We start from the raw sequence: 65,474 nt of genomic DNA, 5'->3' as shown, positions 1-65,474 counted from the left end.
GAGCCCAGCTGGGGGCTCACCTGCATACAACCCAGTGCGGGGGGGAGGGGGAGGAGGGGTATGTAAAGATTAGAGGAGAAAGGGAGTGATAAAAGGATTAGTCGGCCGCCTCCATTCGGGCACGTCTCCGCCGTACTGTAGCGCTGGCATCGAGGAACCCGGCCTGTAGCAGTGTAACGCGGTAAATTCAAATCGCCTTGGGCAAACCCTTTAGTGTGTTACCTTGGAATGAGCACGACGGTACAGGAACGGCATGAGAGGGGAGTGGGAAAGCAAAGGGGGGCATTTCCTTGGCAAATGTCTACAAAGACTGTCTTCTTTTGACGACATTTGCAACGAAAGGAGCAGATACGCGGCCATTTTTTTTTCTGTTGGATTCTGTGGATATCACGACGATTTTGTGCACGTTACGCGTTCCATGAAACACTTACAGCTAGCATGCTCTGCGCCAAAATCTCCGGGTGGATACCAAAATAATCACCCTAACCTCTTTTTTCCTCCCGCCCTGAAACAAAAATAATAATAAAAAACAAGAAAGCATGGTGGTTGACCGTTGACCAATAAGAAAGCTTCCGCGTGCGTGTAAGGGGAATGTAATGTTTCTACCGAGTAGAGCTAGAAAATCAGCGAGCAGATAAGACTGTAAGCAAGCAAACAAGTTCCCATTGCCAACAGCACTTGATGAGCAGTTCATGTCCATTTTTGGCCATGCCCCCAGCCAGATTTGCATTTGTCTTGCGTAAGAGTTCACATGTGGCTCATTGGACAGTTATTTTGGCCCGGCATACCAGATGACCCGCATATTGATTGATTGTAGGGTTTAACGCGCCGACGGTATACACAGGCGGTGAGGCGCGCAGTAGTGGAGTACTCCGGATTAATTTTGACCGCCCAGGGACCTTTAACGCACGCCGAAATATCGAACACAAGGACGTTTCCGCTTTTGGACTCCACCAAAAAAACTGCCGCCACGGCCGGGAAGCGAACCCGCGTCCTTGGGCTCAGCAGCGCAAAGCCTTAGCCGCTGAGCCTCCACGGTGGGGGATGACCCCCATATGTATCTCGCAAAGGCACGTTTGTTTCTGTTTCTGCTTCCTGTTGTGGCGAAGTCAGCTAACGAGGGTGGGAGGGCGGGAAAGCCTTATTGGCTGAGAAGTAGAGAGCTTGGGCTTTGTCTGCCGCGTTAGTCAGCCAGGATATTTGGTTACTGGTGGCTTCTTCGGCCACCTGGACAAGGCGTAGCTGCATTAGGGCATCGAAGCTGCGCAATAGGGTTTCCCAGTGTTCTATCTGTTTAATACCTATGGGGGATAAGGGGCTCTTGTTGCGTGGTTCCGTTTGGCATTTCACATAGTGTGCGTAAGGTGTGTGTGGTGGCCGCAGTGTTTTCACTTCTCTGAGAAGATTTCTGGGTGGAAGTGACTATGGACCACCGGCTTCTGCTAGGTATTCGTTTGAAGTTGTCTCCGTTTCTTGAAGTTCCTAGTTATATCCAGCAGTCGAGGAACAAAAGTTAATTTCTTCAGCGCCCCTGCCGAGCCTTCCCCGACTACGTAACACTGGCGAGAAGGACCGACAAACAGCAAACTCTGATAAGCGAACAGGACTCATAGCCCAGCACAGAACGCAGAATTGACCTCTGCAAGAGGCGTGTGCTCACTTGCGCCTCTATTAGTTCGGCTGTCCGAAGCTTCAGAGTATGGCTGGGGTATGCGTGTCCCAAAGATTTAAAAATTGCGAACTAAATTTATGCAGTTCTTCACCGGTGCCCAATTTTACTTTTATCGAGTCGAGCAGCTGGATTAATTCACACTTCGAATCGTCGCTTTTCTGTGATTAGAGCAAGAGGGTATGTAGCAGTGACTGGTTAAAAAAATTCGGAAATTCTAGCTTACAATTCGGCAAACTACTCCAATTAGTATTGCCCTTTTGCGGCGGCCCAGGAAACCAAATAAAAGCCTCAGAACTATCGGCCCCTAACTGCAACATCTTTAATAAAAGCAGGTAAACATGAAAACATGGCAAGTATTGATGTCTGTTATATTATGGTCCAGCAAAGATGACCATCGTTGTATCGCAGAATCGCGACGATTTGATGGGTAATTAACAAAAACCGTGGTGGTCCTCCGAATCCCCAGTGACGTCAACCTGCTCCCCTGGAGAGGAGAGCAATCATCCCGCTTCTCCACAAGCGCTACAACACCATGTCAGCTGCTCACTCATAAAAGGAAAAGTGTGTCTAATTTTTTTTTTCGGTCTACATCGTCGACGACGAATACCGAAGATTCCGATCAACATTCCATGAACAGTTTTGCCTTAAAAACAGCAAAAAAAAAAAAAAAAGAGAGAATTTGGTTCGACAACGACAATCACCCCGTTAAACGACAGCTTCTCCGTCAGAGTGTCAGCACCACGTCTTCCTCCTATCAAATGTAAGCTTTTCCCAAACGAGTGGTGTAGACCGCACAACCAACAGGAACAATATTAGGGCGATATTGGGGGAGTCTTCTTGCGCACACACTAGTCCCCCCCCCCCCCTCGCTTATCCAGCAACTCTGTCTTGAGCTACGTTCCCCAATCATTGCCCTATCTGCCTCCCAATCTGAAATACCCGCTGACACTCCCAACAGCCGCGGAAGCTACTCTCTTTTTAGCAACTTGGGAAGTGGCCTAGCGAATCGGCGTTTATTTAACATCACAACATTAGTGGGTTACTTATCAATAATTTATTTACATTTGGGTTTGTATCTGAATCCCCTTCGACAGCAAGGAGCCCGTTTAGGAGGGAGGGAGGGAGGGAGGGAGGGAGGAAGGAAGGGAGGGAGCCCGCTGGGCTACCTAACTTATTACGCCAGGCTTTCGCCCCATCTCATTATAATGAGCAGGACGGAATGCCGAAGTCCTTCATACGCACCGGGATCATTAATTTATTATTATTCGAAACCGTGCATGTACTGTCATCCCACTGCCCGGAACAGTCCACGACACTACTTGTATATTTTTCGTTAGAAAGACCTAGTGGCTTCGTGTCTTACGGCCTTCCCGCGTACACACCACCCTTTCGGTTTTGTATTTGCGGTGAAGGTGATGCTTTGGCGTCGGAACAACACATGAGAATAATGACTCTATCGAGAACAGCCACGACAAAACTACACTTCGTCGCGAACTGTTGAAGCGTAGTCGCTCGTGATAACAGTTTGTGAGCGACCATTCGACCTGCCTTCCAACTTCTATAGCGTAACGTTGTTCTCTTTGTAACTTGACGTTCTTAGCGTCTTTCCAACTAGCCTCACACTTCACCTTAGGTGCGTTTGTTAAGCGACTTGATAACAGCGCAAATCTTTATGCGAGGCGGCCCCAAAACATTCCGCGGTGCGGAAGGGCCTTCGAGCCCACTACGCAGGCCATAAATTGGCTTAAGAGACGGCTCTATTGTCATTGGCTCCGAATCTGCAATGTCTCTTCCAAGCCATCGGCACTCCTTATCGATGACGTCAGCTGGCGCCGAGATCGGCCACGCTCAAGCGTTCCGGTGCTCGCAAGCGCGCCGCACCGCGTTCACTAAAGCCCCGCGGCGAAGCCCAACGCCGTGACGCGGAGAAGATCGCCGCGCAGGGCGCTAACGGCGTGCGCTAAGCTCTGGCGTCCGTTCTACGGCTATAGGGTTGGCCAGTTGTCGATAAGCGAATGTCGCCCTTGCTTTATGGGTGGATCAGTGGCGATGGCTGACCACGTCTCCGCCGCTTATCTCTAGTTTGGGCTGGCTTGCCGGTGTTGGTTTGTTGTTTGGTTCGAATGGTAGCGTCCCCCTCGAAGAGCTGTCGCGTTTTGTTGGTGCAAAGCTTCGAGGTGTGAGTTGCGAGAGGGGTGGTTGTGGCCGCTGTTCCCGTAAATCCTTCGTTGGCGGGTCCCCTTGCCGCCTGTATCAGTGTCAACACCGATGGGTTGACATTTTGGTTTTTGGTGGATTGTGCGAAAGATTGGGCAATGTTGTCACCAAAAGAACTTGGCGAGGTTAACAAAATAACGTCAAATAATGGGTTATTTGCCCTTGCGCGACCTTATACTTCTCGTACTGACATTAGGCTATAAAAAAATACGAGCAAGAAGCTTTTGTGCTTCCTTCTATGCTTTCTTCAGGCGTAAACAAATCCAGGGAACCTTGCACTCATGCGCAAGACTTGAATCGCGAAGCTGTTTTAGGCGAGCATTGACGGACACATAGTTATGGCGTATTCGGTTGGTCGCTCTGGTCCTCTGGCTCGGAGTCACCAGATGAATGACATGGCGGCTCGAAATCAGAGCGCGAGAGGCAGCGTGCCAACCGAATGCATCGGCGATCTTGGAGCAGCGCGCCGGTAGCGCCACCGTGCACCCACCGCGGGAAGCCGCCCGGTAAAACCACGGCCGTGGTAAAACGCGGCGTTTTGTGTCACGTGACCCGTCCTCCCAAGCAGAACGCGCCGCTGTTTTGTGGCGCCACGCTCCCACTTCGAAGACAGAGTGGTCGGGAGCGCTCCGAGTCGGAGGCTAACGCTGCGAAAGAACCAACCGAAGGTAGTTCGAGCGCTCGAATTCTACCAACCGAAGGCGGGGCCGCTTTTCAGAGCACTCTAGAGCGCTCGTAAACGCCCAACTGAATACGCCATTAGTTTCAGTTGCGCGCCCTGCCTTTCGGATCGCGGGATCTTCCTCGGCCATGCCAACTATCCGCGGTCGCGCAATGCCGAGAACTGCGAAGACGCTGCGCGCGAGGCCTCTTGTACAATACTGAGCGCATGCGCACGACGACGCGAGAGTAACGTTGGACGCGAGCTCCTGAGCTAAGGGCTCTCATACAGTACTGAGCGCATGCGCGCGCTCCTCTAGAGTGTTGCAGCGGCCGCTATCACGTGTCTTTCCGTTATCGAGTGGGTATTGCAACATTGGCACGCAATGGCGTTCCTCGCGGGGAGTTTTCGGCGCGAACGAACCCCCGAACTGAAGGCCAGTAACAACAGCTCCGCCGTTTAAACAATTGGCGCACCATATTCTTCAAGACGCTGTCACCTTAAAGTGACCTATCAGACAAACCTGTCCCCAGCAATGTTTATGCCGTTCACACTAACGAAACATTCAAAAACAATTTACCTCTGCTTTTACAAAATTAAAGCGGTTTCACTCAACGTGAAAGCGGATAAGTGCGAAGCAGGGATTCAGTAGTTTCAGTATCAGCCTGGCGTTGATACCGAAAGTAGTCAAGAGAGGACGCCACAGCTTTTGAGAAGGCACATAAAGAGGCACTGGAGCGAGTTTTCATTAATTGGCGGTAATTAATGCGTTAATTCATGATTTTTTCCTCGTTTTATATTGTTGTGTACTGATTTGCGGCCTAGCAACGGAAGCCTGCGTGGCAACGGCGCTGCGCGAAGATCACCAATAACACTTTGCAAATGAGTAACGTGTGCGTGTGTGGCTCAGTGGGATTGACATCGGCGTCGTAACGCGAAGAACCCGGGTTCGATCCCTAGCTGGGGAAGCGCGGTGATCATTTCGAAGCCTCTGTTTGGCGACCCCTGGCGACCTGCGACGACCATCCGAGGCGCCCTAAGTCAACGTTTAAACCGCGTTGCGTTCCAAGAAGAACGTGGAACGTATCCAGTGGAACCTTTCGTAACTGTTGCGGCTTGATTTCTTTGAAAAAGCCGCCAGAAGACGCCTTAGTGGCGCGGGTGACAGAAGATGACAGTGTGAATTTTTTTCTGCATGGGATGTAGTATTTCATTTCGCAAAAATGAAGCAGCTAGGATTTTTTTTATAAAAGAACACTGTAAATATCCCTTGTGTATTAATTTTCTGTCTTATATTTGCGTACTGTCTTGTTCTTGTTCAACTGTGTTGACAAGTATGAACATATAAACTGGATTTAGACGTTTAGATTTGACTGTGAGTATATAAGACTAGTGTTCAGACTTAGTTTCACTTCGGCCGGGAGGCTGAATCGAGTGACAGACAGACAGACAGACCAAAATTTTTGGGTTTAAGTAGCCCAAGAAAGATTTAAAAAGCTCCCCGTGGTCGGAGTCGAACCCGGGTTCCTCACTTTACGAAGCCGACGTATGTCCGATTGCGGCATTCCTACAAGGTCGAATCAGCTTGGATTTGGAGAAGTGTGCATGTCGGGGTGAATTAGACAGAAAAATTATGCACCCCTTACTCTTACAAAGACGACGGTTGAAGGCAAAGCTCTCTTCCTGCGAAATCAAACGGCGAAGGGTCAAAGTAAGAACTGCTGTGATCAAAAGTCCAAACTGCATGCGAACCAAAGTAAAAGCTCAACCAGTCAAAGTCCAAACAGTCTGCGAGTCAAAGGCCAAACTCAGATGTCAACCAAGGAATCTCTCACAAAAAGACTTCGTGTCCAACCATTTGTAGACAGAGGGATGCCTGGTTTTTAACCGAAAAGAGTTTTGTAACGTAACTTGGCGAAGGTTGAGAAAGGAGTGAACACAGGAGAAAATCCGGCAGCAATGAAAACAAGGCTTAGTGGAGACAGGAAAATGAAAGTGACCGGAAGATGAAAGTGGCCACGCAGCGAACAACGCAGAAGAAACCGTAAAAGCAGCGAAAGTGCTCTATGCGGGTTTTGTACGCCAGCAACGCTAGGAACGCGAAAAATGGTTTAGAACGCCTTCCCAATTGGAAGGTCAGGCTCCGACAGTAACTAAAGACTAAATCGAAAACTTCTTGAACGAGATGAGACGAAAGACTGAAGTACAGGACGGGATAACTATGGATCTTTCAAAGACATATTACTTGGAAAGGCCCCGGTATTCTCAGAATTGCCTGAAGACTTCAAACGTTCCCCAAGTCGGGTAAGAAATTGCGACCAAATTCTAATCTACAAAAAACGTTACTTCAAAGCGCCCGAGAATTGAAAACCAATAAACGCACAGCCTGCTGTGTATACAAGGTACATGTTTAGAGAACTAAGAGCTAACCGTGTAATACTGCAGACTTTCATCAACTGAGTGAGAAAGCCGGCTTTAGGTAAGGTTTCCCGGTAACATATTTCCCAGTAACACATTTCCCGGTACCTTGCGCAATCAACCAGGTAATGTAAAAATCCGTGGAAAGCAACAACCACCTGGAAATGTCTTGTGAAGGTAATTAAATAAATGTTTGAATCAGCGGAAAGCATTGCAGTAATGACGCCTTGAATGTCTATGGAGTAGAGTATACGCCCCGAGCTTCGCGATCGCTACGCCGCCTGGCGCCGCCGCTTCGCCGCGGCATTGGCGGGATTTCCGCTGCGTGGCTGATAGGGGCTCGTGTAGTGTTTTGGTTCTGCTTCGCTTATTTTCGCATTTCCGCGCCCTATAAAACTTTTTACGGTGATGTATAAAAACAAAGAGGACGTTTAGGTCACTTAAAGAGGCAACTGCGTCTTCGTAGAGTACTCGAACGCCAACAAGAGCTACCCCGAGGACGCGCTTCTGCGCGCTTCGTCGCCGCTCTTCCGGGCGTGGGCGACGGCAGCAGCATATCGCCAGTGTCACCTCCGAATACTTCCGGCACAATTGAATTGTACTCTCGCCTCGTTTAGACCTGATACTGGCACAGTGAGGTTCCGTTTTGCAGCGCGGACAACGAATGCGGCTTTGTTGCGAATATATACGTCGCAGAAAAATATGTTTCGGGGATGGGATTACCCAATCCCGGATAATAAATTATACCTTTTACAAGAATATAGGCCACGCGAAAATGTTAAGCATATTACAAGGCTGTGCTTCGTTAAATATATGCCCACTAACGACTTACAGCAAGAACCAAGGAAAATTAAGGAAACCACGGAAAAATAAACTCTGTGCAAACCCGGAAGAAACACAATAGCTCTAACGGAAATCAACAAAATTGGCCGCGTATCTGCTCGTTTCGTTGCAAATGTCGACAAAAGACGATAGTCTTTGCCGACATTTGCCAAGTAAATGCATTTCTTCGCTTTCCCGCTCACATTTCATGCTGTTCCTGTTCCGTCGTGCTCCTCTCAAGGTAAACTCGCTAAAGGTATGCTCAAGTCAATTTAAATTTACCGCGCTCCACTGCGTACAAATGCGGAGCGAAATCAAGTAATGAACGTTTTAGTAATCACACACACAGATCTCGCGTTCACTTTTCGACTTCAATGAACAGCTGATCATTCGGCGGACGCATTTCTGGAAGTATACAGGGTAGGCGGTTCACAAGCGGTGAAAGGTGTCGTTGGAAGAGTCTGGTATCTTGAAAGGCCCTGTGATTTCAGTTTGTGCTTTATTCTGCAGGCTCCCCGTGCCATATGACGATGTTTCGAAGAAGCGTTTAGTCCCGTACGCGGATTATATTTTAAGCCCGTCTCCACGCTGCTCGCGGAGGATATATGTAGTAGATGAATGTTCACGGGCCCTCACCTCACGACAAGACGACCCTTTGTCGCATGCTGATCCCCAAGTATAATTCTGCATTATCTATCGTATTTTCGTTGAATGCTCGTGAAATTAACATAATCTGGCTTGTAAATGGTGGTGATCAATATATGGAAATGATATTGGCAAGCGTAACTGGCGTGCTGTCAGGTACGAGTGCTCCGCTAGATTATGCAAGCGGCCAAATCCGATTTACATCGTGCTGTATAGCCGTAGCATGAACATCTAAGGAAACGCTGGTTACGGAGACACTGTTAGTAAGTTTCACGGCAGTGCAACTACAATCAGCTCCACGCATACGCCGGTTCCGCGACGCTGGCCTGTGAAACACACCTGGTGCTTATTGCAGGGCGAATGTGCCACACTAAGATCGCGTCAGAAACATTTACACTCTCGTAAACACACCCCATTTGCGAACAGAGTGACTGCTCCACATAAACACGGATTTTTAACTCCCACAATCGGCAAATCTCAATCGTGAACATGCCGCAAAAGCAGCGGCGACAGTGGGGAGTGGAACGGAGACTCCCGCGGGTACTTTCGAAGCGGGCCGCTAGGGTGATTTCAGTGGCGCCCTACAGGCAGAGCTCGAGGCCTATGCTCGGGCTACTTGGAGGATTTATACAAGGAATGTGCGGCCATTGAAATGCTCCCAGAGAAGGATCAAAAGAGGGGCGTGAGACAAGAAAGCACAATATTTCCGCAGTTGTCTATAGCTTGTCTAGAGTCGGTATTATTAAAATTCTGTCAGGCCGAGCCAGGGATACCAGTAAATGAGGAATATTTAAGCCCCCGTCAGCCAATGTCTTGAGAGCATTGATAGAGAGAGAGTGAGGCCTTTATTAGAGGAAAGCAGAGAGGTCTGCCGGCATGTTAACGTCTACATGCTACTATGCGGGGTGGTGAGGAGGGAATAAAGTTGCAATAGGAAGTAAGGCGGAAGGGAGAGAAGGAAGAAGGAAATAAAAAAAGTAAAAAAAAACTGGTTGATTCCTCTGTCATAGGAATCGGTAAAACACGAAAGTGAAATGTGCAGCGAAATCTGCAGGTGAGCGCATGATTTGCGGGTCGGCGGTTATCTTGTGGGTGTGCTTGGCGAGCGACGTCCCGCTGGCGGGTCGCTTCGGCAAAGGTGTACTGACGTCATTTCCGTGACGAATATGACGTCAGTGAAATCTTGGTGTATCCCGGCATAAAACGCTTTCGTGTTAAAATATAAAACCCGAAAACCAGCAACCCTTAGTACAACACATTCTTTAGTAGTAAAGGTTGCTTCCCCGCAAGGAGACGCTGTGTGCAGTGGTGCACCTTTTACAGGCCGCTTGCTTCGTTGACGCTTCATTTCCATGACGGATATGACGTCAGTGAAATCTTCGTGCATCCAGGAATAAAATACTTTCGCATTAAAAAACGCAAGAAATGTTAAGCAACCTTCAAATTTCACGCTATAGTGACGTAATACGGGCGCGCGGAGTGACGCGTGCTATAAACGCGTGTTATAAGTGACGCGTGTTATAAGGATATTTTGGTCCTATATCATCTCAGCGACACCGATGTCATTGAGGTATTCCAATAACGCCGCTAGCACTTTACGCTGAGACGACGGAGGTGGCCATGGGCCCAGAAGTGCGTTTAAAATTAAGTGGCAGTGCTTTCAAAGCTTGTTTTTGCGGCCGCGTCGCGGCCGGAACGATGTTTTTCGATGAACCTCTGTTTGAAGCACGCTTCATCTCAATTTTTCTAGTCGTTCTTTTTGTGCCGAGCGTCGGTGCAACAAAAAGATCATTTATTTCGGATTCCATGTGACGCGGCACACTTGTTCCTCGGGGGCCGACAAATGACCGCACGTAGGATTTACGGCGCGTCCTGTCAGACGTATTCTGTCAGAAATGCGGCCAGGCGCGACGTTTTTTTTTCTTTTTTTTCGAGGACGTTTGGCAAATGCACCGCGAAAGAAACAAAAAGAGAAAAGCAGAAATTTATTTTGCGGATGATGGGTAGGGGAGGCAGGGTTTAAAGGATGACAGTGGTTGCTGTTTATCAACATCTGTTGTTTACTAAGGCTGGTTGAGACCGGTTGCACGAACTGTGGAGCAGAACATTTGCCTCGTGTTGCTAGCAAGTTTTACAACCGACGACGATGACCAACAATGATAACCAGCTGACTCGTATGAGTGTATATCACGTGCACAGGCTGCAGGCAGGCTTCAGCCGTGGCTTTATGACCACATACCGCCTATATACATAGCACACGATGGTTCTCCGTAACGTACTCAGAGCATGTTATTGCCTAGTAAAGAGACTCGCCATGACGGCGATGAGTAGTTTACTTTCCATCAATTCCAATCCACTATTATGCGGCGGTAAATTTTCGGAGCAGGCTATGATAGTTACAGGGCTGATTGCAGTTGCAGACAACAGCTATTTCAGAAAAGCATTACTGTACAGGAATCTGTCTTGATTTATGAGATCACTCGTCTTGGCCGGTGTGATATGAAGCAACATTACACAAACCGAAGTTCTGATGGTGTATTTAAAAATACAAAGAAGGAAACAAAGCAAAACAGCATCAGCGTCGACAACTATGCGTCAAGGGCTTATTTTAGAATACAAGCAATGTTGTAACTACCAATTTCTCTTGTGGGTCAGAGGAGGAAAGAGTAACACAAAAAAGTGAGCTAAAGGGCTTCCTGCACACTTATACATCCCGTGCAAGTCCAACGTATGGCCATATGAAGTTCATGTGTCGTCGAAATGTGGATGGCGTGTACGATGCACCAGAGCGGGAATTATTGAATCTTACATACACGGCCGGAACAAGTGGAACGAGGTAAAAAAAGTAAACGCCTTAAAATAAGAAAACGTTGAAAGAAAAGTCATGTTCCAGAATTTTTTCGGCTCTGGCTCTACTTGTAACCTCTCCCCGTGAACGACCTTTTTACGGTGTTTACGGAGAGAGAGAGAGAGAGAGAGAGAGAGAGAGAGAGAGAGAGAGAGAGAGAGAGAGAGAGAGAGAGAGAGAGAGAGAGAGAGAGAGAGAGAGAGAGAGAGAGAGAGAGAGAGAGAGAGAGAGAGAGAGAGAGAACAACTATAATGAAAATGCCTGCAGAATCGGTTAGGCTCCCTCCACGCAGGGAGGACGACGGCAGTCTCGTGCGTTGTGCTCCTCGAGGTCTTGCTCCCTCGCTACTTCCGCGGGTCCGAGAGGGCCGCCGCCCCCTTCCTGGGGGTGCTGCCCCCCTTCTCCTCGGTTTCGTTCGGTCGCTGCCTCTCTAGGGCTGCCGAGACCTGCTGGACAGCCTTGAGTTGTGTCTCTTGGTCGTAGCTAATCGTTGCAGCCTCTATAGCTGCGGCGGGATCGTCGTCTTCGGGGTAGACGGCGCCTTCTTCTCTGGCGTGGAGGTCCACGAGAGCCCTGGACCTCGCCAACCTCCGCTCCTTGTTGTGCTCGGAATTCACATTTTTCGGGATCGGGCAGACCCTGAGCTTTCTGTTGAGGCTATCCGGTATAGCCACGTCTTTCTGCTGCTTGCCTTCCTTCGGCTCGAGGACAAGGTCCTGCAATATCTGTCTCCCGGTTCTCGTTTCAGAGAGACGCTCGAGTTGCGCCGTTCTCTGTGCCTCAGCTATTTCGTCCAGTGTGTGGGGGTCTCCCAGCGCCATGAATGTTTCGGTGCTCGTGCTCCCGAGGAGACCAAGTGCCGCCTTATACGCCTTGCTTATGGTGGCGTCTATCTCGTTACGTTCGCTCGGCCTCCAATTGGGAAAGGCAGCAACGTACGTTATTTGATGTACTCGTATGTCCTCCTGCCTATCGATACTTGGCCTGGATACTTGGGCCAGGATAGCCGAGTGCCTCACTTTATCGAAGGCGCTCTGCAAGTCCAGCCCGAGTATGGCTCTGTTGTCATTGGTGCCCGTCGTATCGTCGATGATCTCGTTCTTCAGTAAGATCATGGGGTCTTTTCAACACAACGTGGCACCCGCCAACGCTCTCTCGAGACGTCGGTCACCCTGCCATACTGAGCAAAAGCCGAACGCACCTGTCGTTCGGGACGCCGTGCCGCAACCAGTGCAGCTTCAAACGAAGGTCCTGGTTATTCGGCTCAATGATGCGGCACTTTCTCTCCTTCACCTGCATGTCTCCGACGGCCAGCATCTTCTTCACAGCGTCAGTGCTGCTGAAGGTGACGGCCAACACGTGATTCATTTGGTACGCCCCCAGAGCAATAACTTCTGGGAGCAGCGCCAAACGCGTGAGCGCCTCTCGAAAGTCTACCCGGTAGGGCCTGGCACGCATATCACCGTGTAAAAAGACTGTGTTGGTCACATATTTTCCTGATGGCAGTTGTGGAAGACTCACTTGGTAATCCTGGTTGTCGTTTTCGGCGTCAGAAAACCTGTTGCCGCGGCCAGACTGGGCCGCTGCCATCACTCCGACGGAGCTCATGATGCCGCGCCCGCACGCATCGGTGGCAGGAAGTGGAATCGGGCGACGACAGTGAGTTAGTACCCAAGAATCAAACGGCTTACTCCCTCGCCTGTAACAATGGGGAGTACCTTAGGACCACCCAATGACCGTCCGCGTCCATCCGTGCGCACACCACCATCAAGCGAAAATTAAGAAGCGAAATTCGATCTGAGCCGTGAGTTGCAGTTTCATTAGGGAATAATCAAGGTGCAACTCACGGCTCAAATCGAATGAACGTCGGGGCGCAAATGGGATGTCACTCGGGGCGCAACTTTGATGTCATTTCGAGTCACCGTACTCCGCACCCTCGCCATCATCCACGGAGTGGAGATGCTGCCATTTTTTTTCCAGATATCGTCCCACTGACTCGCTTACAAAAATGATGGAAGAGCATGGCATCGTACGTGCAGTGTCCGAACTAATGCAAATATTTCTTCCTTCCGCGCACAATTACCGACTGGAATAAACTAACTGAAGCAACTGTAATTAATGGTCAGTCTCTTGAACAGTTGGAATTTTTATTGGTATTTTAGTGCGACTTTGACGCATTCCTGTACATGCGTTTAATGTATTTCTGTAACTGTGCTGCGTGTACTATGTATAGGAAATTGTTTTGATGCCCCCCAAAACAAACAAACAAACAAACAAACAAACAAACAAACAAACAAACAAACAAACAAACAAACAAACAAACAAACAAACAAACAAACAAGCAAGCAAGCAAGCAAGCAATCAAGCAAGAAAATAAATAAATAAATAAATAAATAAATAAATAAATAAATAAATAAATAAATAACTTGTACTCTAGCTACCTCGTGGGTTGACGAATATTACAGACTTGAGTTTATCCATGAATGAAGGAATGAACAAAGATCAATCAGTCTATCAACCATTCTATCAATCTATCAATCAATCAAAGCACAACGCCTTAGCCACTAAGCCACCGCGGTGGGTCCTACTGAGACGTGATTACTCTGAATCGATGGCACCGCCAAAACTGGCTCTGCCAAGCGGTAGGTCGTCGTTTACACAATGCGTACGTCCAAGAGTTTCCACCACTCGGCGACACGGTTACGGAAGCGGCGAGTAAAATTTCGACCAGTGTGCAACACGGAGACGCAGCGCGTCGCAATCGATTACAATCCCGTAACACCCCATGCGGTTTCAGCGCTTCGAATCAAAGCCGCGAACGAAAATCCGAATCCACATCGTCCCGTGCCGTGCGCGGACTAACTAAACACGCGTTCTCGCCGTATGATATATACGTACATCGCGATAGAGGTCGGCGGAGCGTTGGCCGACACACTCCCGAAACAGTTGAGCGCATCTCGACAGATAATCCTCGAAATGAAACGAGGTCCCAATCCGGCCGTGGGGTTCGGCCATATGGCTTTGCCTTGGCCGGATCGCATTAATCCAAGCTGACGCGGAGGGGATCCGCTTCAAACGCGCTGGTTGTTTGTCTAAGCGCGCCGGGAGAAAGCGGTGGGTGCGTACGTTCTTTTTTAAATAGCAGCTTTAATCGTAAAGTGGAGGTTCGAGTTGCGCGTAGACCACTTTGCCATTATTTATGGAGATTGTTGACCAAGGTAAGTTGTAGCGTTCACCCAAAGATACTACACATCGTTCAAACACTGAAACATAGCGTATATTTTGAGGAGGACTGCGTTCTCCTGTAAATTTCGGCCGCCGTTAGATGACGCAGGAACGCACGGGATACTTTGATATTGCATAAACCAAATGGACTAAACGGAAAGTTAAAATTGGAAGTTTTAATCGCCGCAGTGGCTCAGTGGCAAAGGAGTTGTGCTGCTGAGCCCAAGGACGCCGGTTCAATCTCGGTCGCAGTGGCCGCTTCTTAGATGGAGACGAAAAGCGGAAACGCCCGTGGGCCGAGATTTCGGTGCATGCGTTAAATATCCACAGATGGTCGAAATTAACCCGGAGCCCTCCACTACGGCGGGCCTCATCGCCTGCGTAGCGTGGGCGCGTTAAACCCTACAACCAACCAAATTGAAAAGGCTGGACAAACCCTGTAAATTGCTTGTTATAGCTTCCGAAATAAGGCGCTGCCTAGCGGGGAGCACATGCGAAGGTTAGAGCATTGGAGAGTGCAGGGGAGAGGAGCAGGAAAGTAGCCGCGTTTACATGAATGCGACAAGTGGCGCATCGCATCGCATCGCATCAATTTTCTAGCGCATCGCATCCATGTAAACGCGGCTAATGCGCTAGGAAAGCGCGTCGCATTAATGCGCCAGACCGGGGTGGATTGAGACGCGTAAGTCGACTTTCGAAGTGCATGTAAACGCGAGCGCATCGCATTAGAAATTATGTCGACAAGAAAAGTAAGCCCTGCAAACGCAGCTTTGCATTTAAAAACGTCTAAATCGAGTGTAAGACGCCAGAAAATGCGAGTCGGGAAAAAAGAACAGAACCAGCCGTGCCGGAAGCTTTGGAAGCACCAGAAACGCTGCTTTACCTTCGATGTGCGACACCGTATGGCGCCACCATCGCACCAGGGGTAATGCGCTACATGTAAACGCGAGCGCATCGCATTACTCGTGATGCGCTAGGAAATCTGACGCGCTGCTATCGCATTCTGCCGCACTCATGTAAACGCGGCTAGTGGCTGTTTGGCCGTTCTCGGCTGATGCGACAGGCTTGAAGCTTACGATTGGTGCTTGCGCTTAAAGTTCCTTCAGATAGTTGCCGGTGCTAAGCATATAGAGGAACTGTACTCCCACTTCTTCACGGTGTTGGGGCGGCGGGGCTGGGCGACCAAACGGACAGTCGTGTTCCTTAAAGCGACTTGCTTGCAGGGTGACACTCGTGCTAGAACAGCGGGAACGCACGCCATAGTGCTCGCTGAAGGCACGTGCAATACCAGTCGACTAAATAAAATTACTAACTGATGGCTGTCCTCATCCATTATAAATGGGGCACGACAGCACCGACTCGATGACAAGGCCTTTTTTACACAGTGGTGAGCGGGCGAAACTGGGAGGCTGGCGTGACACCAGATTTCTGCCGGACAATCATCATGTACAGGTAGTCCTCCCAAACCGACCGAGAAATTGTGGAAGCTTTTTTGATAGGAAGAGAGGGGAAAGGATGCGTCGCCGCACCATCCTTGGCGCTATCCGCAAAGGAATTCAATTTTTTGGAGAGGGGAAGGTGGTTGGGCATGGGCGATGGATGAAAGCTGTTGCCACGTGTGGGTTTAATTTCCGCCATGTGATATGGGCCGGAGCTCTACTGTGGCCTGTGATATGAGCGATAGTGTTTTCACTGCGTTTTTATGAAAACCCCTTCAAATATCATGTACTTATTGGTGTTTTCCTGTTTCTGTGGCATAAACTGAGTTGGAGTTCTAGCGTGTGGTTCGTCTTTTCTTTAGCTTTGTCCCTGTCTTAATGTTCGCTAGCACCATGAATTCATTAACGATGTCTTATTGGTATTTTTCGTGCACACGCTACGGAGCGCGAGCGCGGAAGCGAGGGGGCAAGGAGTGTTTTTCAAATAGTTTGTTGTGCCATCTTGTAGGCTGTTATAACATCTAAGGTACACAACTTAGAGTCGGCGAAATGAGACGGTTGGGCTGATATTCCTGCCTTGCAGTGTTAACGGGGACATGCAGACGAAAAACAACTTTGTTCGCTTTGAAAAAACTAGCCTTTGGAAATTCACTGATCTCTATTTCAGCCACGAAATGCGCTTTTTTGCCCCCTCAGATGGTCAAAATTATTCCGGAGCCCTACACTACGGCGCACCTCATCGCCTGCGTTGCATCGGTGCGTTAAATCCTACAATCAAATCAATAAACAAATCTTGCAGTCCGACGCTCCCCCTGAATTTGTGCACTTAGTGTTTGATTACGCCAGGTTTAGTGCTTTTCTATTCGCCCAGAGATTTGTAGTGCATTCAAGGTTACCCGGATTTGCTCTAGACTTTCATGTATTTTTGTGTTAGCTGCGTGCTAATTTGATATCATATTATATGAAAAAGTTGTCCTTGAAGTTCCGGTTTTGCTGTTTGTTTACTGGCGCATTTTTTAAAAAAATTGCCGTATGGACAAGATTCATTCGTTTGCTTGCCGCTGCTTGTGCATTATTTTGCCTAGTTGTTCATAACTACTGCTTTTCCCGTTTGTTTTGTATCGATTTCGGTCGCACACTTCTGCTCGGGTCCTCTTAATTGAGGCTGGCAGCACCGTGCAAACAAAATAAATGAATAAGTAAGAAGACGAGTCTCCTGTCCGAGCACGTCACACACAGTACGGTTGCAATGATAACCCTGAAATGAATGAGCAAGGAGATGAACTGAAGCAGCGAGACATGGGTATACACCGCTTTTTGACGTTGAACGGTGCAAACCGATGACAGTTAAGGCTGAAAGAATGGGCTAGTTGGCGCGTGACGTAATTTGGCAGTGTGGGGTGGCACGCATCTATGACTGTATATTGTTTCATATCATTTGTAAGTTTTTACATCTTTTTAGCCCAGTCTGTTAGCGTTATCATATATTACGTGTCACAAGTAAAGCTGTTCAGTTGAAGTCTAGCGACTGTCCGGTTTGCTTCTTTCCAAGTCTTTGTCTTTTTTCGCTGGTGAAATAGTTCTAGGTCTAAGCCGAAGCCAGGCTTCACGCGCTCACCTATGACACGCTGGTTGTGCTTGGAGTGGGGAGGGGTTTCAGCGTGCACGTCTCACTGCCCGATGCGAGACTGCTCTCTTCCGTCATCGATTGGTTTGGGTTCGTGTGTTACACAGAGACATTAAGATACCTAAGACGCGGGACTGAAACGGACAGTTCCATATTGGTCCGCTAGAACAAAGATCTCGTCCTTCCGCATTTCATTCCTCTAATCGGCTGAGAGATATGCTCAATCGGAAATTACAAATACACGTGTTTTGTTTCATGCACTCCTTGGACTTGGCTGGTAATCCTTCTTCTCACTGTTGAAGTGTGCTGATAGATTTTTTTATTTGCGGTGGTTCTTCCCAGTGTCCCTTTGAACGCAACGTGGACAGGGTCGTGCCATCTCGCGTTCGGCGCAAGGCTGAAGCCCCGGTGGCAGCTAAGGTGAATCAGCGCACACGTTTCCGCGCTACTACGCTGTTAGCGATGCGACCCGCATGCATCGTCGGGCTCGAGACTACTTTCGTTTTGCTTTGACCGCCGCCGTCGATTTGCCGCCGGGTACACATGTCTCGCGAAGAGAAGAGAATCGCGCAGCTGGGGATGAGGCTATGCGGGCCGGCGACGCAGGCAGCTGTCCTCGAAGCGCCCCACTTCACGTACGTTCGGGGTACGGTTTTTACCATTGGTATAGACGGATATCGTCCAGCTCGAACAGTCGTCCAGCGCGCGTACACAAATAAACCCACGCACACGCACAGGTCCAGAAGAAGACGTCCTCTTGTCGAAACGTTGGCAGCGGACATGTTTCGACAAGAGGACTTGTCAAAACGTGCTCGACAAGGGGCTGCTCCGCTAATCAAAGTTTTGTCCCACCCACCCAAACAAGCACGCATGCAAAAAAGTAAGACACATCACGGAAACATGAACAATGGGCAAGAGTAGAGAACTTTCTTTGTCCACAGATTTTATTTTTGTCTTTTTCTCACGCTGCATATTTTTATTTTCCTTTGTAGAAGCCCCTAAGCTGTCGCTGGAATTGTTGGGCCTATTGATACGCCCTTAGAAACTGGGCGGCATATTTTAGAGGCGCTCCGGGTTCTCTGCCCTTTTAGCCGCAGGGCCGCTTCGCCCACCTACCACTATTTCGCCCTCTCAACTCCCACAGCACAGGCACGCCTAGGGATAATATGAATAAAATGAAAGTGTGCGGTTTTCGTGCCTCAACGCCTTGTAGTGCTTTCATTTAACAGTTACTTAAGTCTTGCGGACCCGCGCTAGTTCGACGGACCGCCATGACCAGTGACTGACACGTAGACGTTGCACCATCGGTAAGTGTACATGTTCACCCGCTCTGCGCACACGTACACCGTACACCTTAAGTTTCCGTTTTGCAGCTGCGTTCCTGTTCGCCGTTTACAACCAGCGGTTGTTTTTTTCTGGACAGGTGCGCGTGTCGAAGCTCAAGGACCGGACACATGTGCGGAGAGGGACGCGTTTCCGCACGTTTTTTTTCCGGTTTCCGGAGAGAAAAAAACGCACGCGGAAACGCGTCGCTCTCCGCACATGTGTTTGGCACTTCGGGAAGGTTGCTTAAATCTGACAAATCATTAGCTCGATAAATCTTTCAGGTTGCCCACTTCCTTCATTAGAGTCTTCACTCGGAGATGAGGCTCGCCACGAAGGTTGCAATCTCGTTCGGAGCGAGGTTGACTACGGTGCCACCGCCATGGGGTAAAGAAATCATCTCAGGAGACGCTATGGGCACTTCAGATGCGGGCTTGTCGGCGTTCTCCTTGTTCCAGGAGTGACGGGTGGGGCCCGGCAGAAACTGGTTGGCTGCCAGAGTGACTGGACGCACGTCTTCCAGCCGGTAGCCGGAAAGCAGTCGCTGCGTTAGGGATTGGAAAAGAGGGCACGCTGCTTTATCCACAGATTAATTCATTGATTGATGAATCGATAAATTTCAAGTAAAACTAAAGATTGGAAAAAGGTAAATTAGTACAGATGCCAGGACCTAAAAAAATTCTGACTTATTACAATACTCCCTAATGCAAAATTCGAGCGCAGCGCGAACTGCAGTTTCGGTGACGGCGCATAGCTGCTGCGTCTCAGGAAATGATCACGTCATCAGAGAACGCACGACGGCGCGCGATATGGTCTGACGCTATCTCGCAGCGCGTCGCCACCTTCGTGGATCATGTCTCATTCGGCCTCGGCATACCGTCCTCTTTCTCACACTATCGCCATACCTTCCTCCTTCGTTTTTAGATGCAACGCATCTCATGCTCGCCCCTCTGTCCTTCCTGCGTCTGTCCGGCGTTGTCCGCACAGCTGCGCCTCTCCTCCTCTCCTCTTTCCGATAGCGAACATCCGATAGCAGCGCGCTCTCACTCCGTTGCTAGGCGCCGGTGGGCGGCGCTGCGCTCGGCGCTGTGCGCGCTGCGCATTTGCAGTACTCTCTCTCCGCGCTCTCCTCTCCTTCGGGCGCTGTGAATATAAAGCGGCATGCCGCGATCCGACGGTCTCAGTCGACGGTCGTCCGCGTTACGCTTGCACTCTCTCGCAGTACTCGACCATTGCTTGATGTAATCGTCGAACCCCTAACTGTGCACTTTACGGACCACAAGGCACTCATTCTCGTCTGCAATAAAGACCGTACCTGAGCACACGTGTACTGCATGTGCATTGCATGGCGAAAATGGAAAATTACGCCCACCTCCCCTTCGCGTGAAAATCCCTGCTATAAGCGTAATCAATACGCTGGAAAACGCCAATGGAACCCTCCATGAGATGCGTTGCATCACACCAGGGTTCCCGCGAGGGGAGGTGGGCGTAATTTTATGCTCGCTCTATCTACCTAACTTCGTGTCCTCTTCGTTCGCTCCTTACATGAGGCCAACGGCGACGAGAAACCACAGGAGCGGGCATTTAACAACTGCGCGCTAAATCGACGAAGTCTTGAAAACTATTGTCCAAGAATGCTGCAGAACCATACATACGCGCGAAGTTTAATGTAAGATGAAATGTAAGAAAAGCGCTTTATGACAAACAATCCAACAACAGAAACACGTAGCATCGTATCCTAACGATTCATTCAAACATGAAAGAGAAACAAGAGAGAGAGAGAGAGGTTTTTATTGCAGGCAAAGAGGACTGCTTTTCGATGCGGGCTAAAGGGGCCCTGCAGCACTTACCGTCGACTACTCAAAATGTATTTTGGGGTAAAGTCTACTGTCCCAGCCATCTCCTCCCGCAAAAATTATAAAAACCTGTTCACTATCACCGAAGCTACCCGAGATGAAAAATCGGGCATAATAGTTCCCTGTCAACTCGATCGCGGACTACGCGACGAAAGCTGCCCACTCTCTCCGGGAGAGGGGGGTGACTCGTGGTGTTCTCTGCGGCGGCCTTTGATATAACACAGGCCGGGGAGTTTTCTCCTTTTCTCCGCAATGTGGAGGGGTACATTTCCGGTATGGTGCAATCAAAAAGCAGGCATCGATGGCTGCTAGCAAGCAAGCGCTTAGGCTGGTAGGGCATTTCTGAAGCAATAAACGTCTGTTGTTGAGTGGTCTAGTTGAAAGGGAAGTATTGAGTTCGTCACTGAAATTCCGCGCGCGTTCAAAACACACCAAAGAAACGCCAAAAGTGTTTGTACAGGTTCAGGCATAGAAAAGGTTGGTGCAAAGCGCCGGAAACGGCGGATCGTCGCAAGAAATTTGAGAAATAAACCGTGAACCAGGAACAACCAATAGGATAGTTACAGCTGTAATGGCGTAATTACAACGGTGCATAATGACGGAAACTGAAGAGAGCGCGGTTACTTGTTCCACGTCTTTCACAGCGATTTGCGAACTTATCGCTTCACGTGCACGTATGATATTTGGCTTGGGTATATCTAGGAGTGTAATTTAAACGTCGCGGAGGTTTATTTGCACTGCTGAAATCATGTGGCAGGGGTAAAATGAAATGGACTTTGGAATCGGTAGGGTCTTGGTTTCGTCGCAATTCTTCAGGGAGGAGGAGGAGTCTTGGGGAAAATGCGTTAGGAAAGAGGGAAGCAGACCCATCGTCCTAGACTGCTCCTGCAATATCGCTTGAGAGTGCGAACAGAGCAATTACGTGAAGGTTAGGGGTGTCCACGAAGTGAGGGCTTATGGGTATCGTGGGATTGTTCGTGGGGGAGGGGATACACTGTGATAACGAGTTAATATGGTTGAGCAACAAATGGGGTAATGTAGACCAGCTCTGCTGGGTAGCGGCACTTCGGCCAGCGTGGGGTGGTGGCAGGGGCGTATCATTTGCGTAGTTTTTCGGACAGGGACTGTCATTAAGCAAGTACTTGTTAACGAATACTCAGCCCGTTTCGGGAGGTTAGACAAACTATGAACGCATATCGGGTGAGGTTATTGAGGCGGAGTTTTTTTCTTCTATCAGATAGCGGTGTATCTGCACACCCGGTAGGAATGAGGTGTCGAAGAAAGGAAGATGTTGCGGAAACAGCTGAGGTATGTGCACAGAGACGCTACCGCGCACTGCATGAGTGAGCTGCCTGGCTTGCCGTTGAAGAGACTCCCAATGTCGGGATGTCCAATCGAAGCGAGCGTTCGAGCCGTTCCGGCGGAGTGTGATTATCCGGTGAGAGATATTGGCGGCAATCGGGTTGGTGGTGGTTAGGATTTTGATGGTTTCTAATACTTAAACTGAACCATTTGGCATACGAATTTTGGGTCGGTGGTTGCGCCTGGTAATTGTACGTTAGAAAATCCAAAGCCTGTGTGACCGAATGTTGTTCTGCTTCAGTTGTAGCAGCGTACGGAATGTAATGTACAGCCATTGTCAAAATTTTCTAGGCCACGCCGAAAGTGTACAGGCCACAAAAAATTCAATGTACAAGCTCACGTCTCTAGCGAGGCTCAAACGTTTTACCCCGAAGAGCTGAAAAAAAAAAAACACCTTTTTTCTTAATGTAATAAAATATTTCTGTCACAGTTAAAGGTTAGGGTAAGCTCATTCTTTAAATTCATTGTGGTCGAGAAGGCTTAGGTTTGGCAGAAAAAATTTTGACGAAGACTGTACATGGGATTCGTTAGCAGGTGATAGATCAAGGGACGTCCGGGAACTGGTGACAGTGAATGTAGTGGGGCCGACATCAGCAAATATATCAAATTCTTGGGTTCGTTTGGTTCTTTCAAGTGTGTCAATTCGATTGACAGGAGAACGGCGAGAGGTACGAGGTACCGGTTTAGACGGGACGGAATCGGTAAGTCGTTGGCAATGCCAATGGGTAGAGACGCTGGAAGGACAGGTTGCTGTGGAGGCGTTGAAGGTTCCAAGCCTTGGTTTGAGTTCATACGCAATACCGATGACGTAGACTCAGAATGAATAAGACGGTATGAACAGGAGCTTAACACACTAGATTTAAAACGAGTTTCATATCAAAACCCACAGACATGGTGCAGATAGCTCCTAAAAACATTTGAATGAAATACAGCTTTATGTTCTTCATAAAGGCTCTAAGCGTTTTGTGGTACATGCGTCCAATGAATTCTCCAACTGCAAACAGTGTGTTTTGTTTGAAAGATCTAGGATTGACGTTTTTTTGTATAAATCACATCGCTACTCCCCAAAGACAGTGCCGCCTTCAAGCGCGTTCTAGGAACCGTGAGTACGTAGTCAACCCATTCCCACATGTTGCTAAAAGGTGTTCTACAACCACTCCCTGTTAGGCCTGTCTACGTCAGTTTAAGGGGAAAGTGTCACGGGCTAGTCAGTGCAGGAATTTGGTCCCACATTTTTGCGTCTACTACTCATCTTCCCCGCCGTCGAAGTCATCATATTACCAGCAAATCCATGTCCTCCCATCCTCGTTCTGTCTTACGTTGGCAGAGTTCTCAATCATCCTTCCGTTGCCTTTTGCCCTTTCGGCCCTCGTGGTGTCAATTGACGCCATCACCTAAAAGTTCCTCTATCGAATAGAGAACGAAACCAAAACTGCTAGTTTTCTGGGGAATTGCCCTCCAATGATGCCTATTGCGATAGATATCAGTGTTGTTTCATTTTAGTGGAGCTGGACGCTACAAAGAAGAAGAAGCTCCGGTGAAGATGAAATTACGGCATTGAGGCTGAAAAAAATGGCGTTTTGAGTTTTCTTCCCAAGCTTGTAAATGTATAAATACATGGACTACGAAGTTCATTTTTTGTTTGTATAGCCATAAGGTTTAGGAAAATATGCGACAGTGATGCCTCTGCTAACCCAAGAATTTGTAGCTGCCAGATGCCCTAATTAATTGCTTCATTAAGAAATCTTTTAATGTTAGCACTTTCAGCTCTCTTTTTCGTTTGTGAGCTTATGGGAACGCAAAATTTAGGAAAACCACACAGAAAACATTGTTTTGCTTAAAATAAAGAAATCAGGGCTGAAAGGGTTAAGTCACGCACCTAACGGAGATCAATCAATCAATCAATCAATCAATCAATCAATCAATCAATCAATCAATCAATCAATCAATCAATCAATCAATCAATCAATCAATCAATCAATCAATCAATCAATCAATCAATCAATCAATCAATCAATCAATCAATCAATCAATCAATCAATCAATCAAAATGTAATTAAAAAGGCACCGCACATGTCTTACTCACCGTGATATCGACCCTGACGGACGTATTGGTTAGTGCAAGGTGTTCGAGGCGAAGCAACACTTGCGCGTCCGACAGCCTCTCCAGGGTCAGGATGTGCACCGTCTTGGGAAGAGGAGACCGCAGTCCCGAGAACTGGACGGCAGCGGGCAAAGAAAGCGTGTTAGTCGCCGGACACGGAAGAACCCACGGGGGACGCTTGAGAGAGAGAGAGAGAGAGAGATAGAGGAGAGAGAGAGAGAGAGAGAGAGAGAGAGAGAGAGAGAGAGAGAGAGAGAGAGAGAGAGAGAGAGAGAGAGAGAGAGAGATCTTTAATGAAGTCTGGCGATGGGAATGCTGGAGTAACGTAACCTTAGGGCTTTGTGCGGCGTTATGAATGACTGATCCCGTTACTTGTGTGCATGTCTGCATCGAATTCTTGAATGGTTTTATGGATACGGAAGCTCGTTGAGCCTTTGTGAGATGGCAACGTCTCAAGCTAAACAACTCCACCTGGCTGTTCGTAGCATGTGCTCCTACGTTTGTCGCATAGCAAAAGCATATAGATGAAGGCGACGAAAGGTTGCGTGGACAACCATGGCCGGCTTTGAAGAAGACGAGGATCGGGATCAGCGGACGCCATTCTACTAACTAGCAGTTCTAATTCAGTCTAATGTAAAATACAGAGATCATTCCTTCTCGTGGTGTTGGACTCATTTCTCGGACATTTTTTTATGCCGAAACCCTGGATGTCTAAGCTGCGCTTGAGAAATTTCCTCGCCGTAATCCAGAGTTTGCCGTGGAGTATGACACCTCGATTAGAAACTACATGAACATCGGTCATGCAGAAAAGGTTCCACTTGAAAGTAATTCCTACAACGTTTGCTACATGCCTCATCAAGCTGTGATAGGTAGCGAGTCGACCATAACAAAGGTACGCGTCATTTTGGACGTTTCTTCTCATCGCTTCAAAAAAAAAAATTATTAGTGGCTTAGCTCTGTTATGCCAGGATATACGTAGCGTGAGCTAAGGTTCAGCAATCCAGTCCAATCAAGTCCAGTCCAGTCCAATTCAGTCCAGTCCAGTCCAGTCTAGTCATATTCAGTCTAATCCAATTCAGTTTAGTCCAGTCCAGTCCTGCTCCTCGCGAATATCCAGCCCGGCTCTTCACGAGCCACGCCAAACGGCTGTCAAGCGGCTCCGGCGCAGCGTCAGACTTGGCTACTGCGTAATTGAGGCGCACACACTGGGCACGCGCCGGCGCCAGTGCATCTGCCGTGGCTATGACGCAACAGAATCCAACACAATCCACTTCAATCCAATCCAATCAATTCCAAATCCAAGTCAAGTCAAGTCAAGTCAAGCCAAGCCAAGCAAAGCAAAGCAAAGCCAAGCCCAGCAAAGCCAATCCAGGCCAATCCAATCCAATTCCCCTCGCGCTTGCGTAGAACGGTCCTTCACTGCACACGCGAAACTGCTCAACCTCGGCCAGTGTAGCTTACGCTACAAAAAAATTTAAAAAATTCACAGCATATCCACGGGGTGAATGATGATGAGTGGGCGAAGCTCCTGAGGGGAAATCATCAGTAAAACCGTGACTCTTCAGTGAAAGTTCGCCCACTACATCTGTGTCCGAACGTAACGTCTAGAAAGTCCCGCTTAAACCGCGCGTCGGCACCTTGGGGCTGAGCTCGCCTGATGCGTTTTGCAGACGCCTCACGAGCTCTCACTGCATCGGGGTCTGCCTGCCGATACGCGCGCTTTCTCGCCGCTTCCCGTTCTCTGACGTTTTGGAGATCCTCTTCGCGCCGCAGCCGTGCCGCTTCGCGTACGGCAGGGTCCTCGCGCCGTTGCCGTGACGCTTGGGCCTCTCGTTCTCGAACGCTGGGATCTTGGCGGCGTCGTCGCGCAGCCAGACGACACGCTTCGGCCTCCCGCTCTCGTACGGCAGGATCTTGGCGGCGGCGTCGCGCAGCTTCACGGAGCGCTTCTGCCTCGCGGGCTCGCACATCTGCAGCCTTATCCATCGGGCGACTCCGAGCGCGCGCCAACAGCGAACGGATTTTATTACAACGCTCCCCGCCATCTAGTAAACAACCCAAGAACTAAACTAGAGGTAGCCACGCCATCTAGTAAACAATCCAAGCGCATCTTTTCATCATATACAAGTACCGCCATCTAGTAAACAATCCAAGAACTAAACTAGAGGTAGCCACGCCATCTAGTAAACAATCCAAGAACTAAACTAGAGGTGGCTACATACATACGTCGAGGATGGACAGACCCACGCCTTAAGGAGCTTCGCCCCTAAAAGAGAGCAATGGACGAGGACAGAGAAACAGTAGACTGGACCAGCGCTGTGTTTCTCGGTCCTCGTCCAAGGCGCTCTTTTTAATTTTTTTGAAGCCATGAACCAACTCGCCCAACAAAGATTTCTATTAAGCTATCTCTCCTCATCGGCCGGGGGCTACGTCCTGAAACAATCACTTAGAAAAGGGACCGAATCTTCTTGCAGACCTGGTCAAGCTTCTAAGCTGTTTCCCCTTGTATCAAGTAGCTATGACAGCTGACAATTAAAAGGCTTTTCTACAGATCCGTGTCCGGGAAGAGGACAGGGATCCTCTGTTCCTCATGTACCTCTGGTTAAAATGCTTCCGAAAAAAGGCGAACCCGAACCTGAAATAGAAGAGTAATAGGATGACCAGAGTTCCATTCGGCACAAAGGCTAGTCCGTTCCTGCTCAATGCCACGCTTCAACGTCGTTTGAAGACAGTCGAAGGACCACGTGCGAGGACAGCTGATCTACTGTCACAGTCATTCTACATTGGTGACCCACTGGTTCGAGCGCCCAAAGAGAGAAAGGCTGTTAACCTGTTTTACGAGGCGAACGACATGGGTGAAGCTACTGGCATGAAGTTACGGAAGTGGGCTTCCAACTCGCAGTACTTACGTAAGTTCTTCGTGCCGCGTGAAAGCTGCCTCTCTTCGGAAACTGTCAAAATTCCGGGTCTTCTATAGAATCCAGAGAAGAACCTCATAACACTCGCCACGAAGCCTATACAATGACTGTCCGACATGAAAAGCTATTGCAAAGGGTATGTCCTTCAAGTGGTAGCCACAATATTTGGCCCTCTCGGCTTGCGTGCTCCTCTCACGATTGGAGCAAAATTTATTTTCCAAAAGTTATGGCAACGAGGCGTCGGTTGCATAGGACGAAGATTTACAAAGTAACTTAGAGAAACAGTGGAAGAATTGGCGTTATGAGTTGTCCCAGCTTGGAGGTATAACTGTCGAGAGGTGCGTTGTGGTCTATCAACGTCCCAAATCTCTACAGCTCCATGTTTTTTTGCGAAACCAGCCAACGCGCTTACGGGGCTTGTGCGTACCTGAAAGTTGAGGATTCAAAAGGTCACGTTCACAGCCCGTTGGTGTTCTCGAAACCACGAGTTGCACCACTCACGACTATGACTTTACCACGGCATGAACTTATGACAGCACTTCTTGGATCCGGCATCTCACCTTTCGAAAAGATTGTTTTTATGAGCTGCTTGAGGTTAGCCAAATAGTGTGCTAGACGGACTGTTAAATCACCCTCCATAGGTTGCGTGGACGTCCGGAACAGTGGAGCCAGTTTGTCAAAAATCGGGTCGCAGAGGTTCAGAGCTGCACTGAGAAGACACAGTGGAGGCATTTCCCTGGATATGAGAACCCAGCCGATCGCCTCACACGGGGAACATCCCTCAACTACCGGGCAACCGATTTATTGTGGTGGTCTGGGCCATTGTGCCTTGTAAAAGACAGTCATGACTGGCCGGCTGACGCACAAAAACTTGTTTTGTCCTCAAGGGAGGTTGACCTGGAAATTAACACAGAAGTGAAAATTTTGCGTACGACGGTCTTAAAACCCATTCTTGGGTTGTCGTACATTACAGCTGACTTGGTCGCGTTTTACGCGTAACGGTGAGGGTGTTTCGGTTTATAGCCCGGATTAAAGGAGCTGCCACTATGACGTTTTCTACAATTACGACCGACGAGATAACCAAGCAAAAGAGTACTTGGTTACGACTGTGTAGGAAGAAGCTTACGGCGAGGAAATTTCTCAAGTGCGGCTTAGACATCCCAGGTTTCGGCCCCAAGAAAATGTCCGAGAAATGAGTCCAACACCATGGAAAGGAATAATTACTGTATTTTACATTAGACTGAACTAGAACTGCGAGCTAGTACAATGGCATCCGCTGATTCCGATCCTCGCCTTCTTCAAAGCCGAACCATGTTATCCACGCGACTTTTCGGGTTCTTCATCTAGATGCTCTTCCTATGCAACAAACGTAACATGCGCAGTTCCACAGGTACGTATCTACAGTGCGATCAAAGTTAAGTCGACAGGTTTTTTTAGATGCGAAGCATCTTATGGTCGGGGCTATGTCCCGCGTGCGCCGTCCGCACTCCACTGCGCATGCGCGTCTCTCCTCCATTCTCCTCTCCTCCAGCTGCATCACACTGCGAATGCGCGCCTCTCCTGTATTCTCCTCTCCCCAGCTGTATAAAAGCGGGTGCGCGCGCTGCGCGGCGTGAACCCCCATGCTGCTTCGCATCCTACTCATGGTTGCCCAATGGGAAGATGGTGTAATTTTTTAAGTCGGGCGCTTAGATTTACGTGAAGACTACCTATGCATTGGTGTTATGCGCCCAGGGGGACACAAAAAGATGTGGTAATTGTTGATGTGGGTGGCCTAATTAACTAAAATTGAATAATTACTTTTTAGTGGCATGCAGTAAGCAGGCATGTTTGTATTGAAAAGTTGGACGCCATCGTGTTTCTACGCAGTTTCATCGGTCAGAATTCTTTTAGCGCACCCGTACTCCGATATATCGAACTGCGAAGTTTACTTGCCGTTCGCATGATCACGCATGCAAGACAGTGAGGACCGGCGAAAAGCGCTTCCCTTTTGTGACGTGCCTGCTGTGTACGGTGTTTAGTTTGACAACGGGGTGAAGGCATAGGCAAAAGTGTTAACTGGCACCTTTCACGCTTGTCTGACGTTATCGCAATCTGCGGTATTCGGAACCGCTATCCAATCACATAACAAAAAGGAGGAGCTTTGCGCCGATCGTCTGTGTCTAGCATGCGAGATCATGCGAACGGCAATGAAACTTCGCAGCTCGATATCTCAGAGTACGGATGCGCTAGAAGAATTCTGACTGATGAAACTGCGTAGAAACACGATTGCGTCCCACTTTTCAATACAAACATGCCTGCTTACTCCAGCCATTAAAAAGTTAAGTATTCAATTTTAGTTAATCAAGCCACCGACATCAATAATTAACACCTCATTTTTTGCCCCCCTGGGCGCATAACCTCAATGTAGAGGTGGTCTTCAAGTAAATATAAGCGCCTAATTAAAAAAAAACCTGTCGACACAACTTTGATCACCTTGTATTCTGTGGCAAGTTGCCCTGGTGCCTCATTCGTTAGCCCATCGTTAATGTGGCGGCAAGGGAAGTCTGAAACTTACTTTTACTGTAACAAAAAGTTCCATCAACCAAGACAGTTTGATCCAAAACTACGAAGGACTTGCGATAAAAAGAGAATGACATGCTTTTCTCCATGTTCGCTTAGCAGGTGTAAATTTAATTGGGGTTACAATGTGCATGTCAGTCTCACGTCCATTGAAACGGCTGAGACTATTCGTACACACTTAGTAGCTAAATGCTACACTGTGAATCTCAATAGACATGTTCATCGAAACTACTGTGACTACTCGGACAGAGTTATTAATGCCTTTTCGTAAAAACTTACAGGGCTTCAACATAGCGCGACAGTACTGATAGCGTACAACGGCAGCGATAGGCATTTTGACAGCCACTGCGGCATTGCACCGAGCGCCCACCATTTCGCTCTTGGGCTTCCATCGAGCCGGCGCAAAGACCAGCAGTGGCCGGTAGACGAGCTGCAGTGATGTGGGTCGCAGGAGTTCCTGGGCTTGCGACCAGGATCCGAGGAAGAGCCGGTGCGTCCCCCTCACCACCAAGCCCTGAGAGTCGACGCCTACTTCCATGATGCCCTCGCTGTTTCCAAGCCCGTCATCGTCTGCGTGCCAACGGTGCAACTGCAAGGGTTCTCGAATTGAAGATGGCGGTGATGGTAATAACGGTCAGTTAATAGACGCAACTCAATTAATTCGTTGGCTCAAACGATGTTAGGGTCTGCGTCCAACTGGCTCCTCCCCTGCTTCGAGTTCCAGCATAGTACTCACGCAATTCGTCCGTGATAATAAACGCCAGAGAATGTGCATATGGCCTCCGTATTCTCCTCCTTAATCTCCACAGAGTACAAATTACCAGCTAGGGAATACCCTCATACGGCTTTTGAAGAATCATCATCACCAGCCTATCTACGTCCACTGCAGGGCAAAGGCCTCTCCCATAGATCTCCAATTATCCCTGTCCTGTGCTAACTGCGACCTATTTACCCCCGCACACTCCTGGATCTCATCTTCCAATTTAACTTCCTGCCTCCCCCTGCCAAGCTTGCTTTCTCTAGGGATCCACTCTGTTACCCTTAATGACCAACGGTTATCTTGCCTTCCCATTACAAGCCCTGCCCAAGTCCATTTCTTCTTAAATGTCCTTAACACGTGTTTGTTCCCTAACCCACTCCGCTATCTTCTTGAACCTTAATGTTACACCTATCATCTTCCGTTCCATTGCGCGCTGAGTCGTCCTCAATTCAAGTTGAACCCTCGTAGTGAGCCTCCAAGTTTCTGCCCCGTACGTGAGTACCGGTAAGATGCAGCTGTCATACACTTTCTTCTTCAGGGACAATGGTAGGCTGCAATTCATTATCTGAGAATGCCTGCCGAATGCACCCCACCCCATCCTTATCCTTCGAATTATCTCTGCCTCATGGTTGGGATCCGGGGTCACAACTTGGCCTAAGTAGATATATTCGCTTACCACTTCCACGGCCTCGCCCCCTATCTCAAACCGCTGTGCTGTCACGAGGTTATTGATCATTACTTTAGTTTTCTGCATATTAATTTTCAGGCCCACGGTTCTACTCTGTTTGTCCAGTGCGGTAAGCATGCTTTGCACAGAAGAATAAGCGTAGAAGAATAATGTAACAAAAAAGTTTTCCCTGTGCCACGCTTGGTCAGCGTGGGCTCGTTAGCACCAAAGCCATCTGCAACCGAAAGGCACTGGGCTGGGAGTGATGGGTCATGTAGTGGATAAGAGTCGAAGACAAATCTCCATACCATCAGCTCCAGCTGTCCTTTTCGCCGACTGCTTCCCCCTTGTGGACGGTCCGGAAGAACCACCAGTTGCAGGTCTTTCTCTTTGTCCTGAAAATGTCAACGCCTTCTCAGTATTGAAGATTTCTATGTCATGCCTTGGCGGCTTCAAATGCGGTAGCATTTGAAGTGCCGTCATACAGCGCGAACTGACCAAAGCTTGGCCCTCACTTCGAGCATTTCATCATCCACTCTCGCGCTACAAACAGCTAGCCCCTAGCTTGGTTAGCTCAGTTCGAAGAGCGCCTGGCTTAGAGGGCTAGAAGTTCCAGGTTGGAACTTCGGACCAGGGGCCCTATTCTCTAAAACGACGGGGCGTCGCTTTGAAACGACGCGGTAGCGCCATGCAAATGCATGTGTTCTGGGGTCGGGGACGTCGCTACGAGCTGCTTCGGGACGGAGAATCCCTGCAGAAAAGCACTTTGGCAAGGACACGGAGCTACACGCGAAGCAACGGGGGGCAGTGGGTGTCGCTTCGTGCCCTTGCCACAGTGATTTTCTGCAGGGATTCTCCGTCCCGAAGCAGCTCAAAGCGACGGCCCCGACCCCAGAACACATGCATTTGCATGGCGCTACCGCGTCGTTTCAAAGCGACGCCCCGTCGTTTTAGAGAATTGGGCCCCTGGATGAATTTTCGCTTGATTGCGGGAAGTTTTCTGCGAAAGCTGCTAATTATTTCTTGTAGAAGCACGACTACGTTTCAGGTTAACGTCAACTTTTCTTTTGAAACTAACGCGATCCCGCATTGGCCGAATGAAAACCTGATCACATTGTTTCATGAAGTAGGTAGAGGGAAGAGAGAGCGAATATATAAACTTTTATTTGGAGCAGAGCAAACGCTGATGCTGGTCTCAACGCAGCACTCACGAACCCTTACCGCCATCGCCTCGGTCCAACTGGGAATCCCTATTGTGATAATTGTGGATTGCCGGAAACAGTAGAGCACGTCCTCCTAGAATATCCGTCATACATCCATTTAAAAAAATCACCTCGCACAAAGGATTGAGTGCCTCAACTACGGATCTATATCTTTGAAAGGTCTCCTTGGACCCTGGCCCTCTCTATCATCTCAGAGAAAAAGTGTTGGTTGCCTTATTTGACTATTTACACGAAATCGGCGTCGCAGAGACAATCTAGAACTTCAGCTGCGAGACCGTGTGGACTTTTACATCACCACGCAAAGCTTAATGTTCCCTTTTTCTTTTAAACTCTCCAACCCCTCTCTCTCTCTCTCTCTGTCTCTCTCTCTCTCTCTTTCTTCTGCTCTACTTCTGGGGCCTTTACTCCCCTCTCCCCATCCCCGCAGAGTAGCATGTAGGCGGGAACATGCCGGCAAACCTCTCTGCTTTTATCTAATAAAGAGCTGTCTCTCTCTCTCTCTCTCTCTCTGATGCTGCGCCGCCCACCCACTGAGGGGCCTCCTAGTCGAAATATCCCTGGGCTTCCCTGGCCGTCCCAGTTCTCACCCCCAGCCGACGCTGGGATGCAAGGTCGGAGCTGGTCAGCTGGCCCGCCCACTGCTCGTACGTTGGGTGGGGATTAGGGGTTAGATATGGGGCGTGTTGGCCCTCCTATATCAAGGGACAGATAGTGCAGGACAGGGACCCGAATTAGCAGGTGTATGGGAGTAAGCTAGGTAGTAAGATGACGATGAACGTTCGAACTACAAAAATTCTTCGTTAACTCGAAGTTGGATATATCGAAATATCGGTTAAGTCGAAACATTTTTTTCGCCGTGCATTTACCTCCCACAGGCGCCATGCATGCGGTCCCCTTCATCTTGAATCGTTTTTTAGTGAGACTGCGGATATCTCGAAATGGTGACCGAGAGGCCACGAGGCAAAGTCCGCCATAGACACCTGATAAGGTCTACGTTCTAATGCTTGGCTCCCACTACGCGCCGAACACGGTCGTGAACGCCAAATTAAAGGAGCCATGAAGAGAAAACAAAAGTTTGTTTTATTCGAAAGATTAGGTGTTTCATAGTACCCCAAGCGCTTTCCCGGAAGCAAATGATGCTTTATTCACTGAGAAATAAGGCAATTTAAGCCAAAATTTTAAATCTCCCGCTAAAATTGAACATTCCGTGACGTGTACAATGGCGTCATAGAGCCGGTCCATGAAACAGATACTTAGTATGTCGACTCCATATAGCACCCACACGCGGGAGTCGATCGAGACGGCGGCCATTTTAAAAATACTAGTAAAACCTAGTGCACCCGCAGCCCTAGTCATGGAATCGCCTGATCCGGAGAACAAAACTCTCGCCGAGGAGCTCGGGCTTGCATTTAACAACCTCACACCACAAAAACGCTCAATTCTTCTAAGTGCACGAGCGGCAAGAGTTGTGGGATACGCGGTGGACGGGAAAGCGACCATTCCGCGATAGCCACAACAGACGAACGCCCAGCCGTCGGCACCGCTGCCTCGTCAGCCCCGTCGCGACGGACGAATATAGACTGGTACGTATGTGCCGTATTTTGATTACGGTTAATAATAGTTCAATTTCAGTAGCAGTATCACTTATGCCAGTTGGCCGGTGTCGTGTATGGAAAGCCGTTCGCGCGAGCTCTCTGCTTCGACCAGAAAGATACGAACGTCAATGCGCGGTGTTTACGGCATTTTTTTCCCCAAGGTCAGAGCGATTTGACGAAGTCGGCGACGAGCGCCAGCATGTCCCAGGAGTGAGCTAACGTAAGGGTCCCTGCCGTAACTGAACAAACTGAAGTTTTCAGTGGTTGTAAACTGGAAACGAGCTCGTAACGACAGCAGCAAGCCAACACCATTCGAAACTTACGCGACGACTGGCACTATCTCGTCGCTTCTTGCTGTTCCTTACTCCCCTCGTTTCTATTTTTACCTTTGCTGGTTGGCGATATGACGGCCAACCTCCTGTGAAGGGATTACGATACGAAGCAAGGTCGCGGCTGTGCGTGCTGGAACGGTTCGTTGGCCCCGAAGAGCCTCGAACCCGAAAATTCGTCTGCGCGACGGCGAGATGTCGAGCTCGGCCGCGGCGCTAGTTTCGTACGCATTGGCGCACACGCTTGCGAGTTCGTTCGGACCTTCAACCGTTTACTCCACCGTTCTTTGTCATAAAAAGAATGTGCAGTATGTTTCACGGGCATTTAGCTCGCTATGCAAGCTGTAAGCCCTGCCTAACATGCGTTTGCTTTTGCCGGCCTCCGCCAATCGCAGAGCTTAGCCCATGTGACGGCATAGGTTCTGTTGCGGAAAATGAGCTGGTGGGTCGCATGGTCATTTCCTTTTTTCCTAATTATGTAGCTTATTTGAGCGAAGTTTGCGTTATAAGTGGTGTCGCTATGGTTCCAACGAGGCAATCTTTCGAATGAACCAAACTTGTGTTTTCTCTTCATGGCTCCTTTAACGCGGTACGAGGCCCATGTTCCCATTACCGGAATGCTGTCCGACGCCTACATCGTTGAGAGAGCTGTGGACAATGCACTTGATCACGAGGAAAAAGCGGAGCCCCGAGAAGTGCATACAGCTACAGAAACAACAAAGATACTGCGCCTCATTCGCAATTAGGTAGAATGTAGCCGTGGTGACCAACAGTTCATTCGATGCACTGAGCAGCTCGAGAACGCCTTCCTGGGAGCAGATGTGAACGCGGAACAGGCGATCATCAAGCCGTTCTTTCTTCCGCAATAATAATAATTCGTTTTTTTTTTAGATGCAGAGCATCTGATTCACTTGTCCCTCCGGCGTTGTCGTCGTCGTTGTCGTTGTCCGCCGCTCACCCCCTCTCCTCTCCGATAGCGAACACTCTCTCGCGAGGGGCATTGGCTTGGCTTGGCTTGGCTTGGATTGGATTTGGAGTGGATTGGATTGGATTTGGATTGGATTGGATTAAAGTGGATTGTGTTGGATTGTGTTGCGTCATAGCCGCGGCAGACGCGCTGGGGCCGGAGCATGTGCAGTACTCTCTCTTCCGCGGTTTCCTCTCCTTCGGGCGCGCTGCGCATATAACCGGTGTGCCGTTCTCCGGCGAAGCAACATCCACGCTTGGCTCAAACACCTAGAGTCCACGCCGCTTTACAAGTACGCCAACGTCGTCATCGACTGGGACCAGCTTACGCGGTCCCCTCAACGTTATGCGCGCTATAAAACGCGGTCCCTTCGCCGCTCCGCCTATGCGTCGCATATATACACAGGGGTTCCCGCGAGGGGAGGTGGGAGTTTTTTTCTGCGAACTTTTTCGCCTTTATTACGAAAGCGTACCCGCGCAGTGGAGCGTTCGTTAACAGCATCAGCTCTTATTTCAGTGACCTGGCCACACATTTACGGCATTTAGCTTAACTCGAAACTCCGCTTATCTAAAAAATTTCAGCGGATTTTACGACTTCGAGTTAACGAGGGGTTACTGTACATACATTTGTTCCTCTTGGGCGCAGAAAACGTTTGGCCTGATTTTTACCAGTACATCATTGCTCAGAAGCTGACAGGGTACTGGCGGTCAGCACGGCGGATGTTACGCAACACTAAATAGACGTTGAACCCCTACCTTGATGTATATCCACGACGTAACAGGATAGTAGTTGGACGGTATGGGGAGCGTCTTTTTATGGAATGTCAACCTGGAAAATCCGGACAAAAACTCGGTTATTAGGGGCGATAAGAACTGGAGGTGTTCCAATTCCATCGCTCCGCGAGGCTTTCTTGGTCTGTTTCATTAAAAAAAAGACTTAGGTCACGACCTAATTTCATAGTTTTCCTGGCCGGACGCAGCGTTTTCCTGTTTCTTTCGTTTTCGCTCGCGTTACGTAGTATCGATGACAGCAATGTCAATATGAGTTAGAAAATGTCAGCTTTTTATGCAAGTAGCAGTAATTTGGCTAGTGAAAGCCGCAAAGAGCTATGCAAATTACGAATACATATAAGCACTCTTTTTGATGTAGCGAACGCAAAAAGCATTACTGTTCAACTGTTTCACGAATATGCCAGCATTGGGGGCGCCGCCATAGAACCCTGGGTTTCAGGGGACTTCTGCGCCTCTAGCTAAGGCAGTGGTGTAAGTGCGAAACTCAAGTAGCTACGTGCTCAAATAACGTGTCCTTTTATCCTTTTAACGTACGTTCTGTGCACGTCCTTCCAGCCATTGTTGTCCGTGTAGAATCCTTCACTCTCGAGGTTGGTCTCGTACACGCTGATGAAGTCACTGTCTCTAGCAGACCTTGGAGGGCGCAGATAAAAGAAGGCGTCATGGTTACTCATTGCTGCAGCGGCCTAAAAGGAAATGAAAGAGCAGACAGACTCGCAAAACAGGGCCCCGACCACGGCGGCGAGCTCATCGTTCGTCTCCTCGCCGATGACATAAGGATCATTCTACCGAAACTGAGTGAGCAACGGTCCGCAGAGGCGTGATTTGATCAGGGCACGGAGCGGTCATTGCTGTACGAAAAGACCCAGCCTTACAGTTCCGAATGAATGTGGAGCTGCCCCGAAATGTGGAAACTCTGTTGCACCGTATGCGACTGGGCGTTGCCTAGACAAATTCCTTTTTGTTCAAAATTAGCTGTGCAAACTCACCATCCTGCGCGTGCGGAACGACGCCCGAGGAAGATGTTTCTCACGGGATGTTAGACTGCCCATTATATTCCCGGCAAATACGTGAACTTCACAACACACTGTCATTAGATAACCGCCGTGTGATGTGTTTAGCATCTTTACTAGGACCATGGCCCGATGCGGATCTTCAAAATAAGGTTGTTCGTGCCTTGAATGCGTTTTTCACCTCGATAGGAATAGCTTCAAAGTATTAGGCGGCGTATTAGCTTTTTCACGTGATTTGCATGAACACGAACCCAAGATGACAATTTATAGACAACTGTTAGAACTCACGAAAATTGTCGTGGACAGTTAACTTGTGTACCGCAGCCTATGACCCTTTATTAGTGAAATGGAGTAGCCGGGCGCACATTCGCTTCCAACCTCTCTAATAAAAAAAACAAGTTAAACCACATTGCTGAAACAACGAAGACGTTGTTTGTGGATAGTGCTTGCTGCTCGCGTCCTGTAATGACAACCTCAAAGCATGTCCACTGAAACCAATATTTTGCACACAGTGCTGTTGAAGCCCGATTTAGCGAAGTATCAAAGACCCGCGCATTAAATGGGGATATATTCGTAAAAGTCGCGTTTCGTAGAATTGGCATTGGACTGTATTGCTGGTTTGAAGAAACCTGAGTGACCCGTGTAACCGAACAACCACATCCCAAGAATAACTGTTATTGCAGACAGAAGAGCACGCCTTCCGTGCGAAGAGTGGGACAGCAAAAAAGTCGATGAATATATATAAAAAAAACATGAACATTGTTATCTGCAACACTGCTTTCGCCGCTTTAGCGATATGATTTTGGTGTCTTTTATAGGCCGGCTTATCACAGCGCTAAATTTATTTTCTTGGTGAGCTATCCTTGGGTAGACAATTTTTTCTAGATGTTATAAAATTTACGAACCCTTAGTAAAGGAAGCTTAGAGAAGCGCGAAAGCTAAAAGTACGTGTAACCTTCGCTGAAAGTGCGTACAATCGATCGTCAACCCTTCTAAGCACAAATCGCAAACGGAGAAGGAACCCATGCGACGATTTTTCGCGCACTAAGCTAACGCATCTACGAGCGATCTAAATGTATACCGATACGTGGTTTATGAGATAAAGGTATAACATTGCACTCCTTATTTTTCCTGGTCGATGCGGTTATTGTCTTACCTGGAACCGCTTCTTTTCCACCAATTTCAAGTTACGGTGTTTACACAATTGAAGTCCGGTTTCATGCAAGGGCCGTGCCTCCAGAGATTGTTTTCAGAGCTTTTCGGTCGACCAACCCGTCTATGAGGAAGTGCAATAGTTTTTTTTTACAGTACGCTATCGGTTTCACTAAAAAAGCGTTCGCTTTAATAAATACGCGTATGCGGCCGAGCCTCTAGTCCTTACAACATATTCAAAGGTCCCACGGTCCAGGTGAACTCGATGAAGGGGCTGTCGTTGTAAAGCGTTATCACTTGTGAGGCATAGTCGTTGAATATTTGGTGGATTTCTTGCACCAGATGTCCCTGTGATACAAAGAGCGCCAATAAACGAAAAATATTGGCCACGACCAGTACGAAATACCCCGAACTAACTACCTCTGAGCTCCCTTCAGGCATTCTTCGCGCACAAATCACAATAAGACTATCAGGCAACCTAATAGCAACATAAACACACATAAATACTCTTTGATTCTATCAGCCATCGCACTGTGGAACAAACTACCGGCGGGCGTCGTGAACAGCACATCTGTGGAGAGTTTTGTAAGAGCCATTAAGGACCTAGAATTTTAACGCGTGATAAAGAGAAAAAATTGCATATTTAGTGTCTATATAATTTCTTTTTGGACTAAACGTTGACACTGTATAGTATGCTGCTGTCCATTTGTATTATTCATTTTTCGTTTCTCTTGCCTTTTAAATACCTATGTCATTCTTGAGATGGAAACGTGAATTCATTTTAACCACTCCTGCACGGGCCCCGAGGGACCTGAAGAATGTTGAAATAAATAAATAAATAAATAAATAAATAAACAAACAAACAAACAAACAAACAAACAAACAAACAAACAAACAAACAAACAAACAAACAAACAAACAAACAAACAAACAAACAAACAAACAAACAAACAAACAAACAAATAAATAAATAAATAAATAAATAAATAAATAAAACAGCCGTTAACTTGGCTGTCATCCCACTGAAGTGCGGTGGGTTCCTTGGTGAGGCAGAATTAATAAGCACACTTTCATGGGATTAATCTGCTTTCTTTCATTCAACATTTGCGCGCAAAACTATTACAAATTTCACTACATACTTGTTGTTTCGACGAAAAAGTGTGAATGTACCAGTACCACGTGCAGAATTATTAAAAGAACAAGGGGATTTTTCGTACACGTCGCGACACAGAGAAAAATATTCTACACATTACTGAGGGGAAACGGTCACATAACGTTGCTCTAGGGGCCATGCAGACGAAATATAAGCTTGGCTCATTACAACTGCTTCGTCACGATAACAAATACAATCACCAAATTTGAAGAAATAATCGAGATGTCGAAGAAAACAGAAGAAGCAGTGGCGACTCCACAATCAATTTCCGGTTACGTCTCTATGAGGTCACATAATCTTGTTCGTGCGATTGGCGGACGCAGACCTAATCCACCACCAAGAAACATGGCTGGGCGATTTGTAGTGGGGCGTATAGACTTTTTTAACTTCTTCGTCTTGGGAGCTGCCATTCTATCAGTGGGCTGTGCTAGCGGCCATATAATTGGCGCAGCCGACAGGAAGAGGTCACTGCGCATGCGCAACACAGCCCAGAACATGTCCTCATCTTACTACAGATTAACAAATAGAAAGGTGTATAGTTCTGTTTCATAGCATCACTTGAATGCTAACGTGCACTTAACACCCTGATAATTCTTTTTAGTTTTGCCCCATATTTATTTATATATTTATTTATTTACGACTACCTTACAGGCCCATTGCGTAAGGCATTGAGTAAGGCGGGCAGGAAAAGAAAAGTGCAAGGTTGCCTCGAAGATACAGAAGTAAGGCGTAAGAGGTACTAACAAGGAACAGTGTAGCAAAACAAAACAGAGTAGAATGCAGTTTACAAATGATACAGGATGCGTAATAAAAGTTGGCTAAAACTATGAACAAAATAGTAAGGATGTCAAGAAGAGAGGTGCCGTAAATTGTGAGCAAAAACATGGTGACAATACAAGAGAAGAATTCAATGCAACAAAAAACCAAGGTGCAAAAAGTGGTTTTAAGACGTTCACGGCGTACTGGCGTACTGAATGGGCCACACATATACAAAAACAAGAACAATTGAAATATGAAACTATCAAGATAAATGTAAGAGTAACTTTCGACGGAACGAACCTAGGTTAGTGTCAGATGCTATGTTATCAGGAACATTATTCAACAACCTGATTGCACTGGGCAGTGCGGATGCGTTAAAAGAATTTGTTTTCCCATAGATTCGCGAGAAACTAAGTTGGTTGTACAATCTATTTGATAAGTAGAGGGTTCGTTGAATGGGTAGCCTAGTTATTTTAGTGGTGTCAGTGATGCTCGCATAACCTAACTCCTGCGCTATATTTAAAAAGCATCCCAGTATATCTCGCGTTTCCTCGATTAAAAAGTTTTCGGGGCTGCAATGGAGCCGAATGAGTTATCAGAGGGTCTTTTTTTTTAAGTGAACAAATTGTGTTTTATCTCTACGGCCCGTTTAGCCAGCGTACACATCTTCTTCGCCCGTCCTGCAGCGGTGCTGTTGCAGTATTCAGCGAAATGAACAAGACAAAAAAAAATGGCGGCATCTCCACTCCGTGGATGATGGCGAAGGTGCGGAGTACGGGGACTCGAAATGACATCCAAGTTGCGCCCCGAGTGACATCCGATTTGCGCGTCGACCGCCATTCGATTTCAGCCGTGAGTTGCACCTTGATTGTTCCCTAAATGAAACTGCAACTCACGGTTTAAATTTTATTTCGCTTGATTTTCGCTTGATGGTGGTGTGCGCACGGGTCGACGCGGATGGACGTCGGGATGTCCTAATGTACTCCGCACCGTTACGGGCGAGGGAGTGAGCCGTTTGACTCTCGGGTACTAGCTGACGGTCGTAGCCCAATGGGTAAGACGACTGACACTAACTCTGTCTGGTCTACCAGCCACAGGCTCGAATCCTGCCGGTGCCTGTGTGATTTTTTGCGATTGTAAATGCTATGCGCACGGACGCGGACGGACATTGTGCGGTCCTAAGGTGCTCCGTACCCAACACCGCACTTTGCTTCCCTGAGCGCAGCTGCAGGCACATCAGTAGTTTCAGTAAGGAGAGAAAGTTCGCGGAAATTCGCAGCAGCGTCAGCATGGGACCTGCTCCCCCCAGGGCCGCTGTGACATCTCGCAGGAAGAGCGTGACTGACCTTTATGACACGGTGGGTGACCTGCTCCCCCATCCCCTGCGGCTCGCTGGAGCCGCCGAACACGTAGGGGCCCGAAGCCCCGAAGACCGGTCTGTCGTTCAAGTAAGCGGCAAACGTTTGCCGCAGTGGTACGGACACCTTGCCCTCGTGCAGAACGATGTTCGACACGAGCCCGGTATCGGGGTTCAGCTCCAGCCGGTAACGCTGCGCCAGAGAGGGAGAGAGAGAGATAGCGAGAGAAGCTTTACAATATGCGCCGACTGCCCAGAGCCCGAGACGCTAGAGCACTTGCTGTGCTCTTGCCCACAGCACGACACCGCAAGGGCACAACTCCGGGCCGAACTCCAGCGACTCGGTGCCCCAAGCCACAAGCTAGAAGACTTCCTGTTCCCCACGGGACCGGAAGCCATCCGACGGGAGGTCTTCCAGCACCTAGTCAACTTCCTGGCTACAACAGGACTAGCGCTGCGTTTGTAGCCATCGAGTCATGGACTAAACGAACGCGACTATCTCCCACTCTCCTACCGCTCTTCTCTTCCCCCTTCTCTCTTCCTATCCTTTGAAGCCCCAATCCCCTTCCCTGGACTGGGTCGTATGAGGGTGAACTCCCTGTTGAGTTCAACAATATCCCCAGGCCTTTTCTCTTCCCTCCTTTGTTAATAAATCACCACCACCACCAATATAGAAAGGGGGTTCGCTGACATGCGTTGGGCTACACGATCCTCTGCAGGAAAGGAAGAGGAAAAAAACAATTAAAGCGGTTCCACTCAATGTGAAAGCTGTCGGAAGTGCAGAGCAGTGATTCGCCATTATGGGCTGTACGTAGCGCAGTAATCCGCTCACTGCTACCACCCCATGCAATTCAAATTTCCCGCCTTCGCAGTGCTCGCGCGCCCTCTGCCTGCCTGAACCCACGACCTCCAGAATACCGTTTCTGGTATTCTGGAGGTCTTGGGTTCGGATCCCACCCGGCGGGCATTTTTTTCTCCACTTTCTTTCTGTCTTTCCAAATTCTTTATCTGTTGCAATGACCTACCCCATCCTCCCCTTTGCTTTCCGAGGTTTTCTGACTGCATACCCTTATTTCTGTCTTATTTTCAACGAGCCCCTCATTTCCTATTCTGATTCGCTACATGCCTAGCGAGGGCAGCTGTTCTGGCAGCCTTGGTGCCATAGGGAGCTCAAGAGTGTTCGACGCTGGTCGGCCACTCTCGACATGTCGTAAACACTCGAGTCACGGCCCGGGGGTTAAAAAGAAGGTCTCCTTCACCCCGAGTAGTCCGAGTGGTGCTGGTAAACTTCTAGTACACTCTAGCGCTGGCTACCACCCCCAAGCACAGGAAACAAAACTACGTTAACATAAATACCCCAGAAAGTGGAGGGGAAAATAGCCCCGCCGGTAGCGTATTGGTCATCGCACAATACGCGTATTATGGAGGTCGTGGGTACGGATCCCACCCGGCGGGCATTTTTTCTCCACTTTCTGTCTTTACAAATTCTTCATCTCTTTCAATTGCCCACCACATTCTCTTCTTTGCTTTCCGAGGTTATTTTGAGTGCCAACCCTTATATATATATATATATATATATATATATATATATATATATATATATATATAGTATAAGTAAAGAGTCGGATACACAGCAAGAACAATAACAAACAATGTTTACTTACGTAGCGGCAATGGGACTTGCCTTCATCAGAGTAAAGTTACATGATGTAACTTTTTTATATTCTGTATATTTAAAAAAATGTTTACTTAATTAACCGTAGTGAAAAAGAAAAGAGCCTAACCACACCCCTATGCCTCCTTGGGCATTGTAGACTGCCGACCTATCTTTCTGTATTTCCTCAACGAGCCCCTCATTTCCTTACTATATTATTCTGCGAAAGCCTAGCGAGGGTCTCGGTTCTGGCAGCCTTGATGCCTAGGTAGCATAAGAGGGCTTCCCGCCAGTAACCCGCTCATGACAGGCTGTAGACCTTCGAGCCACGCCCCGGGGGTTGAAAAGAAGGTCCCCTTCTCCCCGTGTAGCCATAGTGGCGCTGGCTACCACCCTCAAGAGTCAGATACACTTCTAGTAAATATAATTAGCCCAGAAAGTGAAGGAGAACACAGTCGCCCAGATAGCCGAATTGGTAAGGCATTCGACATGTAATCGAAAGGCGTGGGTTCGGTCCCCACTCTGGGCGCGTGTTTTTCTTTCTTTCTTTCTTCTGTATATTTAAAAAAAATGTTTACTTAATTAACCGTAGTGAAAAAGCAAAGAGCCTAACCACACCCCTATGCTCCTTTGGCATTGTAGACTGCCGACCTATCTTTCTGTAATTCCTCAACGATCCCCTCATTTCCTTACTATATTATTCTGCGAAAGCCTAGCGAGGGTCTCGGTTCTGGCAGCCTTGATGCCTAGGTAGCATAAGAGGGCTTCACGCCAGTAACCCGCTCATGACAGGCTGTAGACGTTCGAGTCACGCCCCGGGGGTTGAAAAGAAGGTCCCCTTCTCTCCGTGTAGTCATAGTGGCGCTGGCTACCACCCTCAAGAGTCAGATACACTTCTAGTAAATATAATTAGCCCAGAAAGTGAAGGAGAACACAGTCGCCCAGATAGCCGAATTGGTAAGGCATTCGACATGTAATCGAAAGGCGTGGGTTCGGTCCCCACTCTGGGCGCGTGTTTTTCTTTCTTTCTTTCTTCTGTATATTTAAAAAAAATGTTTACTTAATTAACCGTAGTGAAAAAGCAAAGAGCCTAACCACACCCCTATGCCTCCTTTGGCATTGTAGACTGCCGACCTATCTTTCTGTATTTCCTCAACGAGCCCCTCATTTCCTTACTATATTATTCTGCGAAAGCCTAGCGAGGGTCTCGGTTCTGGCAGCCTTGATGCCTAGGTAGCATAAGAGGGCTTCCCGCCAGTAACCCGCTCATGACAGGCTGTAGACGTTCGAGTCACGCCCCGGGGGTTGAAAAGAAGGTCCCCTTCTCCCCGTGTAGTCATAGTGGCGCTGGCTACCACCCTTAAGAGTCAGATACACTTCTAGTAAATATAATTAGCCCAGAAAGTGAAGGAGAACACAGTCGCCCAGATAGCCGAATTGGTAAGGCATTCGACATGTAATCGAAAGGCGTGGGTTCGGTCCCCACTCTGGGCGCGTGTTTTTCTTTCTTTCTTTCTTCTGTATATTTAAAAAAATGTTTACTCAATTAACCGTAGTGAAAAAGAAAAGAGCCTAACCACACCCCTATGCCTCCTTTGGCATTGTAGACTGCCGACCTATCTTTCTGTATTTCCTCAATGAGCCCCTCATTTCCTTACTATATATATATATATATATATATATATATATATATATATATATATATATATATATATATATATATATATAGAGAGAGAGAGAGAGAGAGAGTGAGAGAGAGAGAGAGTCATTTATTTGAGATCTTTCTGAAGTGGGAATGGTTCTCGAGTTCGGGAATCCATGAGATGAGCAGAAAGCCTTCGCTCTGGATGCAAAGAGTTGCTGGACGTCCAGATCACTGGCCCAAATGGCCGCTGGTCACCAGGTTCTCCCACATCTCAGGTGTAGGAAAGGGGGATTGGAGAGTCGGAAGTTTGGGATTGTGCTCACATTGCATTAGAAGTGGAGTTCCCTGTTGTGAACAGAACTGGCTTTCAGCGGAGTACTGAGTTGGAAACATACGATGCATGCGAGCTGGGCGAGAAAAGGTAACCACCAGACGTTGCGCTCAACACGGAGGGACAGCATACCTCGTTCTCAATGAAGTTAACCGGCTCTTCAAGTTCGAGGAAATCGGACAGGAGTCGGGCGCTCGCAGGGCCGCCGTTGACGCGGTAAAGGCTAGCGCCCAGCGGCGCCACCTCTGCTTGAAACACCAGCGACCACGTGGCGTTGCCAGAGCTCTCGGGGATGCCGTGGCGATGAGGGGCTTGTTGCACCACCTGTGAGAAGGAAAACAACGCCCTCTATGTGCACAGGGAACAAATATCCTTATATTATCCCCGGATACATGGACTCGACGAGAAAGGGTCGAGTTGACTGTCGGGTTCAGCTACTTCGACCTCTACAGCGTTTATATTTACCCCGTCGAAAGAATCGAGGTGAGGGGAGCGGAGGGGTTCCCAGAAAAAGCGCTACCGTGTTTTCGCGATTCCAACGCACACTCTTTTTTGCTAAAATGCAGCCTTAATATTTGTGTTCGCGTTGCAATCGGGCTCAAAAGTGAAATAGGCCTTAAAGCGGCCAGCAGCATTGCCATACGGAACGGACATGAAGTCCCCACCAAATCCAACTCAATCGAATAAAAACAATCCGTCAACCTCACGTGAGTGAATTTCGGCGCACTAATTCCTCAATGGCATGCCTTGGTAAACAATTGCACATTTTTTTTGCTGCTGCAATTGGCCCGTCTGGGCTAGCAGTATAAAGATCACGGCACTTGACATGGCAAGCAGCTTCAATGCTCCCCGCTATAACTTGATTTTCAGTAGCAGCTGAGTAAGCAATCTTATGAAGCACAATCATTTTTGGCTTCCACAGCTGCGTACGCCAAATTAGATCTCCTTCTTCCAGGTACGCGGTGCCATGATTTTTCATCTGCGCATTACAGTCAGTGGGAAATTATTTTTTTTGCGAATTCTTCTACGCGAACGTACCCGCTCGTTGCAATTTGGGGCGTGTTAGAACCGCGCAAATACGGTATTCTGCTCCTGGCGTCCCGACGACTCAGTCCAACAAATGAGCCAACCTACCCCTTGCCTCCTGGTCAAGTGGACTCGTCGTGACGGCTCTCCGATCCAACCCGTCGGCTCATACATAGGGTGGTTTAGCCTAAAAAACCTGTTTGTTTCGACTCTACGCGTCCTCGTTGGGTCAATGTAAACGGGGCTGTTAAGGCGAAAACCTTACGTGTCTCGTCATATTAGTCATATGTCTAGTATATTTTATATTAGGTACTACTATTAAATATTGTATAAAGTATAAGTATATTATTAATATATATTGCGTCTAGTCATATCTATACTCTAGTCATATTAAGGTTAAAACCTTAGTGTCCCATTACATGTGAAAAGTGGCCGTTGATATAATGGTGGTCGGCGGCGACGACACGAATTGTACCAAAAATGGCTGCCGTTGTAAAAAGAAAATAAATTTCTTTCGTGCCGGTTCTTGCAAGCTTGCCTGCACCGCCTTGACGCGACCTCATAAGCAGCAACGCTATACACTCTGTAACGTAACTAGGCAGCCCTATGTTAACAACATTCGGCCACAACACATAACACCACGACACTTTAGGCGACGCGTAATGCTGACGAATTTTCACATCTTAGGCGCCTTCCATTGTTTTATTTGGGCAAAAGCGCCCGCCTGTTGCGAATAGTCCAACGTGGTTACTTGGCTAAATCATTTAAACTAGATGTGTTGAAGACACGCACGCTGCAAGAACAAAGGAATTATCTCCAGGAAACAAGCAACATGAAACAGCACATCACGACAGGATCAGACCAGCTGTACACTAGAACCACTAGATGGGGTTTCAGACTACTGGCACTCTATTCTGTCATTGTTGGCTGCCGCCGACAGCAGCCATTAGTCGAACCGTATCACGTGACATTTGTTTACCTGGAAGACCCATGGGCGCAGACATTTTGGTGCCCCTGTTTTGCCGCATGCGCGTATCCTGCGATAAAGCGTTATTCTCAGAGCGCAGTGTGGCTGTATTACACGTTCAGAGTGAGTTTTAAAAACGATAGTCTTTCTTGGGCTACTTAAACCCAGAAATTTTGGTATGTCTGTCTGTCTGTTACTCGATTCAGCCACCTGGCCAAAGTAAAATTGATATTGCGCAATAGTCTTACATACTCACAGCCGAATGTAAACGTCTAAGCCCGGTTTATATGTTCATACTTGTCAACTTTGTTGAACAAGAACTAGATGTTACGCAAATATAAGACAGGAAATTAGTACACAAGGGATATGTACACTGTTCCTTTATTAAAGAATTCATGGATGCTTGGTTTTTCGATAGAAAATGATATTCTACATCTACTGCAGAAAACCGCCGCCTCCTGGCGGCATATGAAAAATCACGCGGCGACAGCAACGAAAGGTTCCACTAGCTAGGTTGCACGTTCTGCTGGGAACGCACGTGGAGCACGGCCACGCGGTTCTATAAACCTTGTAGTCGGCCGCCTCCATTCACACGCGTCTCCACCGTACTGCAGCGCTGGCATCGAAGAACCTGGCCTGTAGCAGTGGAATGCGGTAAATTCAAATCGCCTTGCGCAAATCTTTAGTGTGTTTACCTTGGGATGAGCGCTACGGTACAGTAACAACATGAGAGGTCAGCGGGAAACCAAAGGGGGGCATTTCCTTGGAAAATGTCTGCAAAGACTATCGTCTTTTGACGACATTTGGGACGAAAGGAGCAGATACGCGGCCAATTTTTTAACCTCGGACAGAGTAGCGATGCCGTGCTGCTCTGTGCGGGTCTGTTTCAACAGGCCTCAAGGTAGAAGACGCCTGTTTCGCTTCCTGCGGGGGAAGAACGACAGTCCTAGTGTAACCTACAGCCACTAGAAAAGCGTAGCTTATTCAGTAACTTTAGTGTAACCTAGAGCCACTAAATGAGCTATGCTAGCGTAACCGAGCCTGATCCGGTCGCACCAGCGCGCTGTCTCTAAATCCCCGAAAAGTAATACGTCTGTCATGGTGGCCAAGCGGCGCCCAGACCAATTCCGCCCGCCAAGGCCGACCGCAATTGGGCGCATGAAGGTGGCCACCCTGGCGACATGCACCAAAATGACTGCCGGCGGGCATCAGTCTCGTTGCTCTTCAGCGTAGCTTATTTGGTGGTTCTATTGTACACTGATAAATCGCGTATGAGATGAGGACGTATGGGATTGCACCGAAGCGCGTGGATGCTCAGGGAACGACAAATGTCATCTTCCGTTCACGCACTCGTATCACTGATGATTAAAAAGTCAGAAGCTTCACCCAGATAACGCGAGCTAATCTCGACCTCTATATTTATAAAAACGAAAATACAAACACAAGCCAAAGGTTATCGTGTACCTGTGACTCAATCTGGTGGCCTCTCGGTCCTGTCACTGTCATCGAAGGCGCTTCTGTGCCCGTGAGTGGAAGCCGCACGTACGGTGAAACCGGGACGCTCGCAGGGTTGTACACGAGCACGGCGAACTGGAAAACGCAGAGAGAAGACTCGGTGCAGTACCAATTGTCTTGCGGGCTGTATCTGGTGAGCTTATCTTATCGTTCTACCACTACCAGCACCGCGTACGGTAAGGAAATGAGTAAGACGTTTTCAAGAACACGTAACGGCTCCAAGCTAAGCAGAGAAGCTACTTTTTCTACAGACGAGCCTGAGTAGAGTGTGTGTTTGCTCGCACTTGGCAAAAAACAGGTTTTGCATCGTCTTGAGTCTTTCTGGCCGACCATGTACGGTTTCACTCTCTGTCGTTGTCAAACTTTTGAACGCGGAGTGGTAGTGACCCCCTGGTGCAGAAAAGTGGGCGTTGTCGGTGGCGTTGACTGTGGGCAAGAAATGCCATAGCGCCACCTCGCCGCGCCCCCTGATACCGGCGAGATCATAAGGCGCTGCTCCAACAAATGGCGTGCGAGCGGGAGCAGGAAGTTTTCGCCGGTTGTGGGCACCCCTGGGGCCCAATGACGTCAGCGCTAGGTAGTAATATACATGCAGGTGAAAAAAAGTTAGGAGACACCATGACGTCATGTAGCCAGCTTTCGCAAGCCCACCTCCGTTGACGCTGCTCCCTCGCTGTTTCCCTTTCCCGAACAGCCGGAGTCGGCCCTAGCACGTGACCCACGATACTTTTTTTCTTGTAGCTTCATGCCGGCGTTTGTTCGGTTTGAACCGGCGCGCTATCACACGGCGGGGTCACGTGGCACAGTGACGTACAGGCCGACGTCAATTTTACTTTTTATTACTAGGCTTCACGCTTCTCCAGTGGAACCGTATCCTGACGTTTTTTCCCTGTATGTTATTATACCGTAGTGCGCGCTCATCTGGATACATGTCTGATGGATGCGCTGTCATATATCAGTGCCGGGAGCGCTACAGCCATCCTCATCGCAGAGTAAGATAACGCTGTCGTGTTCTACGCCTAAAGTGAAGTTTACGTGTGGTCTAATTTTTCTTTGCGCACTCAAAACACGTCTGGTATGTCAGAGAAACTGCTCGTTTTACTCACAGTCATCGGGGGGTGTGTCCAAGAGACCATTTTGAGTAGTTATGAAAATTCTTCTGCAGCTAAAGCGAAAGACAATTTCCCAACAAAGACGTTACGCCAAACCAGCCGTGAGGCACCGGGAAATTCACCCGTGTACAGGCAAAACGTTCGCCTACGAAGCAGTAACATTCGATCTTTGATCTCTAAAAAGACACGTTCGGTGTGTCTCTAAACTGTCCTGGCTGACCAACGCGGCAGAGAGAGCTCAAACCCGCCGCGGTGGCTCAGTGGCTAAGGTATTGTGCTGCTGAGCCCAAGGACGCGGGTTCGATTCCCGGCCGTGGCGGCCGCTTTTATGATGGAGGCGAAAAGCCCAAAACGTCCGCGCTTTCGAGATTTCAGCGTGCGTTAAAGAACTCCTGGTGGTCAAATCAATCCGGAGGCCTCCACTACGGCGCGCCTCATTGCTATCAATAAATCAATTATGGATAAAGTTATTTTTCTCTCTCTCTTGCCGCATCTGAGTTATAAGTCGATTTATATCGGTACTAGGCGGCTTTCAGTGGGAACATAGTTTTACAATTAATCGCGTATGTGAGCGCTGTGAGAAGAGGGGAGGGACAGAGGGAGGTGAGTTCAGTTAAAATTAGGTGCATTTAACCTATGCCAAATATTCACAGTTTTCATTTCCAGCCTTTGTGTATTATTAATAAATATTCATGACGTAGTTTTAATTAAATAGGCAAATGAGACATACCTGGCGCTGCTCTTGGGTATAAGAGCAGTCACTCTGGTTGAGAAGATGACAGAAACCCAAGTCGGAAGCGGCGCTTTCTGTATTTGGAACGTTTTCATTCAGTATTGATGCCAGGCTGCCGCTTACTTCCGGCTGCGTTCAATGGGGAGAAAAAAAAAAGTTGATGACATTGTCTGAGATTCATGAGCTCAATAGTAACAGGACGCCTTGTTTTTACTCCAAAATCTGGCTACCTGCACAAATTGCCTTTCACTGTTTCGACGGAAACACATACTTAAATCACGATGTCCGCTGCATACAGGAATCCACTTTTGGCCCTAATTTCGTTCCCTCCCGCAATATCTTAGTCGTCTGCTTGCATCGAACCTGATGTGTTCCACGCTGAATGCTTGGCGCTAGTATAATTCACCTGCTTTCTGCTATTTCATCTGCTATCTCTAATGGTTCACCTGTTATCTAGATTATCTAGGAGCCCGATCAAATCTTGCCTAACTTCATTCATTTCTCTTGATACGGGCTTCTCCCAAATAATTTGCTGGATTATCCAAGGCGCTCGCGATCTGCCATACATCGGACGTTCCTATACGTGCAATTACCAGTAATAGTATTCTTTCCGAAATGATTTTTCGTTTTTCTTACTTTTTAAAGGCCCGCTATCTCTTTTATCGATTCACCCAGTTCGCGATGACACTGAACACACTGTGTGCGTGCCTCCTCCACGGGGCCGAACTGTGCGGACATCATTATCACGGATTGTCGGCAAGCACGTAGAACCGTCTCCAGCGGCTTCATCTCACTAATTGCCGCACAAATCTTACTGCAGGAACCTCTCATACAGCTCGTTAAGTATTTTTGGGGCTCCAGCCCATGCCGCAGTACCCAGCGAAGACGCTTCCCACCAGCATGCCCGAGACCTGACACACCGGACAACAAGCCAGTCGTTCGGCGAGCGGCCACAATTCCTTCAAAGAAATCACGCACCACTACCACCTCTGGTGAACAATATATTTATCTCCACACACGCACACACGCACACACACACACGTGCACTCGCGCACGCACGCGCACACATACTCTAAGCCCGCCGAACCCTATCTACATCTTATTGCCTACAATTCAATTACAGTCAAACTTCGATATATCGAACACGGCTATATAGAATTATTGCCTATATCGAACACTTTCTATATCACGCGTAAAATCACACGCATTTTTAATTTTTTATTTCGAACTGGGCGGGACATGAAATGGGTATATCGAACTCCGCCACCCCAGACTGCCCAGACTGCTCGCGCTCTGTTGACAGGCGGCGAGCTATACCGCAGTACCCTCGAGGATAGCGGTGGTGCGATGGGCGATCCCGACTGCTGAGCATCGGTTGCACCGAAGCAGGTGCAAAAGAAAAATGCGAACTTGGAGAAACCTGGGGCCAGCTGGAGCGCTTTGTTGGTGCTGAGCCACGAAGCATGTGCATTGATGACTTTGTTGGCGGTGACGACAGTGTAGATTCGGTGACGGTGACGGTGATGACGATGTGTAGATCCTAGCGGAGGTTACTACTGAGCGCACAAACGAAGACGCTGCCGAGGTTGTACCCGCAAGCGCTGATAGTGCCCCGCTCCCGACTTCGACCGAGGCTTCAGCTGTTTTGGCCCTACCGCACCGCTACTGCAGCGCTATAGAAAGCACCGGCCTGTCGCTTGTGGAACGTTTGGACTACGTTGATGAAGTCGTGTATAACACGCCAGGCTACCCTGCTGCAGTACTTTAAGCGAAAAGAATAAATACTTTGAAGCATCAAGTTAGTATTTACTGCACAATTCGTTCATTTATTGATTTGTACCAGTTTAGGACGCGTTTTTTACGTGATTTTATATATCGAATTCTGGTTATATCGAACTATTTCGCGGGCACTGTGCTGTTCGATATATCGATGTTTCACTGTATTTGTCCAGTAATGGAGTACGCAGTCGTCATTCGGGACCCTTTCACAAACAATAATATAGAAAAATTAGAATACAAAAGAAAGCAGATTGATATTTAACTCATACGGCCGCTCCTCCATTACTGAACTTCTAAAAAGAAGTGGGTTCCAATCAGTTTCCGAGAGAAATCGCATCTGTCGCTTAAATTTTTTTTTTCAGTTACTCAAACGGCACTACCATGTAGATACTTGGCACATATTATCCTATTGTTCAGGCTATGCTGCACTCCCTCATGATTACACTCCTTGTGACGCGAAATAACTGTTATGTTATTTTGTCACACGTACCATTGTAGCCCGGAACGACCTGGCGAATGGTGTTGCTTCGCATAGCTCATTATCCGTATTCGAGTGGCACTTGCTTTGATTGTTGTTGTTGTGTTCTTACCTGCCGTCGACTATTTTCCTGCATAATTGCGTGTCATCTTGATGTTATGCATCGTTACAAAGATGTAACCCACTAACCCACCCTGCTAAGATCTCGTAGCGATACCACAGTATCTACAAACAAACAAACAAACAAACAAACAAACAAACAAACAAACAAACAAACAAACAAACAAACAAGCAACCAACCAACCAACCAACCAACCAACCAACCAACCAACCAACCAACCAACCAACCAACCAAACAAACAAACAAACAAACAAACAAACAAACAAACAAACAAACAAACAAACAAACAAACAAACAAACAAACAAACAAAACAACAAACAAACAATAAATAAATAAATAAATAAATAAATAAATAAATAAATAAATAAATAAATAAATAAATAAAAATCGCCATCCACTGCACTGCCATCTCACCTCGGATTGCCGGATGCCGTCGCTGAGCATCCTGGCGTAGTCTGCGGCTACGCTGTTCGTGCACGTGCCACTGCGTGAACATGGACGGCGGAGGTAACTGTCAACCGATATCCTGCTATCTCTCGTATTCACAGCTATAGGCTCACGTGATGGCGTCGTGGTGCTGCATCGTGGCCACAGCTCCGCCTGCGCGTGTCCACAAATAGTGATATTAATACGCGCATGAGTAAAGCCGCTGGTATTGTTAGCCTCCCAAGCGCGTCTCGAAAATACTTCGCGAGCCGGAAGTGTTCTACGAAGGAACATTTTTCAGGTACATTAATGCATCATAGAGTTTCATACTAATATATACTAGAGGGAAATCTGTCGCTGCAGTCGCGGGCCGCCGTGGGTGGCGCCATTGCCGCTAGCGACGTTCCTCGCCTACTTGGCTTAGCTAGCCATACGGCTTCTCTTTTGTCTCGAAGCCAGAATCAACAAAAAACGGTAACATTTTTTCTTGTTCATCGTACATCAAGCTTCTAAACAACTACTGACAAAAAGAATCTTTTTGGAGGTTCAATTTTATAATAACAAAACAAATTTTATGAACCATCTACTGTAATATTGTTGTTTTTCTGCAGCCAGAGCCAACTTTCCAGCCTGTTCATCAGCCGTGCCAAGGACAAGTGGAACGTGCCTGCCGGGTACATGACGGAAAGCTCGCTGAAGCGCGGCTCCCCTAGACAGTGGCGCGAGATTTCCCTCTAGTATATATTAGTATTAAACTCTATGCTAAGCATTCCAAATATCGGCTGGATTTCGTGAATTTCGTTACCAACCCTGCATAGTTGCTCAGTGGCTAATACGTTCCGCTACTGAGTACGAGGCAAAAAGTTTGGTTTCCGGGCCACGGTGGACGCCCGTCTCCTTCGTTCGGTTGCTACGCCGATGTTTGACAGACTATGCCACGCCGGCAGGTTGCCATATGTACATGGGGGCGAAAAACGAAACAACATCAAAGGAAAAAAAAGTCCGTGCGTAGAGATACCGGATCCTGTTGAGGAGGTCTCGGGTAGCATAAATTATTCTGTAGCTCTCCATTACGGCCCACACGGTAGTCCGGATAGGCACACTAAAAAACAGCGCATAGACGAGGAGGGAAGAAGTGACAAACTGGAGCGCTGGCGAACAACTGAATTACGATTTGTACGCGAAATTCAATACACAAAAAAAAACACTGGCTGCAAGCGCCGGTTCAAGGATAAGATATCGCTCCAAGTATGCAATGAAAGCTTACATCAATGATAAAACAATCGGACTTGAAGTTGTCAAGCTTGCTGTCTAGTACAAGTTAGATTCAACTGGTTAGATACGCTACCTCTCGTTCCAAAAGGGCAGTAGATGGCGTGCTCACACATTGTTCCCCCCGAATGCCAATCAGTGAGGCCTCCAATATTTCCCGGGAGAGAGCGTCTCCATAGCATTTCAAAACGCGCGTTTCTTTTAGCCTTGAGTGGCAATCACTTTTCTCACCTTTCTTGCAATGTATCGCAAGATTGGTGGTGACCGTTCCTGTGCGCATGGTGTAAGCATGTTCTCTAAGGCGACCATTTATGCATCTACCAGTCTGGCCTACGTAAACTCGTCCGCATGAAAGTGGGATTTCGTACACCACATTGTCCGCACATTTCACAAACTGGGTTTCATGCTTCTTCCCGCATACTGCTCTTGGGCTGTCGTTGCAGTTCAGTTCACTTGTACTTCAGTTGTTGAAGTACGTCGTTGAAGTGCGTCGTTGAAGTCGAAGTACGTCGTTGAACTTTAGCTGTTCGTCAGCGCTCTAGTTTGTAACTAGTTCCGTTCTCATCTCTGCGCTGTTTTTCAGTGTGAATAATGTGCTCCCAACTAGCCCAACGTCAAGCCTTAGCCTGGTATTCTGAGTCATTCCTCCAGTTGGGCCTCCAGTGGAGGAGATCCTTGAAATCGATTTCCCCATGCATAAGCATTGCGGAATCCTCCCCTCAGCCGAGTGGAGGGAGAAAATGGAGGGGAGGAGGCACTCAGAATACGGCCCTTAGTATAAGTCCGGATAGTGAACGCGTGGATAGTTAACACGCGTTTAGAGACTAAACACACGGGGCTTTCACGCACCAGTATTGATGATTCATGCTTGAACTAAGTTACGCATGGAGTGAACAAAAAAATTTAGCAGGGGCAGAATGTGACAGGCCGCTTTCCATCCCACGGTGTCCGTCATGCAACGAGTATATTCCGGCGTTTAAGTAGACACATCAACGGATACGTCGTTATCCCGTCTTTCACCATTCCTGGATACTTTAAACGCAACGGGATAAACAAGAGCAGTTCTCTGTTAGTCGGTCCCCACGGTCACACGATTATTTCGACCCTCATGTTCACCAGAGAGCCGTTTCGCAATTGTCTGGAGCTTTAACTCAAGGTATACTGCCAGTCCTGCATGGTTTCCTCGCAAGCTACGATGGAGACGAAATACGGCCACTCGTGGGACAGGCGATAATTGTAAGATTTAGAATGTACTTCAAATAATAATTAAAAGAGCTCGATGGATACTTCAATTTGCCGCATATGATAAATGAGCACTTTTCACGAGGTTTTATGGCAACACAGATTTGACATCTGCTACGAAAGAAAATGATGATGATGACGATAGTGGTGGTGGTGGGGACGACGAAATGTCATCAACTCACCAAGTTTCTTGATTCCATCGATGGTTTTCTTTCCTTTTCCAAGCACGGACAGCTGCTTACTTGCCTGAGCGGCGGAGACAGGAAATAAAAGAACAGTGAAATTTGAGCTTTAAAAATAGCCCAAAATTACACAGATACGACTAGTCATGCCGCACGTACCAAAAGTGAACAACAAAGCACATAACAGTTAATTTTTGTAATGCTGATGGCGAATTTTTATTAGTTCAAAGTAACGCTTTTCTTTTCAGACAGGTTTCGCTGACTTCTTTTGGAAAATAAAAAAGCATTCCGTTTAGCGGTATTGTCTATAAGGTGGCATCGTCGTGATTTTTGTAAACGGCATCGTCGTGACTTTTGTAAACGCATTGAAAGAGTCACCTTTGTGTGATGTATTTGGAATGAGATTGTTGACTGTTTTGCGCCGGTACTTGCCTGGAGGAATCCATTGGCGTATCTTGACATCATTTTGAGGCTCGGTCTTGTCGTGTAGAAACCCGTCCAACTACGTTGAGGTGGTTCGCTGAGCGGCATGAGGTCTCCCGAGAAGCGCAGCCAGGTCTTAGATGCCGCCCGCACAGCCTTTGGGGACGGTTACAACAGGAACAACAACAACAGCCAAAAACTGTGGTTGATTTCTTAGTCATAGGAATCGGTAAAACACGAAAGTGAAATGTGCAGCGAAATGTGCAACTGAGCATGATTTGCGGGTCGGCGGCTGTCTTGTGGGTGTGCTTGGTGAGCGAATCGAACCCGCGACCTTGTGCTCAGCAGCGCAACTCCTTAGCCACTGAGTCACCGCGGCGGGTTACTCTTTAGTTCTAAAGGTTGCTTCCTTGCAAGAGGACCCAGTGTGCAGGGGTGCACCCTTTACAGGACGCTTGCTCCGTTGTACTGGCGTCACTTCCGTGACGGATATGACGCAAGTGAAATCTTCCTGAATCCCGGGATAAAACACTTTCGTGTTAAAAATCAAAGCCTCTTAAGAGAAAGGTGATTAAAACGCGAGCTTTCGCTCATCCCACCTGCGTCAAACTCAAATTCCAAAATCCACCCTCCCAGAGTTCAACATACGAACTGCCAAAGCCCAAAATCAAAGTCCAACCCTGCCGAGAACTTGCAAATCAACAAAACTGTTGACCTTCTTCAAGTCCTACAGTTTCTTGCGAACGCTACAATACTTGTTTTGGGCTATCTCCGCACGTTCTAAAGAAGAAATAAAGCAGTAATAAGTCTTCGCGCAGCTTTCTCTTATCTTGCCTATTAAAGGGTTAGAAAGTGTATTTCGTGATCATCATCGCTTTCCTGTAGGTAGTTTAAGTTGACTTTTCTGCAGTCTATTCATCATCATCATCAACAACATCGTTTTCCTGCGGTGTGGATAAAGTTGGATTTCCCACAATGCGTACGACGCACGGCGCCATGAGTCAGGCAGAGAAAGCTTCGCTTTAAAAGAGCCTCTGATAATTTGTAATGCTGGTAACTGCTGCCGAAATTCGTTCTAAGGTGTTATCTGGCAGACATCGTCGCGAGGAAGCCTTTGGATGTATAAAGTGCAAAAAGAGAGCGTAATCCGGGTGCAGCGAACTCTCGTTAAGCGGACCCGCCGCGGTGGCTCAGTGGCTAAGGCGTTGCGCTGCTGAGCACGAGGTCGCGGGTTCGATTCCCGGCCGCGGCGGCCGCTTTTCTGATGGAGGCGAAAAGCAAAAACGCCCGTGTGTACGAGATTTCGGCGCACGATCCCCAGGTGGTCAAAATTAATCCGGAGCCCTCCACTACGGCGCGCCTCATCGCCTGCGTTGCGTCGGCGCGTTAAACCCCACATTCAATCAAATCAATTCTCGTTAAGCGGAGCTTCAACGCGTCGCGGAAATATGTTCCGTGTATCAGGAACTCTGTTTACCGAGAAAATGTTTTCAGCATTGCGTGGTGGGAGTTCCAGGTCTTTTTCTGCCCTTAAATGAACCCGGCTTCTATTTTGTCTTCATGACCCCTTCAAATGCTGTTCAACTAACAAATAGGAGGAAGGTCGGCTACCTCGATGTAGCAGGCGGGCGTCGAGTACACCACGTGAATGGGTCGAGAGTCGCGCTTCTTTCCAGACGTACGGCTGACCCAGGCCGCGAGCCACTCTTGCCGGCGGAATCGAGGCTCGGCATGTACGTAGCACAGGTCACCTCCAGCCATCATCGACACGACGTCTCTGGCGTACGTTTTCGCCTGCAGCCACGAGTACGCGGGGAAAACAGGGAAAAGTGGGGCGAGTAACGTTTTGTTTTCGAGTGATATCTCCCTATGAGTAAGGCAGAATTCTATGCATAACGTACTGCAAGCTAATCTACTTCAACAACCTAACAAAATTACATAAAATCTGCCTTGCGCTATAGGGTCTGGCCAAAAGTGCGTACGGCTGTGGGGTCGGGTCGACTAAGAATCCCACGCACTCTTTAGAGCTGGCGTAAAATGCCCCGTAGCTCTCAGTCAAATCTAGGTTTCTTGGAAAACAAAAGATCACACGGAAATTGGCCGATTAGCCGCGAAGATGACTGTCATAGTTCACAGTTAAGCTGTAAGCGTTACAGAATTTCCGTCTTCTGCCAATATATGGCCATCTACGGAGGGAGAATGGTTACAGAAAGCGGTTGTAACTCTTGATTTATTAAAACGACACCAAAACATATTATGTCAGGCTTGATGACTAAATTATTTTAAGGGCCTTATGTACATGTTACTTTATTCGATTGATATACTATGCCGCCATACAGCATTACAGCTTCGGTGGTCTTCCATCTTCGCAGCTGTGGAAGGGTTCCACATTTTTCTAGGCCGTTACTTGCCGATTGGATGTTGTTAGCTAGGTTCTCTCTGCTCCAACAGCGAATAAATCAGCAATATCTCTACATGGGCTCCTCTACAACAGACCACATCCTAATAAACGTGCTACAACCATGAACTTCCTCACTGAAAGCGCAGAGCGTTAGTTACTCATGTTGGCTGGTTACTTATGGCGGCCGAAAATCCGCCGTCAGCAGCACACAAAAGCGTCGACCGATGGTAGACAAAATGGCCGACTGCTGAAAGGATAAAAAGGTCAATAAATTCTTGGAATGGCCCGACATTTCCCACAAAAGCTCCATAGATAAAGAACCTAGCTGAGTTGAGAAGACAATTTGGTAAACATTGCACTGCGCAGGATTTGAACCAGTTTCCCAGGGAAGGCGAAACAAGCATGGTACCACCTTTTTCCCCCTTTGTTGGAGCATGGTATCTCTAGTCCACCACAGCTCGATGGTTATAGCCGACATGCGGTGAACCTAGGGACACGGTTCTGGTTTTGGATTTAGAAACGTACGTTACATGGAGAAATTTGAGAAACGTATGGAGAAATTTGACCACACTAATTGCACATAAAGCAATTAGATGAGTAGCACAAAGCACGTTCCCGTAGCGTATATTTAGGCCTAACTATAGCGAATCGTCAATCCTGTCAGTTATAGTGAGCGAAAGAGGAAGAAAATGTCGCAAAGGAAAAGTGACGACGACGACGACGACGAAAGTACATGTTATACTTCCTTCTTAATTTTTATTTCTCTCTATAATCTCTAAACTTTTATTTCCCTAGTCATCTACTGCTAATCCATCCTAAAATTTAAATGTCTTTCTTTTCCCCACAAAAGTGCATGGTTTCTTTCGGTAAAGCACCCATTTCCTGGCCAATTCCCCTGACTGGGTGTGAGCCATCTTTCTGGTACCACTACCACCACCACCACATGCGTACCACTTTAAACGTGCCACTGCACAGATCGCGTCATTAAGTTCATAAGCTCTACCGTCCATGGACTCCGAACCATATACATCAGCAGCAGCTGGGAAATATGGCGGCACACACGATGCCGGCATCACTGTTCCCCAATTCAACACTAATGCTTTCACATTCCCTACAGCATAAGGAGTGCTTAGGTGCCCTAGAATCTTCAAATTTTGTGTTTGAAACCGATAATATTCCCGAAGACATATGGTAAACGGTGCTTATAGCGAAACCGTTTTATTCGAAGCAGTGCGCAGAGAGCAAGTAATCTCCGCTTTTAAAAAAAAGGATTGCTTATAGCAAAGACAGTTTTTAAAATGTTATAACGACGATTTACTGTATGTAAAAAAACGTATTCGCCGCTCATTTTCGCTGGTTCGTGCTATTTTAAGGGCAGTATGCATCCGTACCCACCTTCGCCTCGGTGAAGTTGACAATGAAAGAAAGCGCACCATCCAGAGAGTCGGGGAAATTCTGTTGAATAAAAGGAAGGTCACAACGAGTTAGCTTTTAAGTGGAACAAGGAGTACGACAGAACATTTGAGAACAATAACATTGCTGAGCACTAACTTCAGAGACTTGCTCACGCAGACAAAATCAAAGTAATATTTTCTGATGAATCCCGGCTAGTCTCAGCATCGTTTGTGTTTGTACAATAGTACAGCCACTGAAGAACAGCATTGCTATGTTATTTAGGCGGGGATATCGATAACAGAAGGACTAGCGGAGCCAATACGATATCGCCCAGTGATGTACACCCGGCGGCAAAATAAGCCGGGGCACGCGAGCGCGTGGCAAAATGCATCGCCGCGCCATCTGACGTTGCACTTCTGCTGTCGAGATATTGATGTGCCCATGCGCGTCCAACCGCATTCGTTATCCTGCCTTTTGGTTCACCTCAAGCCGCAAAGTTATCAGGTTCAGCGTTTGGCGATATAGGGGCCACTGTCTTTGCTAAGACGCTTCTCTCGCACAGGCTTCGGAGGCGAAAGGTGAGGGGGAAGTGGGCGTGGCTCGCTCTGCCCTAATACGACAGATACGATATCTTGCCCATCTCGGTGACAAACTTGTACCACAGGTATTCCATTGCGTCTTTGTATTTTTTTGCCTAAAACTTGAAGTAGGTTGGTAACTAATGAGCACACCAAAACGGTAAGGAATAGAGATAAGAGGTACTAGTTTATTTCAATAAAGTGCAATGAGAGGTCACCTTGCACACGTACTAAAACAGTTACTGACAGTAAAAAACGCGAGGAGAAATCTGCGCGGTCGTGGGTTTAACAAAAAAGAACAAAAATAAATATGCTCCCATACGCGTTCAATTGGTTGCCGCAGACACATACCAAAATTTAGTCCTGTGGACTGCAAGAATCCGAGTAGGAGATGAGACACACCTCTTCGCACAATACAGTGGTCCCTAGGAAAAATAATGTCCTCCGATGTAGCATGGGGCACTCCTAACTTCTGGAAGTGAGGTGTGGTGACATTGCGTGTCTGTTATTTTAGGACTAAGTGAGGTGTAATGACTTTCAAAGATTTGATACGGTATTGGGGACGATTAGGCGGAGCAATTGCCGGCAGCTATGCAAGGCTAAGTCCGCCTTATTCAACAATACTTACTACTACTACTACTACTACTACTACTACTACTACTACTACATACCAAAATTTCCCGTTTAGACCGCCAAGCAAACAATATCACCTTTAAAACTACGATATCAAAATCTCGTGTTATGGGTCTTTTGTCAGAGCCAGGAAAATAGAGCAAAGTCCGCTTCACCGTCGGCGCCCGCCGCCGAAGCGTGTGCCAGCGAGATGTGTTGAGCACAAAAAGTGGCCCCTAGCGCCAAGCGTTCAATGCTATCAGCTTTGTCGCTTGAAGCCTAGGAAAAAAACAGGGCTGTATATGGAGGTTGGGCGCGCACGGGCACAGCGGTGTCTCGACACCATAAGTGCAACGTCAGATGGCGCGGCGATGCATTTTGCCAAGCGGTCGCATGCCTCGGCTTATTTTTGCCGCTGGGTGTACTTAAATGTGGAAATTTCAGACAAATGCACCGCCGCAAGAGTAGAGCAATCGAAGGGACAAGAGCTGGACGCAGCAGGTACCGTAAGTTTCATATTAGCTGTGAGCCGTGCGTGAATAAAGGAGTACTTGAATTGAATTGAATTTATTTCACAACCATGTTGCAGGAAGACCAAGAAAAAAGCTGTCAAGACAGCTTGAAGGACCCTGGCCCCCTTACAAAAAGAGCAGCAAGTCAAGAATGACGAGTGAAATTACAAAACAAGTGTAGTGCAGTTACAAGCCAAGGGTAAAACTAGTGCACTACAGTTAAAACTGGATATAACGGAGTCGAACGAAAATTTCAGAATTTTTCGTTACATGCAAGCTTTCGTTACGTACAGGTTTCGAGTTACGGCTCGCCTGAATGAAGCAGAAACGAAACGAAAATGCTGGACATCAGTGATTTCACTGTGATCTCACAAGGATTTATTCCACAGTAAAAAAAAACCCATGATTAGAGCCTGCTGCTTTTGCACGAACTTAGGCACTACACGGCGCTACAAAGGAGCTAGGTCACTTACCCCCGTATTTTCAAACGTAAATTTATTATAACTTTCGCCTTTCGACGCTTTGTTGCCAAACCCGTTTCGAGAACCAAGCATATGCCGAAAGCGCGCCTTCTTGCGAACTTGATGCTCTTTCTGTACTCAGAATTGTCGAGAAGGCACCTGTACCTAGCGGTGGTGTTCTTCTTATTCCTCGCCGGCAGAGACGACATCTTAAAATTTTAAAATTGTGAGCTTGTCTAGAAAAAGACAAAACTTTCCATCTTCTGGCACCAGAACTGATCACCCGCGAACCAACACCACAGATTGCAGTGGATACGCGCGACTACACGCCGATAGGCTGGCCTAGCCCCTATAACCGACACAGTACTCACACGAGAAAAAGCACCGCAATTACTACCGGTGCGCGCTAAACTCGCTATATTAGCGTATTTCTCGTGTCGATTTTTCAAACAAGGGTAAATGAACAATGATTCATCAGCGTAGCGAATTCGTTACATCGAGGTTAGCCGTCTAATTCCTTTGTCACATAGAGGTCGCGAACACATGGGTTTGATGGGTCTGGGGATGGGGAATTGAAAAAACTTCATTAAATCCGGGATTTCGTGACATAGAGGATCGTTACATCGAGCTTTATCTGTAGTACAAAAATGAGTGCAGTACAAAACAAGCACAGTACAGTTCTCGATTCAAATAAGAGATATTAGGAATGATAGGTACAGCATGAAAACAAATCTCATTACGCTGCCTTTCGATTACAAGTTATATCACGCAACTGTATTTATGAAAGCGTTTAAACGGCCAGTTTTAATGAGAACAGTATTCAACATTGTAGGTGATAAGTACTGGATCATTTGGGTCCCGTTGTTTGTGCGGCACTTATTTACATTCGAGGGTGCTGGTGTACGGGTCTTCTAATCCGGCAAGCCTGGTTAGAGCATCACCAGTACTGATTAATTCCAATTTATAACAACAAAATACCTTACAACTATACATGGAAATAATTGAAACAACGTCAATTTTTTCAATAGGCATCCCCGGTGTGTCAGAAATAAGGAGGGCTATGACACAAATGAATGACTCGTTTTTGCAAGACTGTAAGCTTGTGCGAGTTTTCATTTGCGGTAGTACTCCAACTCCAAATAAGAACTCCGTAGTTAATTAAAGACAAAAATAATGAGTCATACAGAAGAATGTTGACTGATATTGGAAGATAAGCACAGTGGCGGCATATAATGCCGATTGTACTAGACAATTTGCTGGTAATATATGTAATATGGTTGTCCCACATCATATTTTCGTTAAAGTATACTCCAGGTGTTTCAAAACATTTTAATACACCAATTTGTGTGTCAGGTAATAGGAAATAGCTGCATTCTTTTCTTGCGGGGGTGAAAGAGAATGGGCTTAGTTTTACTGACATTGTTAGACAATTATCAATGGCCTAATTATTAATTTTGGTTAGAATTTTTTTTTGCTGCAGTTGCGAGATTGATGCCAGAGCTGCCTGCAAAGAGCACATTGGTTTCATCTGTATATATGATATATTTCGCTGCTTTGTGAATATTTACTACTTCAATAATGAAATGAGAAAAGGTCCTAAAATGCTTCATTTGGGAACAGTCGACGTAACTGGCTTTACCAGCGAAGATTCTTTTCTGATAGCTACAGACTGGTGCCGATGTTGCAAATAAGAAGAAATTAAACCATGAGCTACGCCTTTGATGTCATAATGGTTGAGCTTTTCCAGGACAATTTTATGATTGAGGAGAAAGGCCTTTGAGAAATCCCGCAACAATCCCAGTACAATTTTTTTCAACTTGGAAGTTATGTAATATAAAATATTTTTGAGTAAGAAGAACCAATTCAGTCAATTTCTACTTGCTGAAACCTATCTGAGCAGTACTTATCATCTTATGACGGTCGATTAATGATGATAGACGTTTTAGTATAATTTTTTCTATGCATTTCGAGAAAGCAGGCGAAGCTGATATGTGGCAATAGCTAGTCTTGTCGTTTTTATTACCCTTTTTTAATATTGATCTTATCTTTGCAATTTGTATGCTATAGGAAAATAATTCTGGATGACAAGCTTAAAGGGGCCATGAAGAGAAAACACAAGTTTGGTTCATTCAAAAAATTGCCTCGTTAGAATCATACTGACACCAATTTTAATGTAAACTCAGCTCAAATAAGCTATAATTAGGAAGGGAGGGAATGGCCATGCGACTCACTAGCTCATTTTCCGCAACAGAACTTATGATGTCATACCAGCCAGCTCTGCGATTGGTGGAGGCCGGCAAAAGCAAACTCAAATTAGGCAGAGCTTATAGGCTTGCCAAACGAGCTATCTGCGCTTAACTTTAGGGCGCATTCTTTTTAAAGCAGTAAGAACGGTGGGACAAACAGTGGAAGTTGATTGATTGTAGGGTTTAACACGCCGACGCAACGCATGCGATGAGGCACGCCGTAGTGGAGGGCTCCGGATTAATTTTGACCACCTGGGGATCTTTAACGTGCGCCGAAATCTCGTACACACGGGCGTTTTTGCTTTTCGCCTCCATCAGAAAAGCGGCCGCCGCTGCCGGGAATCGAACCCGTGACCTTGTGCTCAGCAGCGCAACGCCTTAGCCACTGAGCCACCGCGGCGGGTAAACAGTGGAAGTTACGAAAGTGCACGTAACAATAGAAGTACAGATGCGTACTGCTGTTGGTACTGCGCTCACTATGCTTAGGTTAGCTGCACAGCATTGTGGGGCTTTCGGGTTGTCTCACACGACACTGGCCGATTGACGCAAGCAACGGTGTCTTACATGACCATATTCCTGGGCTCCACTCGCTGTATTTTCTTCTTTTACTTGACTTTATCTCGAGTTTTTTTTCTTGAATTTCATTGCGTGCCATTTTTTATTTAACTTTTGTTTTCTCTCTATTGTTGATCTCTCACATTCACTACACTGCATTGTAATCACCCCCATCTGGCGTAGCAAGCACTGCCGCTAGCAGAGCTGACCTCTCCAGCCTACATTAAAGAGCTCTCTCTATCTCTCTCTCTCTCTCTCTCTCTCTCTCTCTTGTCGAGCGAGCGCTATGTTTCCCGAAACCAGTATTTTCTCCCTGATCAAAAACAAGGCAGGTTTAAGTAC

The 65,474-nt window shown here is 47.6% G+C and overlaps 1 protein-coding gene across 1 annotated transcript; it reads right to left on the bottom strand.

The window, feature by feature from the left end:
* Nucleotides 1-19,207: 19,207 nt before the first annotated feature.
* Nucleotides 19,208-48,737, bottom strand: LOC144160074 (lysosomal alpha-mannosidase-like). The gene is made up of 10 exons (XM_077691683.1): nt 48,553-48,737; nt 45,228-45,419; nt 41,455-41,658; nt 38,426-38,544; nt 36,566-36,664; nt 35,996-36,068; nt 31,435-31,521; nt 30,070-30,288; nt 24,202-24,333; nt 19,208-19,441 (listed from the first exon to the last, which is right to left on the bottom strand). The coding sequence occupies exons 1-10, from the start codon at nt 48,592-48,594 to the stop codon at nt 19,208-19,210; spliced, it is 1,401 nt and encodes a 466-aa protein (XP_077547809.1). The 5' UTR covers nt 48,595-48,737.
* Between the last annotated feature and the right edge of the window lie 16,737 nt (nt 48,738-65,474).

This window comes from Haemaphysalis longicornis, unplaced genomic scaffold (assembly GCF_048455015.1).
Source record: "Haemaphysalis longicornis isolate Haplotype H1 unplaced genomic scaffold, Haemaphysalis longicornis Haplotype H1 scaffold_10, whole genome shotgun sequence".
Classification (NCBI taxonomy): domain Eukaryota; kingdom Metazoa; phylum Arthropoda; class Arachnida; order Ixodida; family Ixodidae; genus Haemaphysalis; species Haemaphysalis longicornis.
The sequence above is the reverse complement of the archived record's forward strand: the minus strand, read 5'-3'. Positions and strand labels throughout refer to the sequence as shown.

Coding starts and splice junctions, on each gene's coding strand:
- LOC144160074 (XM_077691683.1), bottom strand. CDS start 48,594: ATGACAGTGACAGGACCGAGAGGCCACCAGATTGAGTCACAG. Junction 38,545..41,454: donor TCACCCACCGTGTCATAAAG/GTCAGTCACGCT, acceptor TTTGTATCACAG/GGACATCTGGTGCAAGAAAT. Junction 30,289..31,434: donor AAGGACAGCTGGAGCTGATG/GTATGGAGATTT, acceptor GAACCCTTGCAG/TTGCACCGTTGGCACGCAGA.